At 38.8% G+C, this 72,089-nt stretch overlaps 1 protein-coding gene across 1 annotated transcript; it reads left to right on the top strand.

Annotated features, from left to right (window-relative positions):
* The first annotated feature begins 31,416 nt into the window (after positions 1–31,416).
* LOC127850188 (tigger transposable element-derived protein 4-like) lies at positions 31,417–54,412 on the top strand. Its single transcript, XM_052383057.1, has 7 exons — positions 31,417–31,459; positions 33,299–33,360; positions 38,679–38,948; positions 39,051–39,827; positions 39,859–40,179; positions 42,122–42,181; positions 54,230–54,412. The coding sequence occupies exons 1-7, from the start codon at positions 31,417–31,419 to the stop codon at positions 54,410–54,412; spliced, it is 1,716 nt and encodes a 571-aa protein (XP_052239017.1).
* Positions 54,413–72,089: the final 17,677 nt, after the last annotated feature.

The following is a 72,089-nucleotide window of genomic DNA, read 5'->3' as shown; positions in this document are numbered from 1 at the left end:
GCTTTACACATTCGTTTGCAGATACATGTAGATGTAAGTTGCGTAAGAAAATGGCAAGTATAGTCGCAAATATTTGCATTTTCGCCAGCTTATATGAACTTTTGAGTTATTCTAACGATTGTTATGTTTTGTTCGCTGCTTTTTACATGGACTTTGAAATTCTTGGATATTTCATTCCGACTGCCAAAATTTTCCGTTATGAAAAAAGTAGAATTTGTTTTCGCAATTAGTTCTGCTTGTTAAGTTAGAAATATTTATGTATGCTTTTTTGCACCGTTTTCTTTGTTGCGTTTTTGTGCATGTTCAGTAAAAGATTTGAATCTGTGCATTAGATGTGCATTATTAGTAGTGATAATATAAAGATTATGAGTTTATATGCAGCGTTAAGCGTATTTTATTATAATCTTTAACAACTTGCTTTTAAAATTAACATATGTACATGAAAGTTTGCAACAAATATACATATATTGGTATTGCGTATGTGTAATTATGTCGATGAAATTGCTGTTTCAGGATACAAAGATGACCATTATGTACAAAGTTTCTATCGACCATGGTAGAAATACGATTTTGTGCATGATACACTATATGTTGTTTTATAAATGATGCATGAACGCAAGAAGAATGTTAATATCAGCAACATCATGTCATTTTATGTATGATTGAATTCCATAAACCGTCATGACAATTCACATGAATTTCTAAATAAAAAATAAAAATCTCAAGATTATACATGTACTAGTGTGTTCGTAATTGAAATTGGGTCCATTACAATTGGCGGTTTTATTGTTCATGTACAAACTGTGAAAACAAAGTTCCAAAGTGTAGACATGCATTGTTTACAATAGAATAGATCAAAATACTTCAAAGAGAAGAAATTACCAATGCAATTCATTGAATTTCTTTTTTCCGATTACTCAGTCGTAGACAAGAAATATAAGCTACACAAGAATGTAACACCTTCAACAATTATATTCTCAACACCTTTTACACTAGAATTTGCGAAATGGTGGAAACTTTTTCCCGTTGACCGCTCACTGAACAATCTACTTGGAATGTCACCTGTTGCCTTGCCCTTCATGGCAATACAAACTGGAGCCACTTTAAAACAGTGGTCAATATATCGGTTGCAAAGCTCCACAGTCATTTCATTTCTCCAGAAGTTCTCCAAACTTGCTTGAAGTTCTTCTTTTGGGCGCGGGCCTTTTGCAACGTATCTTTTCATCTGATTCCAGACGAACTCTATAGGATTTAGATCAGGACTTTCTGAAGCAAAAAAACCACAACAAACGTAAGGAAATGCTCCTTTTGGCGGTATGCTTTCACGAAATTGTAAGCAAATATTGAAAATCAAAAGGAAACTACCGTTACAATTCGTAACTATTTTAATAACATTTTTGGTGGAGAAAACTTTATTAGATAAATATACACTTCTTAAATTGTATAAAGTAAAGAGATGAAACAGATAACGTTCTATGCCATTATTTTTCGGAAAACTGCTCAATTATTTCTTCAATCTTTACAGTTTCTTAATATTTGTTATAAATGTAATGATGGTTATGGTAATGTTTTACTTGATTACGAATATGACGTTAGATGTAATCATGAAATGACATCAATAACATTAGAAAAAGTCTGCACAGGTACACGAACGTTCCCACGGAAATGCGTTGCTGAGAATTTTTTTAATAAATAAAATCCCTTGAGTTATCGAGTTTATTGCAGTAATGCGTTTTCGCACCTCGCTGCGATTAAATGACGGTGTTACAAGCGAGAACGAATATTACAAAGTCGCATATTTTCACACATTCATGTCTACTCGCCATTGTCATTCAAATTGGTAGTGACTTAGTTTGGACCCGTGATCATTTGCCGCCACAAAGAACCGGCATAATAGATACTATTTTCGAAACTTTATTAAGAAAAATAAATGTTTATGGAATATGATAGTTATTATTGAGAATTTTTCTATGGAGAACCACACAAGTTACTTCTGTATGAAAATTAAGAGTCAGACACTTTAATATGAATTGGATAGAGAGGAATCGTTCTCCGATTCTTATGATGCCCATCCTGTAGGCAATATATATAGGGATTGGTTTATTTTCTTTATTTAATGCACGTTCATTTTTGATTTTGATGATTGTAATTCTACAGTACTATCGCGTTGAACGGATGCTTGATAGAATTGTAAATTGATTTATTGAAACATCCGTTGTAATGTGCTGAGATCAAAATAAGGACATTTGAAGATAAAAAGGGGCAAAGACAGAGAGTCACTGCGAAAATCCTAGTCTGATAGCGATCAATGTTTATTATACACCGTTGATTTGATTGCGGGAGGTCTTATATCTTACCGATACCACACTGTGACTCTCATAATGCACTTGAGATATATGCGCTGAAAAAATTCAACACCCAAATTACAATGAAATACATGACACCATCTGGAATAATACACAGAGCTGATAACTTGTTTTAATTGAGATTCGCTTGGCTTGATATTTGCGAGAAAAGTTACGAGAAAAAAGACAGCAATCATTCTCCTTGTGACATTACATTTAATCCTTATAATTATCAATACTAAAAAGTACACATAGTGTACCATACATGTGTATCATTCATTAATAAGTAAGTATGATTCATGCACAAAACCATTAACATGGTATATTTTGTTGTGAATATTTAAATATAATATACCAGATGTTAGCAAACAATATTACTTTTAATAATATTACACAACGGCATAACCATAATGCGTTTCGGTGTTAATAAATTTAGATTATTTTCGCGCAGTTCAGAAAATATACAAAATTATGAAATCCGGTGCGTGTAGTTCGAAGTTGTGTCCGGGCGCTTCATGCAACACACTTAAAAATGTCGAATACTGTTTGCCATTCACAAAATGAAACTTAACGAAAAATTAATAAAATAGCACGATATTAAATGAAAAATTTGACGTAAAGCGCGATGTTTTCAAGCTCCAGACAACTAACAAATAGGCAACTAATTGAAACTTTGCATCTGCAACAACGACTTTAAAGCATTAAACTTGTATCAATATAATATATAGGACAAAATTGAATATAGTTTTGCTGAAAACATAACATTATTATAAAACTTAAAACTGAAAGTAAATTGAACTGACTATACTGTTTAAAAAATGGGAAATACTGAAAGATGGATTATAGCATTTGTTAAGTTTGTAGCATTTTGGTATAAAACAATTTGCTTCGCGAAAGCCTAAAATTATTCAATTTAACGTTTCCTTTGCTTGATATAGTGTAATATGTCTACCATCGGTTGTATTAAATGTATTAAACTAGCTGCGCCTCGGAAATTGGGGCTAAATGCATGTGCGTTAAGTGTCGTCCCAGACTAGCCTGTGCAGTCCCCACAGGCTAATCAGGGAGGACACTTTCAACCGAATATAGAATATAGAAAATAGAGTTTTTCTATAGGGGGACATCATTACAATACCAAAAAAAAGCGGAGAGTTTCGTCCATGATTAGTTGGGATGATATTGTACACAAATGCATTAAGCTCCGTTTTCCCAGAGCGACGCTCAAATTATTCTTAAATGTTTTCTTATTGGAACCCGAAAGACAAGATTATATTTTCCAATCAATTTCTGAGGAAAATTCTATGTTGCACAGTTATGCATATCTAAGTTATTTGCACTTTCGAAATGCAGGAATATTCTCCAGTAAAGGGTGCACAATTAATACAGTGAATATACAACTAATTAACAACAACTACAACTTATAACAAAATATTTTCTTACCGGATGGCCATACGTTCCACCGGTTTATTCCATTTTCTTCCATGAATCGTTTTGACAAGTTTGATCGGTGTCCAGTCATTACACCCCCTGGACGTTACACCCCTGGTCATTACACCCACTAAGTCTGGACATTACACCCACCAAGATGTAAACATAATTGATTAGGTTCCTAAGGTGTGATCACACCTACCATGGGGCACATTAATCTCATCAGTGTCATCTTACCTACCATGGGGCACATTAATCTCATCAGTGTCATCTTACATGACAAATCCAATTAGTGGTTCATAAGTTGATTACACCTTTCTAATCAATATCTTGGTGGGCGTAATGTCCAGGCTTAGTGCCGTCGAAAATTGATATAGAGGTGGGGCCTCTCCGGCTTATCCCTGCCCACACATGAACTTTTAACGGGTGTTTTGGTTTGGGTATGGATGTGCGGGCAGATCGCTCAGGTCTATAGCTAGTCGTTCTGTTGTTGTTTAGCTGAACCGAACTCTCATCAGTAAAAATGATATTGTCTAAGCTATTGTTTGAGTCGATCAAAGTCTGACAAAAGTCTATCCTCGGTTGAAGGTTGCACGTATTGACCATCTGCGAATATCGCGGAGTACTGTTTGTAAACCCAGCCGCCTTAATTAATCTCACTCTGAGTAGTTCGAAGACAGAAAGTAGCACCATCTTCCTTTAATTCCCTGTCAATGTCCGTACTGGATTGAAGGCATTTGCGCTGCAGTGAACTTTTCACTATTTCCAAATCTCTGTGTGACACTGACCTAAATGCCTTAGGTTTAGGGATAACCTCATTCGGATTAAATTGTCCGTTAACATATTGCTTTATCCAATATGACACAAGTTGTTGCGATTCTCTGTTTTGTGGGTTATGTATACGCTTTCCAAAAGACAGTTGTTTAATCAACAAATTAAGATCTTGTTTGGAAAGGATTTTCAAGTAAAGTTCTTTTTTCATACATGTTTGCGATTCAATAAAATTGTCAACAATATCGACATAAACTAATAAAAGGAAATAAAGTATTGTAAAACTAATATCTCCTATTATTAACAAGTATTTAAGAACAGTTAGACTAATATTAATCGTAAAAACAAACGCCGATTTCGGAAGAAACTCAAATTAAACGAAGCAATTTCTACGACCCGTGTGCATGTAGTTGCAGATGTACATTTACATCAACATAATTTTTTGTATAATGTTGGCAAATTGAATTTCACTGTATCATCTATAAACGCGATGAATCGCGGCGAATCGCTCTGAAGATTATACAATGTTACATGTACGTAGGAAAATCGTTCTTTGACCGTGAACGCGGTGAATCGCAGTGAATCGCGGCGAATCACCGCAAAGATTCCATTTAAAGCATTCCTGATGATCGTGCTCGACCAAGCGTGATGAAACGCGCCAGATAGCGGTGATTTGTCACCCAAAATAAATAATGACCACCGCGTGTCGGTGATTTAAACAAAAATCACGGGTCGCCTAGTGTAGGGCTTTTTATGTCCCCCACTATAGTAGTGGGGGACATATTGTTTTTGCCCTGTCTGTTGGTTGGTTGGTTGGTTGGTTGGTTGGTCTGTCTGTTTGCGCCAACTTTAACATTTTGCAATAACTTTTGCTATATTGAAGATAGCAACTTCATATCTGGCATGCATGTGTATCTCATGAAGCTGCACATTTTGAGTGGTAAAAGGTCAAGGTCAAGGTCATCCTTCAAGGTCTGAGGTCAAATATAGGTGGCCAAAATCGCGCATTTTATGAATACTTTTGCAATATTGAAGATAGCAACTTGATATTTGGCATGCATGTGTATCTCATGGAGCTGCACATTTTGAGTGGTGAAAGGTCAAGGTCATCCTTCAATGTCAAGTATATGGGTCAAATTTGCGCATGTAATGTCACTTCTGCAATATTGAAGCTAGCAATTTTATATTTGAAATGCGTGTGTATCTCAAGGAGCTGCACATTTTGAGTGGTGAAGGGTCAAGGTCAAGGTCATCCTACAAGGTCAAACATCATATAGGGGGACATTGTGTTTCTCAAACACATTTTGTTGAATTTTATTAATTCCTAATTTTTGGTGATTTTGACTTGGTCCATATAGCACTTTAATCTACAAAAAGAGATGTGTTAATTTGATCTGTGTCATTTTGAGAATTATGGGCGTTAATTGTTCGAGGGTGTTCATTGTAGTGGAAAATAATATAGGTGAGAGTACACTTCCTTGAGGGCAGCTCTTTATAGTATCCACAGTATCCTATTTCGAGCAGCTCTTCACCCTACCTACCCTACCTATCTATCTAACTACCTACCCTACCTACCTACCTTACCCATGATTGCGGGCGATACGTACCTATTACTTACCTATTGGGGCAAGACATTTACTTCCTCAACCAATCTATTTTTTCCCCGTCTTTTCCTTTTCGGACCCCGTAGTTGCAGAGGAGCTCCTCATCTTTGTTTTTTGCGCGGATCTCTTGTAAAAGAATAATGGTAGTGCTGTCTAATTCCACTGCCTTGGCCTTCAAATTGAACCTCTTGGCCGAATGGTTCAGAGCTCGCCCAGGTGTAGCCATGAATTTTTTCCTAGAATGACAATTACATTGTTTAGACACATCGATACATATTTTACCTTCCTTCAAGAAGAACATGTAGTTGGTGTCCCTCGGGTCCTGGCTCTTCATCTGTCTCTCCCTCCTCATTCGACAATTGTTCGCCGTGATAGTCGCACACTATCTGCCCCTTTGTGATAGGCGAGTTGGCGAAGACACCTTGTCCTTTGTCAGCGGTGGGGCCCAGCTCTGTTCTTGGATGGGAGCCCTCAGAAGGTCGTCATCCGGCATAAGGGATGAGCTCTGGTATGTTTCTTTCATACATATCAAAAGGGAGAACAGTATTTTATATTCTGAAAAAAAACAACGCATAAATAAGAACTTATTACCTGATTTCTTAAACACAGATCTTAAGATCGCTGATATACACCTTCAACACACACTTAAAAAAAAAAATCTCATGTAAACATAACAAAAAATCTTCTTAAAGCGCTTCGCATTTTTTCCTCGACAACCGATTGCCCAGCCTCAAACTTGTGGGAGATAACATCTGAAACGAAGTCATGCCAAGTGTATACAAAAATAATTTGTATTTAAATAATAATTTGTATTTTATCAGAAGTTTAGAAAATGTAGGCAGTTGTGGCCAAGTGAATATGTTGTCCTAATAGATGCTGACATGTTTTATAAGTTGTTTCTTTTCAGATCATTCCTAGATACTTAGCAGTTTATATGCAAGATATTGAGCCGTTGAGCCGGAGTATCTTATTTTGCAGTTAGATTTTGTTTAAATAACATGCATAATTGAACTCTTATTATATAACAATTTTAAGATATGTGTTCTTTAAAGCCTATTGCAATTGAAGTTTATAATGATTACCAATAATTGCTTTTCGCTCTGCTTCTGGCAGGCCAACATGAGGATATCCCTTTGTGGTAATGCCACCCTTGAAGGAACATGTTAAAACTTGCTCCTTTGTGAAGACAGCCTTCATTGCTTTAGCGATTGCCCTTGGCATCCTCGTTTCAAACTCAATCACACTTTTGATGATCTCCTAAAGAAATCAACATTGCAGATGTGTTACGACAAAAATGTCATAAATAAGATGAAATGAAGAATAACATTTTTCATGTAAAGCCTTTTTTGACACAATGTAATGCACGCATTTACAATTGGCAAAGCTGCACCCTTCATATTTCCATGATGCCTTTGTATGTTTATATGCAAAAGGTCTTAGCTTCACATACAATTCAATTGTGTAATAAACAAAACTCTTTTAAAGGGATCTTTTCACGTTTTGATAAATTGACAAAATTGAACAAAGTTGTTTCAGATTCGCAAATTTTCGTTTTAGTTATGATATTTGTGAGGAAACGGTAATACTGAACATTTACCATGGTCTGATATAGCCATTATATGCATCTTTTGAAGATTTAAAAACCTGAAAATTATAAAGCGTTGCAACGCAAAACGATTGCATAATTTGTAGAGTTCTGTTGTTGTCGTTAAATTGTTTGAAACTACGAAGATTGCTTATATGAAGTATAAAATATGACGCTTATATATACTTGGCAGGATGGCCTAGCGGTCTAATTGGTTTTTACTCCAGGATTCCGGGGGTCACTGGTTCGAGCCCTGTTGCTGGCTTCTTTTTTTTCCTTTTTTAGCTCATCTATTTTTTGAAAAAAAAAAATGAGCTATTGTCATTACCTTGGCGTCAGTGTTGGCGTCGGCGTCCGGTTAAGTTTTGCGTTTAGGTCCACTTTTCTCAGAAAGTATCAATGCTATTGCATTCAAACTTGGTGCACTTACTTACTATCATGAGGGGACTGGGCAGGCAAAGTTAGATAACTCTGGCGTGCATTTTGACAGAATTATGTGCCCTTTTTATACTTAGAAAATTGAAAATTTTGGTTTAGTTATGTGTTAAGGTCCATTTTATTAGCTCATCTATTTTTTGAAAAAGAATTATGAGCTATTATCACCTTGGCGTCGGCGTCCGGTTAAGTTTTGCGTTTAGGTCCACTTTTCTCAGAAAGTATCAATGCTATTGCATTCAAACTTGGTACACTTACTTACTATCATGAGGGGACTGGGCAGGCAAAGTTATATAACTCTGGTGTGCATTTTGACAGAATTATGTGCCCTTTTTATACTTAGAAAATTGAAAATTTTGGTTAAGTTTTGTGTTTAGGTCCATTTTATTCCTCAAGTATCAAAGCTATTGCTTTCAAACTTGGTACTCATACTTACTATCATGAGGGGACTGAGCAGGCAAAGTTAGATAACTCTGGCATGCATTTTGACAGAATTATGTGCCCTTTTTATACTTAGAAAATTGAAAATTTTGGTTAAGTTTTGTGTTTAGGTCCATTTTATTCCTTTAGTATCAAAGCTATTGCTTTCATACTTGCAACACTTATTAACTATCATAAGGGGACTGTGCAGGCAAAGTTATGTAACTCTGACTGGCATTTGAACGGAATTATGGGCCCTTTCATACTTGAACACTCACAAACTATCATTAGGGTACAGTAAAAAGACAAGTTGCATAACTCTGGTTGTCATTTATTCGGAATTATGGCCCTTTTTTGACTTAGTAACTTTGAATATATGGTTAAATTTTGTGTTTAGGTCCACTTTACTTCTAAAGTATCAAAGCTATTGTTGCTTTTAAACTTTAAATACTTTCATGCTATCATGAGGATACTGTACCTGGCAAGTTGAATTTTACCTTGACCTTTGAATGACCTTGACTCTCAAGGTCAAATTATTAAATTTTGCTAAAATTGCCATAACTTCTTTATTTATGATTAGATTTGATTGATACTTTGACAAAAAAAACTTACCTGACATACAACAATTGACTCTGTCCAAACCATCCCCCCCCGAATCCTCCCCCCCCCCTTGAATCCTTCCGTTATTTTATTTTTAAATTAAAGATCATCTAATAAATGACCACCACACCCTCACACTATACCCCCCCCCACCCCCAAAAAATAATGTTTATGCCCCCGGTAGGGTGGCATATAGCAGTTGAACTGTCCGTCAGTATGTCAGTCAGTCTGTCTGTCCGTCGGAAAAAACTAACATTGGCCATAACTTTTTCACTTTTGAAGATAGTAACTTGATATTTGGCATGCATGTCTATCTCGTGGAGCTGCACATTTTGAATGGTGAAAGGTCAAGGTCATCCTTCAAGGTCAAATGTCAATTTTATGGTGTCTGTCTGTCCGAAAACTTGAACATTGGCCATAACTTATTCAATATTGAAGATAGCAACTTTATATTTGGCATGCATGTGTATCTCTTGGAGCTGAACATTTTGAGTGGTGAAAATTGAAGGTCAATGTCATGCTTCAAGGTCAAATGTCAAATATATGGCGTCTGTCCGTCCGAAAACTTTAACATTGGCCATTACTTTTTTAATATTGAAGAAAGCAACTTGATATTTGGCATGCATGTGTATCTCATGAAGCTGCACATTTTGAGTGGTGGAAGTTCAAGGTCAAGGTCATCCTTCAAGGTAGAATTTTTTTTTTTAATTCAAAGCGGCGTTCTCATGAAGCTGAACATTTTGAGTAGTGGAAGTTCAAGGTCATCCTTCAAGGTCAAAGGTCAAAAAGCAAATAAAAAATTTCAAAGCAGCGTTATGAAGCTGCACATTTTGAGTGTTGGAAGTTCAAGGTCAAGGTCATCCTTCAAGGTGAAGGTCATCCTTCAAGGTCAAATGTCAAAAAAATAAATAAAAAAATTCTAAGTGGTGTTCTCATGAAACTGCACATTTTGAGTGGTGGAAGTTCAAGGTCAAGGTCATTCTTCAAAGTCAAGGTCATCCTTCAAGGTTAAAAAAATAATTTCAAAGCGGCGTTATATAGAAGCTGCACATTTTGAGTGGTGGAAGTTCAAGGTCGAGGTCATCCTTGAAGGTCAAGGTCATTCTTCAAGGTCAAAAAAATATTTCAAAGCGGCCTTCTCATAAAGCTGCACATTTTGGAAGGTCAAGGTCATCCTTCAAGGTCAAAAGGTAAAAATAAATTAATAATTTCAAAGCGGCACAATAGGAGGCATTGTGTTTCTGACAAACATATCTCTTGTTATTTTCAAACATGGTTAAAAAACACAAATATTTATTTTTATGCCCCCCTTTGAAGAAGAGGGGGTATATTGCTTTGCACATGTCGGTTGGTCTGTCTGTCGGTCCGTCCACCAGGTGGTTTCCGGATGATAACTCTAGAACGCTTGGGCCGAGGATCATGAAACTTCATAGGTACATTGATCATGACCCGAGATGACCCCTATTGATTTTGAGGTCACTAGGTCAAAGGTCAATGTCACAGTGACCCGAAATAGTAAAATGGTTTTTGGATGATAACTTAAGAATGCATACGCAGCCAACAGGGCGAACTCTGAACAATATAACTGAAGCAACTGGCCTGTATTCCTAAATCTATAATTATCAGTCCAATGAAACATCAACATTTGAGTTAAAAAAAGTGGATCAGTAGAAATATTACCAGAATATGAGATTTTGTGTATATTTTGTATATTAAATACTGTGTTAATGTTTAATTTTGTTCATTAATAAAAATATAAGCAGGACAGGGGAGGTAATACACAATTATATCTTATATACAGGGGAAACAATTGCAATAAGTTTAAATTTCATGTTTAATAAATAGAAGATATTTGTTTATGTCCGTGTGAGATTATTTGTTATTTTTTATGATCACATTTTATTCGGCATAAGCTGTATTAAGCCAGCTTTTCACCCTGACTTGACCTTTGTAAGTGTCCAATAATATTCAAATAAAATTTCCCGCGGCTAGGTACGAATGAATACACTTCATTTATTCCATTGGCTGATTTGAGTATAACACCAGAACATTGGAAACATATCCGCGTCTTTGTAACACTGTTTTACTGCATGAAACAATTTTATCTCTAATGAAAAGGCTCAATATATAGAACAGTTTTACAATCAATTTTCGACATAAATACAGTTTGTGCGTTCACCTTTTATTTTCAGAGAATTACCAGCGCAAAAGGGTTTATACTGAAGGCTATATTCTCGTATTTAGTACTTACTTGCATTGCATTTCAACCCGCGAGGTTTCGGGTAAGTTCGCGGCCAGTGTGTGAAAGTCAGAGTTTATATACAGTTCATCACCGAAGTTCGCAGAAGGGGTTGCGATCTTTTCATTGAAGGAAAAAATTGGAATCTATGCTATTTTTATGTCTCCCACTATAGTAGTGGGGGACATATTGTTTTTGCCCTGTCTGTTGGTCTGTCTGTTGGTCTGTTGGTCTGTTGGTCTGTCTGTTTGCGCCAACTTTAACATTTTGCAATAACTTTTGCTATATGTAAGATAGCAACTTCATATTTGGCATGCATGTGTATCTTATAAAGCTGCACATTTTGAGTGGTGAAAGGTCAAGGTCAAGGTCATCCTTCAAGGTCAAAGGTCAAATATATATGGTCAAAATCGCTCATTTTATGATTACTTTTGCAATATTGAAGATAGCAACTTGATATTTGGCATGCATGTGTATCTCATGGAGCTGCACATTTTGAGTGGTGAAAGGTGAAGGTGAAGGTCATCCTTCAAGGTCAGAGGTAAAATATATGTGGCCCAAATCGCTTATTTTATGAATACTTTTGCAATATTGAATATAGCAACTTGATATTTGGCATGCATGTGTATCTCATGGAGCTGCACATTTTGAGTGGTGAAAGGTCAAGGTCATCCTTCACAAGTTCAAGGTCATCCTTCAAAGTCAAATGTCATATAGGGGGACATTGTGTTTCACAAACGCATCTTGTTGTCTGATGGAGTAAATAGTTCGTTTAGTCGCTTTGTCGATATATCAATATTTTAGGCACAGCTGTTGCCTTGGTCGTGTACAGTTGGCGTAAACAAGCCGTCTTTTCAGCAGCAGAATTGTTACCTAACTTTAATGCATCGCATTCCAATCCGCAAGGTATCAAGGTGAGTTTGCGGTCAGTTGCAGAAATCTTTATATAAACGCCGTCTCGTAAACTTTGTGCACTTGAAGTCTGTTTTGATCAGAAAGATACTAAATAAAGATATTCGGCGATATTATTGTGGTATGTCAATCATTGATTTTTAATATGTTTTCAACATTTGCATGATAAGGACCAATTTTGATAAAATTAATTAGAAATATTTATCCATTTAGACCAGTTTATTAAGCATGAGCACAATAATTCACTATACTATAATTATGCAATTAAATAAGATTCGAGTATTGCCGGCTGACCTATAAGCACTCGTTTATTTTCATGTTTCTTGTGTTTTTCTATTCTGTAAATATAGATATCTGAGTAATAATATCACTTAAAGCAAAATAAGCCACGAAATCTGGCGCAACAACCCGTAATTGATTTTCTTGTGATGTAGCTAAGAACTGCGCAGAAAAAAGGGATCTGCTACTTTTTATCTCATAGAGATAACTTTTGATCGTTCATAAACATCGACCACAATCAACGCCGTATATCTTTTTTAAAGATATTTCTTGTTATTACTTTGACAAATCAACACTTACCTGAATACCACAATGGATTCCACCAAAACAATACCCCACGCCCCTACCAGAATCCCTTCACCCCCCAACCTCAACCCCCCCCCCCCAATTTTTTTTAAACATCTAATAAATTATCACATCCCACATAATACCCCCCTCTCACCCCCAACCCCATACCCCCCTCCATTTTTTTTAAACATAAATAAATTATCCCAACCCACATTATACCCCCCTCTCATTCCCCCCTAACCCCCCTACCCCCCACGCCCCCCACTCCCCCCCCAAAAAAAAAATAAATTTTAAACTTTAATAAATTACTTCACCCCACATTATACCCCCCTCTCACTGCCCCTACCCCCCCACCCCCCAATTTTTTAAACATCTAATGAATTACCACACCCCACATTATACCCCCCTCTCACTCCCCCCTACCACCCTTACCCTCCCCCACCCCCCCCCAAAAAAAAAATATTAAAAAAAACAACATCTAATAAATTACCACACCCCACATTAAACCCCAATCTCACCCCCACCCCCTACCCCCCACCCCCCTACCCCCCCACCCCCCACCCCCCTAAAAAAAAGGATTTTTTTTAAACATCTTATAAATTACCACACCCCACATTATACCCCCTCTCACTCCCCCCTACCCCCAACCCCCTTACCCCCCCACCCCCCCCCAAAAAAAAATGTTTTTTTTTAACATCTAATAAATTACCCCACCCCACATTATACCCCCTCTCACCACCCACCACCCCCACCCCCCCTACCCCCCCCCCCCCACCCACCCCCGAATTTTTATTTTTATTTTTTTTAAACATCTAATAAATTACCACACCCCCACATCATACCCCCCTCTCACCACCCATACCCCCCCTATACACCCCTACCCCCCCCCCCAATTTTTTTTTAATTTGTTTTCCTTTTTTATTTTTGAAAGATTGCCTAATAAATTATTGAATATGAACAATTTCCCCATGATGGCTTACGTTATACTGTTAAGCACTCAAATAGTCGAGCGCCCTGTCCTCTGACAGCTCTTGTTAGGTCACAAGGTGAAAGGTCAAGGTCACAGTGACTCGAAATAGTAAAATGGTTTCCGGATGATAACTCAAGAATGCTTACGCCTAGGATCATGAAACTTCATAGGTACATTGATCATGACTGGCAGATGACCCCTATTGATTTTCAGGTCAAAGGTCAAGGTCACAGTGACTCGAAATAGTACAATGGTTTCCGGATGATAACTTACATTAGGTCAAAGGTCAAGGTCACAGTGACAAAAAACGTATTCACACAATGGGTGCCACTACAACTGACAGCCCATATGGGGGGCATTCATGTTTTACAAACAGCCCTTGTTATTATTTTATTTTTGAAATACCGTCCAAACATCCCACCCAAGAATCCCCCCCCAAAATGACCACACCGCCACACTATACACCCCTCTGCACTCCACCCCTCCCTCGTTTTTGATTGAAATTGAGATAGGTCCCTACACCTTTAAGAGGAAAAAAAGATGAGCGGTCAGCACCCGCAAGTCGGTGCTCTTGTTTCCCTTATAACCGTTTACGCTAAGTATTTTGAATGGTAGAATGGTAGAAACCCAGCGGCCCAAGTCTTTATCTAAAGTAGGTCACCAGTGTTGATATTTAGACCGCACGGACGTGATAGAGATACCGGCAGGTGCGCGCTTGTATAAGAGCGTATTTTAACTGTATCGTTAGTCAATAGTGTAAAGCAGTGCGAGTAGTTTTGATTTGTTTGTAATCTGGTACGTAATCGAGCAAATGAATGCCTACTGCTAATGGGGTCCTATGTGGGATTGAAGAAGCGATTTAATAATTAGGGACCCTAGTTTGCGAAGGTTGTAGGCTGTTGTTTTTTGCACTACCTATCTACAGAAAGTTAGGATATTCTATCTATAGATAACACTGTTGTTATTTTAAGGGCAAATTGTGTTCTGGGAATACCGGGTGCTGTATGGATTCAAAGCGGCGCAGTAGGGGGCATTGTGTTTCTGACTTACACATCTCTTGTTTTTATTCCCCCAAAGGGTGGCATATAGTTTTTGAATGGTCCATCAGTCCGTCCATCTGTTGTTCTGTCCGTTCGAAAACTTGAACCTTGGTCATAACTTTTGCAATATTGAAGATAGCAACTTGATATTTGGCATGCATGTCTATCTTATGGAGCTGCACATTTTGAATGGTGAAAGGTCAAGGTCATCCTTCAAGGTCAAAAGTCAACAAACTAAGCAATGTTCCAAACACTTTCGAACACCTATTCTTATATGCCCAGAAGATTCGGTTCAGCAACTAGAATAAAGCGCAGGGTTTATAGCAGCATGCAAAAAAATGACTAATTGATCGCGACCTACTGTTCATGCCGCCAAGCAGGAACGGCCCTATATGTCTTCTGACATGGGAAAAGTCTATAAAATAAATACACTAGATACATTGTGTAAATATCCAGACAACTAGACTTCCTCCAATAAACCCTAGGCTGTCATTAATGGGAAAATATTGGTTCCGCTCTTGGTGGCACGAGAGTACAGTGCTGAAGGGACTACTAATGATACATAACAATATACATCGTTAAACTTAGAAGACACAGATAAAATACATTTCTTTGATTTTATTCTTCACTCAAATACAAGTTACAGACATATGCTCTATATCACACTTCCAAGCCCTTAGGCACCATAACCTTGACTAGCTAACGTCTCAAACTTTCATTAAATTCTGCCTTCCCCTCTTCACTCAGATGTACCCCTTCATGGCTCCAATGCCCAATCTCCCGTACATAAACCATGGAAGCCACTGGGAAATGCTTGCAACGTAGTAGGCTATAGAGCTACCCATAGCAGCAAAGCAGCGGGAAGTGAGAGCGGCATCACGGAAGGACCACCACTTACATATGTCAGCCACCACCACGGTGGCAAAGCCCCTGGCCTTGATTAGCCGACACAACTCCACTATGTACCACCTGATCCTACAAGGCTGCTCACTGGTGGATATATCGTTTCCCCCCAAACAGAGGATAACCACATCCGGCCCCAAACGCAGCATTAGCCCTTATAGCTCCTCAATTGGTCCCATAACTCCCATCCCACCTTGACCAAAAAACCAGTAACGACCAGGCACCTAACAAAGAAAACAGTTAAACATAATGATTAGAAAAGGATATATGCGGGTATAAATATGAAGAGGGGGTTTAAACAATAGGAATTAATTATAAAAATTATATAGCCCCTGGCACTGTACTCTCTTTTAACGACAGGCTTCGGAAAACTTCAGGAAAGAATAGATCAAATAACACTCATTACGATATAGAACTAAAATAAACTCCTTAACTTTACATACATCAGTGATCCCTCCCTAGTGGGTCATTCGGACAACATAGCTTTCCCTGTAGAATGCAATTTAAGTTGTTGAGGTAGTCATATCGGATAATACGATAACATGATTCCCGCTCCGTCCTTTTATACCCTGCACAGTGCATATTACGCGACAAACAAAACCAAGCAGATAACATATAAATTCATCAAATTAAAAGATGATTAACTTTAATTACCCACACTTCAGATAACATGTTTAGTAAAGTGTGATAAACCCTCTTAAAGTATTTGGCACATTACCCATTATGAACATTCCACAATAAACGCCTGAGAACCGCCACCCTTAATTGCAAAACCATTACCCTAAATATAATACAGTCAGCTACATCAAACAGCATAAGCAAGAATTCACACTTTTTACCTAACTAATTCAACCGTTGCCCACGAAGAATAGTTACAGACTGCAAACCTGTTCTCGTCCAGATCCTGCAACATGTTTTCCAATTTCTGAGAGACACAATTATGCAATTTGTTTAAAATGATCTTTGCTTACCAAGAATTAATGGTAAGCTTTAAGCCAACCAGTTCATATCTGACCTTAAAATATTCATTGGTAACTGCAACCTTTACCAAATTCCTTGTCAATCATATCTATTTCTTCTTTTTGTGCTATCAGTATCTGAAAAGAATGAGAAACAAATGAGAGTTGAAAAATGTTCATCATTTTATTTAATATTCAGACATGTTAACACAGCTCTTTTCTTAGAGTTGGCATTTTTCTCCTTCAGATTTGCAATATTTAAATGCAGATTTAAAGTATTTTTTAATAAGGTGGCATGCAATTCTCAATAAAAACAGTGAAAAGCATCCCAAACACAACACATAAATATAAAATAATGACCATGCTTGTTTGTCAGAACACAATTTGTGTTACTGCTATGGCGTCATCAAAATCACTTGTAACTTCTGGAATTTACTGGCCAGGTGTTGTAAGCACATTGCTTACCATGACTGAAAACTTGATCAACTGAACACCAGAGGATATTTTATAAAGGCAACAATGAGGGGACAGCCTCCATGAACAATCGGCCAGTAAAACAGGAATATTTGCCACAATACTAGCCCTAATTGCCAGTAAAAAAAGTTTGTGACGTTGGATGTGGTCTGTTACAAACCTTGTTCAACTCTTTCTCTCTTATATTCTCGAATAAATAACATGCTAAAAGAAACAATGAAAGAGATCAACAAAGTGAAAGCACCTGAGGAAGTTCAAGCTTAGCAGTTCATTTGAAACATCCAAATTAAAAGAATAATGGTAAAAAGACAATGTGAATTGAAAGTAGACACCAAAACCAATTGTTGTACACTAATCAGGGGTGACTTAATGGCAAACATCTGTTATCAGTTTGCGATAGGGAACATATCAGAATATGGAATTGTACTGCAATACATGAATATGTTTTACATATAACAATTAGTGGTGTGTTAAAGGCCATATTTAAAATTCTGGTTATTTCTAAAAAAATGTATTTAATGTACCTGGTCCCTGATTGGCATATTAATAATTTTTAAAATTGTTTATGTCATTATAATAGAAAAAGAAATATATGTTATAAATACAAACACGTAAAATATCACTATAAACTAAAAAACCTGTACTGGTTTTGTTTGTAATAGAAGTAAATTAATAAGATCCAAATATGTGGTGTAGGTCTTACAATATGTTGAATACTATTCCACTTAAACTCAGGCAGAGTCTTTGAGTGGGTAGAGAGAAAGGTTATATCTCTGCTGTCATAAGATTTAGTCCTGACAAACAATGTTGGAGTCTAAAGAATGATGTCCTTCATTTCGTGTATAACTATTAGCACATATATCTTGACCTCATAAAAATTGTTTTTTATATGAGTTTTTATTCTGTAAACAACGATTCAATTTTTCGCAACTTGAGTTTAAATATATAGTATGTTTAAAGATAGATATATATTTGTGAATCTTTTCACAGTAAACAAATGATGAGTTATTTAGTACCTTTAATTGTTATGTTGTCTTGTGTTTATGTATGCAAAGTGATTTATGGACATAAGTCAAATGTAACATTACAGATCAAGATATAAGGCTGAACAAATGGTCCAATTTTGTATATTTCCCCTTTCCTTCCTTTTTGTGCAGGTACACTAAACTGGATCTAGTCAATGCATAACATTATGGTAGCTTGTATACAGTACAGCCAAAGCGGAACAAACGTATTTCGCGATCCGCGGCGGCAAGGCGAAACGAGTCGATGCCGCGTCAGTCGTTGAAGCCGCGTCAGTATGCGGCGGCAAGTCGCATTTCGCCGCGAAACCTCGCATCTGTCTGCCGAGGCATGCCGCGATCCGCGACATGATGCCGAGTCGATGCGCATCATGTAATAAAAAAATCTTTTAAAAATTATTTGTTACATGTAGTTAACAAATTTTGAAAGAACAATTATAATAATAATTAAAATCATAATAAATTTATTGTGCGCGGATTGTATTAGCATATACACGTAAGCATAGTTAATGTGTCTGGCCAATTAAGTTTGTTTCGCGCCCGTAGAATAGGTATTTAACACATAAACATGGTCACGTAATGATGTTTTCGCACATACGAGTGGTCAAGGCTCCAGCGTATGGTGTATTTATATATTAATTGCATGTTGATTTTGCTATTATATTTAAGCTGAGAAAATTAGCAGTTTGAAGCCACATCAATAATCAAGACGGTGACGACATATTTGTTGTTTTGTTAATTATCAGCTTATTATAATTATTGTTTGAATATGCGTATATAAACACGTTTTATTTTGTTCATATTATACAGTAAATATCGCTACTAATTACCCGATAATCCCGTATATTCCAGTTTTAAAGCAAATGCTGGTAAAACATTCTCAATATTTCCCAAAGTTTCAAATACATTTTGACATTAGTTACTATTTCTAGATGATGAAATAACATCTAACCGGGGCGTTTTTTTTCCACTGAACACGGGATTTACGCCTGACGTGATGTTCATGTATTTATGCATCACAAAATACACCCAAACTTTCCAAACGATGTTCTACATGTCTGCATAATTTTCGCGCGCTTTTTATGAAACAAAGGATATTTTAGCACTGTTTATTTGACGCTAGAATTTTCTAAAGGTCGCGTTAGCATTAAAATTCGGAAGTGTGTTTTGGATTACAAATTTAATAATGATAATCGAACGAAACGTTAACAGTTGCGCGTAATTAATTCTGTGCTACACATACATGTATGTACATGCAGGTGGATATCTTTTCACTCGATCCGCCGCGTACGTATGCGGCGGATTTAATCCGCGAAAGTACGCGAGGTAAATACAGACTTGGCGTCTTTGCGCGGGTCGATGCCGAGTGCCACGGCGATACGCCGCGTCAACACACGATTCGGCCGCCGCGTACTTATAATCTGGCCGTGGCGTAGCCGCGGATTATGTTTGTGCCGCGTTAGCTGTACTGTAAATAGTTTTCTTTAATGTATATGTTGTATATTTATAAATTATATGATGGTTATAAAAATAAAAAAGTACTTGCAATAATAAAAAATTATGTATTAAAAAAAACAACAAAAAAAACAACAAACTTTTTCTCTTTTCAAAACTGTCCCCCTCCCACTTTACACCGGTGAGCAAATTTAAGGAATCTTAGCCTTCTTGTTTATTTGAAAATATATAAGTGTAAGAATTTAGTAGCATTGATTTGAAATAATAAATTTCCTTGAGATGTCTGATCAGAATTCTAGGAAATTCTCCCACTGATGTGAAATGCTTTCAATGCTTTAAATTTGAAGTTCATCTGAGAAGAAAATGGGTAAATATTACCTAGTCTCTACACTAGCAATTTTTAGCTCGGCGTTTTCAGAGAAAACCCAAGGTATTGTCATAGCCAGCTCGTCGTGTCATCTGACGTCCGTGCTAAAACCTTAACATTGCCTCTAAAATCAAAGTGCTTCCACCTACAACTTTGAAACTTCATATGTAGATGCACCTTGATGGTTCTACACGCCACACCCATTCTGGGGTCACTAGGTCAAAGGTCAAGGTCACTGTGACCTCTTAGAAAAAATTAATTCTGACAAGCTTTTATTTATTTAAAACTGCACCCGTAGCCGAGCATTGCAACCGTTATGCGGTGCTCTTGTTTTACGGTCTCATTGTACCAAGCAATTTCTCTGAACAAAACAAGTATACAAGAGAAGCAAGAAATGTGCACTTAAGATCTATCAGCATGAATTATAAAAAATAGAAATGTTGGTTTTTATTGAAATGTAAATGTTCAAGTCCTAAAACTCAAGGTGTCAACATTCCTATGAAGGTTGCCTCCCCTGAGCTTTAAGAGGCTAGTCACAGTAGGCGGACATTAGTGTAACTTTGAAGGAAGGTCCATTATAATGTCCAGGAACAATGGGGTGTGATTGCAGTTTTCTTAACTGGCCTTGAATTGTTGACGTTATATATAAAGACTCCAGATTTAGGTAGTGTCATTCACTTGCTCATTGTATGGTACATATCAGAGCAGGAGTGTAGTGCAGTGGTTTTAAACATGCATTCTTTTTTTTGAGAATATGCTTTAAGAAACTGATTTTCCGCATCATTATTTTTTTTTAACTTTAACAGAGATTAGTATTGTAATTCTGCACTGAGAAAACCAGTCAGACACTTGTGACTTTTCAGTCTTATTTAAGTGTCTTTTATATCACTGATAACATGGTACATTTTCAAGCAGATTGAAATATGATTTAAAAAATAATACACTTCATTATAAAGCTACACACAACATATGGCTGTCAATGGCTAGCATAACATTATGAATAAGGGCTCATGTTCATGATTTTATGAGATATGTTTTTGTCATTAGAACCAGAAGATCCAGTATTTGTACCCCAAAGATTAAACATTTGCAAGGTTATTAAACTAATTAGATTTGGATGATTGACTTTCATTTTGTCACTGCTTTTCATCACACAAAGATCATAATCATACATCTTGATGCACTTAGTCTGGAGCTTTTGGTAAAAACAGTTGTAGCCTTTGTAAGGCATCATTGCCTCAGAATAGTTTGTTTTTTTCTAGTAATTCATGATTCTCTTTTTACAACAGGGTTCAACCCAATTTTTTCATTCCCGAACTAGGAGAAAAAATCCCCAAAAATATCAAAAGTCACATTATTTCCACTTGGATTGAAGTGCTTAATTCACAAGCAGTAATAAAAGCAATTTCATGACTTTTCTCTGTGGTAGGTGTTCCCATACATGGAACTCACTCATTAGTGTATGGTAGTCCTGTCTCTCCTCAAGAAACTCATTCATTAGCCTGTGGTAGTCCAGTCTCACCTCATGGAACTCACTCATTAGTGTATGGTAGTCCTGTCTCACCTCATGGAACTCACTCATTAGCCTGTGGTAGTCCTCTCTCACCTCATGGAACTCACTCATTATAGCCTGTGGTAGTCCAGTCTCACCTCATGGAACTCACTCATTGGTGTATGGTAGTCCTGTCTCACCTCATGGAACTCCCTCATTATAGCCTGTGGTAGTCCAGCCTCACCTCATGGAACTCACTCATTGGTGTATGGTAGTCCTCTCTCACCTCATGGAACTCCCTCATTATAGCCTGTGGTAGTCCTGTCTCACCTCATGGAACTCACTCATTAGTGTATGGTAGTCCTGTCTCACCTCATGGAACTCACTCATTATAGCCTGTGGTAGTCCAGTGTTTTTTTTTATGGCAATTTCGGGGCCGATATTCGGCCCCATTCCCCTCAAAAAAGAGTATATATTTTTCCCCCATTTTGTAAAAAAAATCCCCTCCAGAATTTTTTTTTTTTTTTTTTTTTTTTTTTTATAGAAAGAACAGTCTCATAATCATGATAAATATATCTCAAATTTATTTCATAATCAACTTACAAAGTATATAACTATAATTTATATTATTTTGAATTATTAGAATTATTATAAAGAGTTATATTAAATAGTTTGTCGCAAATCAGTGGACTTTTCACATTAATTGCATTTTTCTCCCAAAATGGCCAGGAAAAGGCCTTATGTATCTATACTGTGTCAATATTTGTTGATAAAATCATTCCAATTTGGTCCATTTTATTGATAAAAAATGCTCAAATTTGTCATTTTATCGATTTAAAAGATCCCAGTTAGACTCAAAATGGCTAAGAAAACTGAGACTGTGCACGAAGGCTGAACTGTCTGAAACTAATGTTGAAAAAATCATTGATATATATTTTAATTTTAAGAAAAAGGACAAAGACATTCAGCTGTGAATATTATATTCATACAAACATGTGTATTAATATAATAAATATCATTACATAAAAACAAGTGAATTTTTAATTTTCCCCTATTCCAAAAAAACGACGCATTTTTCCCCTTTGGACGGGCCCTGCCACCATTCCCCTATAAGTGAAAAAAAACACTGTAGTCCTCTCTCACCTCATGGAACTCACTCATTAGCCTGTTGTAGTCCAGTCTCACCTCAAGGAACTCACTCATTATAGCCTTTGGTAGTTCTGTCTCACCTCATGGAACTCACTCATTAGCCTGTGGTAGTTCTGTCTCACCTCATGGAACTCACTCATTAGCCTGAGGTAGTCCTGTCTCACCTCATGGAACTCACTCATTAGTGTATGGTAGTCCTCTCTCGCCTCATGGAACTCACTCATTAGGCTGTGGTAGTCCTGTCTCACCTCATGGAAGTCCCTCATTATAGCCTGTGGTAGTCCAGACTCACCTCATGGAACTCACTCATTATAGCCTGTGTTAGTCCTGTCTCACCTCATGGAACTCACTCATTGGTGTATGGTAGTCCTGTCTCACCTCATGGAACTCCCTCATTATATTCTGTGGTAGTCCAGCCTCACCTCATGGAACTCCCTAATTAAAGCCTGTGGTAGTCCAGCCTCACCTCATGGAACTCACTCATTAGCCTGTCAGTGTGGTAGTTCAGTCTCACCTCATGAAACTCACTCATTAGTGTATGGTAGTCCTGTCTCACCTCATGGAACTCACTCATTAGCCTGTGGTAGTCCTCACCTCATGGAACTCACTCATTAGCCTGTGGTAGTCCTGTCTCACCACATGGAACTCCCTCATTATAGCCTGTGGTAGTCCTGTCTCTCCTCATGGAACTCCCTCATTATAGCCTGTGGTAGTCCAGCCTCACCTCATGGAACTCCCTCATTATAGCCTGTGGTAGTCCAGCCTCACCTCATGGAACTCCCTCATTATAGCCTGTGGTAGTCCAGCCTCACCTCATGGAACTCCCTCATTATAGCCTGTGGTAGTCCAGCCTCACCTCATGGAACTCCCTCATTATAGCCTGTGGTAGTCCAGCCTCACCTCATGGAACTCCCTCATTATAGCCTGTGGTAGTCCTCTCTCACCTCATGGAACTCACTCATTAGTCCTCTCTCACCTCATGGAACTCACTCATTAGCCTGTGGTAGTCCTGTCTCACCTCATGGAACTCATTCATTAGCCTGTGGTAGTCCTCTCTCACCTCATGGAACTCACTCATTAGCCTGTGGTAGTCCTGTCTCACCTCATGGAACTCACTCATTAGGCTGTGGTAGTCCTGCCTCACCTCATGGAACTCACTCATTAGTGTATGGTAGTCCTCTCTCACCTCATGGAACTCACTCATTAGCCTGTGGTAGCCCTGTCTCACCTCATGGAACTCACTCACTAGCCTGTGGTAGTCCTGTCTCACCACATGGAACTCACTCATTAGCCTGTGGCAGTCCTGTCTCACCTCATTGAACTCCCTCATTAGCCTGTGGTAGTCCTGTCTCACCTCATAGAACTCCCTCATTATAGCCTGTGGTAGTCCAGTCTCACCTCATGGAACTCACTCATTGGTGTATGGTTGTCCTCTCTCACCTCATGGAACTCACTCATTAGTCCTCTCTCACCTCATGGAAATCACTCATTAGCCTGTGGTAGTCCTGTCTCACCTCATGGAACTCCCTCATTAGCCTGTGGTAGTCCAGTCTCACCACATGGAACTCCCTCATTATAGCCTGTGGTAGTCCTGTCTCACCTAATGGAACTCCCTCATTAGCCTGTGGTAGTCCAGTCTCACCACATGGAACTCCCTCATTATAGCCTGTGGTAGTCCTGTCTCACCTCATGGAACTCCCTCATTATAGCCTGTGGTAGTCCTGTCTCACCTCATGGAACTTCCTCATTATAGCCTGTGGTAGTCCTGTTTCACCTCATGGAACTCACTCATTAGGCTGTGGTAGTCCAGTCTCACCACATGGAACTCACTCATTAGCCTGTGGTAGTCCTGTCTCACCTCATGGAACTCACTCATTAGTGTATGGTAGTCCTCTCTCACCTCATGGAACTCACTCATTAGCCTGTGGTAGTCCTGTCTCACCTCATGGAACTCACTCATTAGCCTGTGGTAGTCCTGTCTCACCACATGGAACTCACTCATTAGCCTGTGGTAGTCCTGTCTCACCTCATTGAACTCCCTCATTAGCCTGTGGTAGTCCTGTCTCACCTCATGGAACTCCCTCATTATAGCCTGTGGTAGTCCTGTCTCACCTCATGGAACTCACTCATTAGCCTGTTGTAGTCCAGTCTCACCTCATGGAACTCACTCATTATAGCCTTTGGTAGTTCTGTCTCACCTCATGGAACTCACTCATTAGCCTGAGGTAGTCCTGTCTCACCTCATGGAACTCACTCATTAGTGTATGGTAGTCCTCTCTCGCCTCATGGAACTCACTCATTAGGCTGTGGTAGTCCTGTCTCACCTCATGGAAGTCCCTCATTATAGCCTGTGGTAGTCCAGACTCACCTCATGGAACTCACTCATTATAGCCTGTGTTAGTCCTGTCTCACCTCATGGAACTCACTCATTGGTGTATGGTAGTCCTGTCTCACCTCATGGAACTCCCTCATTATATTCTGTGGTAGTCCAGCCTCACCTCATGGAACTCCCTAATTAAAGCCTGTGGTAGTCCAGCCTCACCTCATGGAACTCACTCATTAGCCTGTCAGTGTGGTAGTTCAGTCTCACCTCATGAAACTCACTCATTAGTGTATGGTAGTCCTGTCTCACCTCATGGAACTCACTCATTAGCCTGTGGTAGTCCTCTCACCTCATGGAACTCACTCATTAGCCTGTGGTAGTCCTGTCTCACCACATGGAACTCCCTCATTATAGCCTGTGGTAGTCCTGTCTCTCCTCATGGAACTCCCTCATTATAGCCTGTGGTAGTCCAGCCTCACCTCATGGAACTCCCTCATTATAGCCTGTGGTAGTCCAGCCTCACCTCATGGAACTCCCTCATTATAGCCTGTGGTAGTCCAGCCTCACCTCATGGAACTCCCTCATTATAGCCTGTGGTAGTCCAGCCTCACCTCATGGAACTCCCTCATTATAGCCTGTGGTAGTCCAGTCTCACCTCATGGAACTCACTCATTGGTGTATGGTAGTCCTCTCTCACCTCATGGAACTCACTCATTAGTCCTCTCTCACCTCATGGAACTCACTCATTAGCCTGTGGTAGTCCTGTCTCACCTCATGGAACTCATTCATTAGCCTGTGGTAGTCCTCTCTCACCTCATGGAACTCACTCATTAGCCTGTGGTAGTCCTGTCTCACCTCATGGAACTCACTCATTAGGCTGTGGTAGTCCTGCCTCACCTCATGGAACTCACTCATTAGTGTATGGTAGTCCTCTCTCACCTCATGGAACTCACTCATTAGCCTGTGGTAGCCCTGTCTCACCTCATGGAACTCACTCACTAGCCTGTGGTAGTCCTGTCTCACCACATGGAACTCACTCATTAGCCTGTGGCAGTCCTGTCTCACCTCATTGAACTCCCTCATTAGCCTGTGGTAGTCCTGTCTCACCTCATAGAACTCCCTCATTATAGCCTGTGGTAGTCCAGTCTCACCTCATGGAACTCACTCATTGGTGTATGGTTGTCCTCTCTCACCTCATGGAACTCACTCATTAGTCCTCTCTCACCTCATGGAAATCACTCATTAGCCTGTGGTAGTCCTGTCTCACCTCATGGAACTCCCTCATTAGCCTGTGGTAGTCCAGTCTCACCACATGGAACTCCCTCATTATAGCCTGTGGTAGTCCTGTCTCACCTCATGGAACTCCCTCATTAGCCTGTGGTAGTCCAGTCTCACCACATGGAACTCCCTCATTATAGCCTGTGGTAGTCCTGTCTCACCTCATGGAACTCCCTCATTATAGCCTGTGGTAGTCCTGTCTCACCTCATGGAACTTCCTCATTATAGCCTGTGGTAGTCCTGTCTCACCTCATGGAACTCACTCATTAGGCTGTGGTAGTCCAGTCTCACCACATGGAACTCACTCATTAGCCTGTGGTAGTCCTGTCTCACCTCATGGAACTCACTCATTAGTGTATGGTAGTCCTCTCTCACCTCATGGAACTCACTCATTAGCCTGTGGTAGTCCTGTCTCACCTCATGGAACTCACTCATTAGCCTGTGGTAGTCCTGTCTCACCACATGGAACTCACTCATTAGCCTGTGGTAGTCCTGTCTCACCTCATTGAACTCCCTCATTAGCCTGTGGTAGTCCTGTCTCACCTCATGGAACTCCCTCATTATAGCCTGTGGTAGTCCTGTCTCACCTCATGGAACTCTCTCATTAGCCTGTGGTAGTCCTGTCTCACCTCATGGAACTCACTCATTAGCCTGTGGTAATCCTGTCTCACCACATGGAAATCACTCATTAGCCTGTGGTAGTCCTGTCTCACCTCAATGAACTCCCTCATTAGCCTGTGGTAGTCCTGTCTCACCTCATGGAACTCCCTCATTATAGCCTGTGGTAGTCCAGTCTCACCTCATGGAACTCGCTCATTGGTGTATGGTTGTCCTCTCTCACCTCATGGAACTCACTCATTAGTCCTCTCTCACCTCATTGCACTCACTCATTAGCCTGTGGTAGTCATGTCTCACCTCATGGAACTCATTCATTAGCCTGTGGTAGTCCTGTCTCACCTCATGGAACTCCCTCATTATAGCCTGTGGTAGTCCAGCCTCACCTCATGGAACTCCCTCATTATAGCCTGTGGTAGTCCAGTCTCACCTCATGAAACTCACTCATTGGTGTATGGTTGTCCTCTCTCACCTCATGGAACTCACTCATTAGTCCTCTCTCACCTCATGGAACTCACTCATTAGCCTGTGGTAGTCCTGTCTCACCTCATGGAACTCATTCATAAGCCTGTGGTAGTCCTCTCTCACCTCATGGAACTCACTCATTAGCCTGTGGTAGTCCAGTCTCACCACATGGAACTCCCTCATTATAGCCTGTGGTAGTCCTGTCTCACCTCATGGAACTCACTCATTAGTGTATGGTAGTCCTCTCTCACCTCATGGAACTCACTCATTAGCCTGTGGTAGTCCTGTCTCACCTCATGGAAGTCCCTCATTATAGCCTGTGGTAGTCCTCTCTCACCTCATGGAACTCACTCATTAGCCTGTGGTAGTCCTGTCTCACCTCATGGAACTCCCTCATTATAGCCTGTGGTAGTCCAGCCTCACCTCATGGAACTCCCTCATTAGCCTGTGGTAGTCCTGTCTCACCTCATGGAACTCCCTCATTAGCCTGTGGTTGTCCTGTCTCACCTCATGGAAGTCACTCATTAGCCTGTGGAAGTCCTGTCTCACCACATGGAACTCACTCATTAGTGTATGGTAGTCCTGTCTCATCTCATGGAACTCACTCATTAGCCTGTGGTAGTCCTCTCTCACCTCATGGAACTCACTCATTAGTGTATGGTAGTCCTGTCTCACCTCATGGAACTCACTCATTAGCCTGTGGTAGTCCTGTCTCTCCTCATATAACTTAAAGAACTTAAAATACAGAAACAGTGTAAATGCTTCATCATTAAGTTCTTATTCAGAAAAACATATTTGTAACCTATTTACTGCATGTTGTGAACTTAACATGTCATCTTATTGTTATTTATCATATTGTATTGCAAAGTTCATGGGATCAATCACCTCATTTCCAAGTCTAAGCCTTTGATTGCCTTGTTCAGCACATTGTTGGTCTTCACGACAGTAGCAGATATATAGACTTTAGCAGGGTTTTTATGCCCCCGGTAGGGTGGCATATAGCAGTTGAACTGTCTTTTCAGTATGTCAGTCAGTCTGTCCGTCCGTCCGTCGGAAAAAAACTTTAACATTGGCCATAACTTTTTCACTATTGAAGATAGCAACTTGATATTTGGCATGCATGTGTATCTCATAGAGCTGAACATTTTGAGTGGAGAAAGGTGAAGGTCAAGGTCATCCTTCAAGGTCAAATGTCAAATACTGTGAAACCATTTATTTTCGACAGCACAAAATTTCGTTATTTTTATAAAAATGACGATTTCGTCAGCACTTAAATTCGCCGATTTCTGATTTTGAATTTAAAAAAAATGCGTCAGTCAATATCTGATTTGTGTGTAATACATATTCGCGATCAATCGCAGTTGCGAAAAATCGTGGTACGAATGCGGGAACACACTTGAGAATCACTGCAGGAGGTGGGGCCTGTTTGTCACATGCCAATCAACTAGTCTTTTGTTATCAAGGGACAGTAATGGACCCTCTTAATGTATGCCATTCACACGTTCATTGTTATGATTAGCGGACAAGTGGGATCGAATAACCGTTAACGAATGTTTGTAACAACGAAGCCAATTGCCAATTAGTCTTATTCTATTATTATAATTCAGTAATAATATAATAGTTGGTATGATTTTTATTAAAATGCTGTTAATACCGTTTTAAAACTGTTTGTGTTATACGAAAGAGGTTCCATATTGTTAAGTGTTTTTTTTTCCAAATAAAATGCTTTTTTATTCTGATATCAACATTAAAATTATAAACTCTATGTGTGTGTTTGTTCTTAAAAAGTAAACTACTGGTATATAAATCAATAATGTCAATAATTTAAAAATAAATCAAATGATACATATAAAATAGTAATAAGTGTGGTTAAACGCAAACAATCAAACAACATACAGCAATTAAAATATTCTTTATTAATTTGTGATAAATACGCATGTTGATCACACATTGTCATCTTTTCATTTGGTTTATTGTCTTTCATCGGCATTCGCTAATATGCAACACCCCTGAAAAACACAATGCACCTAATGGGTAATAAAGTTATAAACAATTAGCGCTAATTCATTACCATTCTACATAAACGAAGTCAACGCATTCGATACAGCTGTACTGCACACGCGTTTTACAGAAGTGTAACGTGTCAGTTAAGTACCTTGTGTAATCTACATCCCTTTGTGTAAAAACTGGATGAATCTTGATTACGAAACAGCAGTGAATGTGTGCATGGATTATGTTGGAATTTAATGCCTCATGTTTACGGTAAAGTTTTAAAATATTGTTCAACTTGGTGTTTGTTTTTGTTCAAGCATAGAGAATGATTTTTCGTTAGGATCTTAAATTCGCCGGTCGGTCGACTGACGAAATTTATGAAAATTAATGCCTGACAATTAATAATGGTTTCACAGTATATGGTGTCTGTCCGTCCAAAAACTTTAACATTGGCCATAACTTTATCAATATTGAACATAGCAACTTGATATTTGGCATGCATGTGTATCTCGTGAAGCTGCACATTTTGAGTGGTGGAAGTTCAAGGTCAAGGTCATCCTTCAAGGTCAAAGGTAAAAAAAATAAAAATAAATTCAAACGGCATTCTCATGAAGCTGCACATTTTCGAAGTTCAAGGTCAAGGTCATCCTTCAAGGTCAAAGGTCATTTTTTTTTTTTTTTTCAAAGCGGTGTTCTCATGAAGCTCCACATTTTGAGTGGCGGAAGTTCAAGGTCAAGGTCATCTTTCAAGGTCAAAGGTAAAAAAAAAACATTTTTTTTTTCAAAGCGGCGCAATAGGGGGCATTGTGTTTCTGACGAACACATCTCTTGTTTATCTTCTTTTGGGGAAAGTGCCTGGCCTTTTTTAAGGGGAAAAATAATAACGTGAAATGCTGGATTTTGGGGGAAAAATTACACGAAACGCCTGATTTTAGGGAAAATAAGCAAAGTCTTAAATATTCTTGTCATCTGCTGTAATAATAAAACTAAAGGTTTGTTGCTTCTTTAACGAATAAATATATATAAATATTCAAATAAATAATGCAGAATATCATATGTGTCTGAAACAAATTGTACATAAATGGTAATTTTGACAATATATTAGATAAGATATTACTTTTAAGCAAATTCGTCTGCTATTCTTTACATAAAATTAAAACCAATGTTTTTATGTCCCCCACTTTAGTAGTGGGGGACAAATTGTTTTTGCCCTGTCTGTTGGTCTGTTGGTTGGTCTGTTGGTTGGTTGGTTGGTTTGCGCCAACTTTAACATTTTGCAATAACTTTTGCTATATTGAATATAGCAACTTGATATTTGGCATGCATGTGTATCTCATGGAGCTGCACATTTTGAGTGGTGAAAGGTCAAGGTCAAGGTCATCCTTCAAGGTCAGAGGTCAAATATATGTGGCCAAAATCGCTCATTTTATGAATACTTTTGCAATATTGAAGATAGCAACTTGATATTTGGCATGCATGTGTATCTCATGGAGCTGCACATTTTGAGTGGTGAAAGGTCAAGGTCAAGGTCATCCTTCAAGGTCAGAGATACATGATTGCGATATTTACATCTGTTGGGGTTGCACTGAAGGTTTCTCTACTGAGTTACCTGAGTGCGCACTTCATGCGGCTTCTGTCTCTGTACGGAGGTGTCTGCGTGCTTTCCCCAATACACATCGTCGTCGGCTGCTGCGTGCTAGGTGCAGCAGAATAAAATAACGAGGACCAGCACAAGGGGGGAGGGTTTTGCGGAACCCGGATACTGTTAGCCCGATTTTTTGGGTTTTCAAAAAGGGGGATTTAAATTCGTCCATATTGTTACCTTGTGGTTACAGATGATGGTTTTACTTTTTAGAGAAGGCATACCATTCCGTCATTGATTCAGATAGCGTGCCCTTCCAGCATTATATGAAGGATTATGTTGTTGCTGTTTTACTGAGTTCTAGCATGTCCGCCCGTTGCCGTCCGTGGCGTCCCCACCACAGGCCATAGACCAAGGGGTCAGCATGGCGATCGCCGAGGTGCCCAGTCGGCCAATGATGTCCTGTGGTGAGGTAACTATCGGTCGGTTGTTATATCATTGCTATACGGACGGGTAACGTGTGATAATTTTATATGTATGTGGTTGTTAGCTTAGGTACCTGAGTGGATACTTAGCTTGATTGCTTTTTTTTGAGTTTGTTTAAAATGTTGTTGATACTTTTCATTATATTTAGTTCGTGTTTGGTGAACGAGTGGCACAGGCACCCGTTTTATTATCCCAAATGCACTTAACGCGTTTTGTTTGTATACATATTTAGATATTCTGATAGGCTATAAGGGGGTTATTTAGCCGATAAGGACGCGAGGTTTTTTATTATGCGTGTTTTTGATATTCTGATCTATTAGTTTAAAAATATCGGTACATTTCTATTCAGAAAGCGTTAGAAACAAAGTACGCGATAGACTTAATGGACAATGTCTTGCCTATAGCTGTTAGAAAGCGGCATTTTCATTGGTTGACAGTATTTAAAAGCATGGCTCTGATTGGTTATCTCTTTCACGTCCGCGCAAACGCAAGTAGGTCAATCCGTTTTGGGATGAAAAATTCACACAAAGAACGACCTTGACGTGGCGTCTGCTCTTGCATGGACGTGAAAGAGACAACCAATCAAAAATTTTGCGTCTGCTCTTTTGCAGTTTTAAAATGTAAACAAGGCAGAATTTCATAAGGAAATGTATGAAATAAGAAGGAATAATTACATCCATTAATACTTGAATGTGTTTAATTTTATTATGATTGGTATATTTTATTAAACTACTATGAAGATGTTATATTAATATTATTATTATTATTATAGTTCTGATCCCACTTGGCAGCATTAACAGCTATTTTTGGATTTAATTCAACTAAATATTTAGAATAAGTAAAATTCTCTATTGAGATTTTGATCGTTATGAGAATGCGACTTTCTTTATTTATTTTCTATTATAGGGGAGGTAATTAAAAAACGTTAAAGGATCCAAAATTAGTATTTTTTGTAAATAATTTCGTTTATTTTCAAGATATTGTTGGCGTAAAATTATGTTGTTAGTGTATAATCTAACAGATATTGAATCTGGTGTACGAGGGACAATATATTAGGTCAGAGATTTGAGAAGTGTATATTCTTATCTATTATTATCAGCTCCCTCGGTATCTTCTCATTATTGTGAAGTACTATAGTTTCATTTTTTATTTTAACAAGGCTTTCGCTGTGAAAGCTTGTATAGGAATACTTTAATTGCGCGATTCAAACGTGATGTATCTAGTGTAGTTATATTTTATTAAGGTATCCCGTGTCTCGTAAGAATTTGAAAATATGTTGCCTTACAATAGAGTCGATTGCTTTCGGAGGCATAAGCAGTAGACCTTGATCAATTTTTACAGTAATATTTTTGTATGCTGCTAGTACTCCTGCGCTTAATTCTAGTCGCTGTACTGAGTTTTGCTGGAAATATAAAGAATAGATGTTCGCGAGTGTCTGGGATGTTGCATTTTGGGCACAGAACAGTTTTGTAGCAATCACCGTGTAACCTAGTCACCCTAAGACTCATACGCGTATGAGCCCTATCTTCTTGTTTAATGGGGCTATAGATATGGATCTTATGGCTGGGGTTAGTGATTAGTGGTAAATCATGCTCAGCGCAGTATTTTGACCATTGGCTGTCCTGTTCATTGTACGCTTTTTGGTTGATAATGGCAATAAGTTTGCGTGCGCTGGGTTTTAACTCAGATAGAAGGCCTTCTTGGGATCCTATCTTGGCAAGTTTAACGGCGTATTTGTTGTCCTGGATGCCTACATGACTCTGTATCCATATTATTTTAAGAGATATGTTTTTATTAGTCAGTTTTGTGATACCTTTTAGAACTGCGTATATCAAGTCTGGACGCGTTTTCGAGGAACCTGCGTGTAGTGCTTGCAGTCAGAGTCAGTTAAAATCGCGTAGTTTGTTTGTCCATGAGTGTCAAGCGTGTTTAGCCACATTACTGCGTCGTTAATTATTGCTAGTTCGCAGGCAAATATGGAAAGTTCTTTTTTAAGTTTTACTCTGTTGTGGTGGATAATGGCATTTTGAGGGTTGTATACTACGTACGCAGCGCCGGCTAGTTCTAATGCCTTGTTTTTACTACCGTCCGTGAAAATCTGTGTGTACCCGCTGTATTTATTACTTATATAATTTAAGGCTATGGTTGCGCTATTGGAGTCGATTTCGGATTTTTTAATAAGTGTTGAAAGATAAAAGTCTATGTCTGGTTTTAAGATTTCACTTAGTCTGTAAAAGGTAGGTGGCTGAATTTTAATTTTGTTAATTTGATAGTATACAATAAGTGCTTGGACATTTCTTGCGTACGGGATTCCAATATGATTTTTTGGTTCTTCGGTAGGCCGGGTCTACGGTGATCTTTGAGTTGATCGGTAGGGTATTTTCCATAGGATTTGTGCGCGCATAGTACTTCATTTGATTTATTTGCCTTTGTTGGCCTAGACCAAGCATTCCACACTCGAGATGGAGTAGAACGGTGCTTGTGGTTTTACGCGTGCCCGTGATTATTTTGAGTGCCGTATTTTGGAGAACTTGAAGCAGTCTATCGCTGGCTGAGTTATATGCTATGCTTCCGTAATTTATCTTTGCCCCGATAGTGGCTTTGTAAATACGCATAAGTGCTTTTTTGTCTGTGCCCCAGTTATTTTTTTGGATGCATTTGAGAAAATGAAGATCTTTCTGGCAGCGCACTGTTAATTTGAGGATGTGTTCTTCCCATGTTAAGTATTTATCAAATGTCACTCCCAGGAAAGTGTCTAGGTACGGAAGCGGAGTGCCACATAGTGTTAATTGCGGAAGTTCTGCGATTTTTCTAGATGTTGCTTTGGATGCGCGGTTTGAGAAAACAATTGCTTGGGTTTTAGAGGGATTAATTTGAAAGCCGTATGATGCACTCCAAATTTCTATAGCAGTTAGGGCTTTTTGAATTTTATCAATTGCTAGTTTAGGCGATTTTGAGGTGGTCCAGATGGCACTTTCATCTACCAAGAGGGAAAGATTAATTTGATCTGTTTTATTTTGTGCATTATGCTTATGCATTGTGCGTTCTAGCGTATTCATTGTAACGGAAAATAATATGGGTGAGAGGACACTTCCCTGGGGGCAGCCGTTTGTTGTCTCGACCGTTTCGGAAGTCGCGTCATGTAATCTTACTTTTATTTTTCGCGTTGTGAGGAAGGCTGCGAGCCATTTGAGCATGGCGCCCTCTATACCTAGCGTATGCAGCATATGAATCGCATGTTCATTCCATAGTTTATTGAACATGGCAGTGAGATCTAAGAAAACGGCTGCTACCGATTGGCCGAGAGTTTGAGCTCTTCTGATGTCGGCTTTGAGGCGCACTACATGGTCTTCGCACGAGTGGTGAGCTCTACACCCTGATTGATTTTTCGAAATTAGGTTATGTATTTCAAGATAAGCGCATAGTCGAGGTTTAATCATTTTTTGCATTAATTTTGTGAATGCTGATGTTAACGAGATCGGCCAGTAGGAGGCTGGAGATTCTTTAGGTTTATTGGGTTTAAGGATCGGTATAATTGTTGCCTCATGCCATTCATTAGGGCGGGTGCCTTCAGCCCACAATTTATTGTATAAGGCGAGGAGCTCTTGTTTTGCAGAGAGAGGGAGCTGTTTCAGTATTTTGTAATGGATATTATCATCACCTGGCGTGCCATTTTTACAAGTAAGCAAGGCTGCTTCTAGTTCGAATAAGCTAGAAGGAGAATTGTATTTGTGAGTTTTGTTCTGCGTATGAGATTCGAGCCATTCAGGAAATTCAGTCTTAGTTTTAAGTTTTCGCGCAATGAAGGCTTGAGAGTAGCCTTCGTCGCTGCTTACAGTTTGGTAGTGGTGTACTAAGGCCGTAGCTTTATCTGCGTTTGTTATGAGTACTTCATTATTGATACGGAATATTGGAGTTATAGGAGGCTTGCATACGGTGTACTTGAGCCCAAAGTTCTTTGCTAGTGGTTTTATACGAAAGATTGTTACAGAATTCGTTCCAGCTATCTAGTTTTGCTTTTTTAGCTCATCTATTTTTTTAGCTCATCTATTTTTTGAAAAAAAATTATGAGCTATTGTCATCACCTTGGCGTCGGCGTCTGCGTCAGCGTCTGCGTCCGGTTAAGTTTTGCGTTTAGGTCCACTTTTCTCAGAAAGTATCAATGCTATTGCATTCAAACTTGGTACACTTACTTACTATCATGAGGGGACTGGGCAGGCAAAGTTAGATAACTCTGGCGTGCATTTTGACTGAATTATGTGCCCTTTTTATACTTAGAAAATTGAAAATTTTGGTTAAGTTTTGCGTTTAGGTCCACTTTTTTCAGAAAGTATCAATGCTATTGCATTCAAACTTGGTACACTTACTTACTATAATGAGGGGACTGGGCAGGCAAAAATAGATAACTCTGGCGTGCATTTATACAGAATTATGTGCCCTTTTTATACTTAGAAAATTGAAAATTTTTGTTAAGTTTTGTGTTTAGGTCCATTTTATTCCTTAAGTATCAAAGCTATTGCTTTCATACTTGCAACACTTACTAACTATCATAAGGGGACTGTGCAGGCAAAGTAATGTAACTCTAACTGGCATTTTGACAGAATTATGTGCCCTTTCTATACTTAGAAAATTGAAAATTTGGTTAAGTTTTGTGTTTAGGTCCACTTTATTCCTACAGTATCAAAGCTATTGCTTTCATACTTGCAACACTTATTAACTATCATAAGGGGACTGTGCAGGCAAAGTTATGTAACTCTGACTGGCATTTGGACTGAATTATGGGCCCTTTATACTTACAAAATTTGGTTAAGTTTTGTGTTTTGGTCCACTTTACCCCTAAATTATCATAGATTTTGCTTTCATACTTGGAACACTCGCAAACTGTCATAAGGGTACAGTAAAAGGACAAGTTGCATAACTCTGGATGTCATTTTTATGGAATTATGGCCCTTTTTTGACTTAGTAACTTTGAATATATGGTTAAATTTTGTGTTTCGATCCACTTTACTTCTTGAGTATCCAGGCTATTGCTTTCAAACTTCAAATACTTTCATGCTATCATGAGGTTACTGTACCTGGCAAGTTGAATTTTACCTTGACCTTTGAATGACCTTGACTCTCAAGGTCAAATTATTAAATTTTGCTAAAATTGCCATAACTTCTTTATTTTTGATTAGATTTGATTGATACTTTGACAAAACGTAACTCTTACCTGACATACCACAATAGACTCCACCCAAACCATCCCCCGTGCCCCCCCTCCCCCCCTACCTCCCCCCTGAATCCCCCCCCTATTTATTTTTTTTTTTTTTTAGATCATCTCACAAATGACCACCACACCCTCACACTATACCCCCCCCCACCCCCAATTTTTTTTTAAACGGTTAAAAAACACAACTATTTATTTTTATTATTTTATGTTTGAAATACCCTCCAACCATCGCACCCAAGAATCCCCCCCACCCCCCCTCCCCCCACCCGAATCCCCCCCTCCCTAATTTTTTTTATTTTTTTTTAAGATCATTTCACAAATTACCACCACACCCTAACACTATACCCCCCCCCCCACCTCACCCCCCCCCCCAATTTTTTAACCAGGTTTAACGAAGGAAAAAACTGGTTATTAGATTGGCGAATGCGGGCGGGCTGGCTGGCTGGCTGGCTGGCGGGCTGGCTGGCGGGCTGGCGGGCTGGCGGGCTGGCGGAATAAGCTTGTCCGGGCCATAACTATGTCGTTCATTGTCAGATTTTAAAATCATTTGGCACATTTGTTCACCATCATTGGACGGTGTGTCGCGCGAAATAATTACGTCGATATCTCCAAGGTCAAGGTCACACTTTGAGTTCAAAGGTCAAAAATGGCCATAAATGAGCTTGTCCGAGCCATAACTATGTTGTTCATCGTCAGATTTTAAAATCATTTGGCACATTTGTTCACCATCATTGGACGGTGTGTCGCGCGAAATAATTACGTCGATATCTCCAAGGTCAAGGTCACACTTTGAGTTCAAAGGTCAAAAATGGCCATAAATGAGCTTGTCCTGGCCATAACTATGTCATTCATTGTGAGATTTTAAAATCATTTGGCACATTTGTTCACCATCATGGGACGGTGTGTCCCACGAAAGAATCACGTCAATATCTCCAATGTCAAGGTCGCCACGACTAAAAATAGATTTAAAAAAAAAAAAAAAACTTACAAAGGTGGTTAATTTTTTTTGGTCATTTCAAAAGTTCAGTTTGAGTTTTCTCCCTTTATCAGATTTTTTTTTCACAATGAAAACCTGGTTTTGTGACAATTTTGTCCCTTGTTTTTTTTTGAAACTGTTAAAAAACACAATTATTTTTATTTTTTATTTTATGTTTGAATTACTGTCCAACCATTGCACCAAAGAATTCCCCCCCCTCCCCCGGGAATTTTTGAAAATGAGAGTCCCTTCACCTTTAAAAAGAAAATAGATGAGTGGTCTGCACCCGTAAGGCGGTGCTCTTGTTAATTACTTGTTTTACTGTAGCGCGGGCTTCTTTAAGTTTTTCATATTTGGGGCCCGTTCTGATTCCGATGCATTTTTTCCTGCATTTTTCGCGGTACAGTCCACTCTCGTTATGTCGACATCGGATATCTCGATATTCTCGATATGTCGAAGTAAGCTCAATGTCCCAACTTTTTTCCTTCTTTATCTATATAAATAAATATCGGATATCTCGATTTTCGTTATGTCGAATAATTCAATATGTCGATATAAAATTTTGTCCCGAGTCCCGATTTTACATGTATTTACTGTGGTTTATCTCGAAGTGCGAATAACTGTCCCAGTGTCGGCAAAAGGTGAGAAAAATTTTCTTGGATACTTCACCGCCCCGCTTTGCCCGGCTGCTCCCGATACTGTGCGGTAGGAAACTTTAACATCAATTAACTGCAATTAATGCACAGCCTGCCGAAAGGACGAAAGACTAATTGTTTTTACAAACAACATTCCAAAATGCATTGAGTTATATGTGTGCGTATATAAACCGTGGCAAATTTACAGAATGTTGTTCTATCATTGAACTCGAACAGTCATTATTATGGCTAACTTGAAAGAATATTTTGATTTGTAGGTCGAGCAATCCAGAGAAGGACCCAGTATCGAACCTGGGGGGATATCTGGATCGGCCAAGAGGGGGACTTAGCGGAAGCTTGAGAATAAGTCGTTTAAGGCAAAGTACGAGGCCATCATAGAAGTCGAGAAAGGTCTCAAGACCAAGAAGAAGATAGCAGAAGAGTTTGGCATCCCACAAAATACGCTATCAACGTGGATTAAGAATAAGGACAAGATTAAGGCGAAATTCCTGACCGGCAATCTCGAGCTCGCAAGAAAAAAGGTGCGGACAGCAAAATTCCCTGATATAGAAGCGGCCCTACTAGCGTGGTTCAAAAACGCCAGACAGCAGAATACACCTATCGACGGCGAGACCATGAGGGCAAAGGCAAGATTGTATGCTGAGCAACTCGGCGTCTCCAGCACCGAGTTCGACTGTTCCGGCGGCTGGTTAGAGTGATTCAAAAATCGGCTCGGCCTGTGTATGAAGAAAATCAGCGGAGAAGCAAACTCTGTAGACAAGACCGACGCAGCGTACACCATGTGGCAGTCCCGGCTACAGACTATCCTAGAGACTTACGCTGCCGACGACATTTTCAACGCCGACGAGACGGCCATTTTCTACAGGGCACTGCCAAAGAAGACTTTAGAGTTCAAGTCGATAGCGTGTCACGGCGGAAAGGCAAGCAAGGAACGGCTGTCGGTCATGGTCTGCGCCAATATGAGCGGCACAGAAAAGTTGCCTCTGCTGATCATCGGCAAGTCCCTGAAGCCTCGCTGTTTTCGGAGCATCCATCATCTACCGACCACCTACCGGGCAAACAAAAAGGCGTGGATGACGTCACACGTGTTCACCGAATGGCTGAGGACCCTCGACGAGAAGATGTTCCGAAAACGTCGCAAGATCGCCATGATTGTAGACAACTGCCCCGCCCACCCGGACGTCTCAGACCTGAAGGCTATACGTCTCGTCTTCTTGCCACCAAACACCACCAGCATCACGCAGCCGATGGACCAGGGCGTAATCAAGAACCTCAAGATCCACTACAGAAAACGTGTTGTTTCCAAGAAGCTGGTGGCCATTGAGAACAACGACACAGTGGTCATTACCGTCCTGGACGCAATGTTCATGCTCAGAGAAGCCTGGGATAGAGTCACACCAGCGTCTATTGCTAACTGCTACAAACACGCCGGTCTCAGCGCAGACCCGACGGCAATCAACGAGTTGGACTCGGACCAGGAAGACCCCGAGGACGACATCCCACAGGCACAGCTGATCCTTGCCTATGGTTCTTCAGTCAACAAGCGAGTTCGTCGACTTCGACAGGGATGTCACCTCGACAGAATCACTGACGGATTCCGACATCATCAGCGACGTCATCAATTCCAAGACAGCACCAACCGATGAGTCCGACGAAGATGATCAGGATCCTGCACCAGTGCCTGTCACTGCGAGCGAGGCACTGAAGGCATGTGACTTAATCAGGCGCTATCTTCAGCAGCTCTCTTCGCACTCCGACGGCCAGAGGAAGGCCGCCGACGTGGAATTGATTGTTCAGAGACAATTTCTGCAGAGTGTCTGTTCTAAGCAGAAGGGCATAACTGAATTCTTCAAGACTGTATCTAGATCTGGGGATATTGAGTAATAAAGATAATAAAGACAAGTCTTAAAATGGCTATTTATTTATTATTTTATAGCCGATTGAACTTTGCATTTCAAACTACAAAATGTTCAGTATTCTGGAACGTGATTTACGCATGTTCAGATGGAAAACCCTCGTCTTGAATGGACGTCAATTGTATCATAACTATAAATAGCAACATTACCGGATGTTTACTCGACAGTTTAGAAAAATTATAACCGCATGTGTTCATGCAATTATGTAATACTTAAAACGTCATTTTAAGCATTTAAATTTAATTATGCCTCGTAAAACGCATTTACATGTATATCAGGTAGAGAGTATTACGCCACAAGGTGACGGCTTTAGTTAGACCACTTAGCAGGTATATTTATGTTAAAAACAAGGTAAATATTCGTCTTATTTTTTCTTTAAAAACGCCAAATCGGATATCTTGAACTCTCGTTATCTCGATATTTTTTCTTATTCCCGCCGACTTCGACATAACAAGAGTGGACTGTATTTAATTGCGGCTTCACAGTCCTGGTTCCACCAGGGTACTGAGCGTTTATTTTTTTTAGGTTTTTTGTTGGCTATGGGAGTAGAATTGTCTAGCGCTGTCGTGAGTTTATTTAGATAGGAATGGAAGTGAGTGTTGGGTCAGTAGTATCTTCGTTGGGCAGAAATTCGTTATTGCAGGGGTTTTTTTTAGAGAAAGGGGAAGACGCTGGACGCTGGGTGACAGGGGAAAAAAGAGTGCAAAAGAGACATATTAGGGGAAAAAATAAAAACTGTTCATTTCAATGTCTATAACTCGTTAAAAGAGGCTTGTCTCTGTCCTTTTTGTTCTTAAACACATTTAACACGTATTAAAGTCAAAGTTCTTAATAAAGTTGCAGGTGTAGATCTTGATAATGGGAAATGTTTTCAACTATATTTCTGTACTGGGGCCGGGGGACGATGTCAATTTTGTGATTTCAATTTCATGATGAATGGGTTGACGATCTTGATCTGCTACAGTATTGGAAGGGAAAGGAGCGGCAGCTGCCGATTGTCTACTTTCACTTTCACAATGTTCGATGTTGATTACCTCAGAAACCTGCTGGGTTATAACGGTTTTCGATGATTCTTTCTTAGAAAATGCCTCGATGCGTTCAGTATCTTCCGAGTCCGAATGTTTTATTTTGTTTGTGTAAGAACGCCAATTGTGAGACATATTTTTTCTGTTTTCACGTTTATATCTTGGCTTGCACATAGCCCGGATGAAAATTCAACTGGTTTCCGGTAATTAATTGACGAAACACCGTTCTCACGCAAGACCGGTATCCAGTAAAATAGTCACATGATTATTACGATTAGTTGCCCAGTTTATATGACGTAATTTAAGAGCTATATTTAGAATAACTGGGATTCCCAGATTTTTTGTTTTCGTCTGGAGAGAGAGAGAGAGCGAGATCGTTGTACATGGTGCAAATTGGATAATTGTCGAATGCCCAAAGGAAAAATAAACATTTCTTTGAGAGAAAATTTATAATTTGGTGAAAAATGATATTTTTGGTGTGGAAATTGTATTTTGAGGGGAAAAATTCTGGTAGGGGAAGACGCCGAATATTGGCGTCACTTTCTTAGTAAAAAAAACCCCTGTATTGCATTGAGCTTTAAAGTTATTCCATTGATCAGGTGAAGCTTTATGGATTTTCCACTTATGTTGTATTGACGGAAGGGTGTGTTCTATTCTAAGTTTTAGATTCACTACGATAGGGAGATGGTCGCTACCAAACAAATTGTCGCGTACATTGAAGTCGCTTATTGCTTGTAATTTAACTGACGTAAGGGCAAGATCGATCGCGCTGTCAGTATGGTCCGCGCGGTCGGACAGTCTCGTGACCTGTCCGTCGTTTAGGAAATTGAGGCTTGTGTTATTTGATAATTTTAACAGATTTTCCACATGATCGTCACATCGTGGATCGCCCTCGGGGTTCCAGCAAGGGTGCTTAAGGTTAAAATCGCCAACGATAATATTATTTTGTCTATGGTCTAAAGATTGGAAAATTTTTGAATAGTTTTTGAGAGTGTTTTCTGCAGATTGAGCGTATACACATTGGACACGAAAGGACAGGTGTTTAGTGAGGTAGAGTGTGATGGCACACGACTCAATGGGGCAATCTTGATTAATCTTGATTTCGGTAAATGGGATGCCCAATTTTACATATATAGCTACCCCCGTGGCCGTTGCCGTTTTTCCTTCTATTGATCTCACGGGTTCTTGATATCCTTTTAATTGAACTTGTTTATTTTTTGCTTTTAAAGTTGGTTTCTTGGATGCATATACACTGTAACTCCAATATAACGCGCTCCGTTATAACGCTGAATCCAATGTAACGCGGAGGATGCTTGGATCCCATTTTTTCTCCAACCTTCCATTTGATTTCTGATTCAAATCCGTAATATGCAACTTCATGTATTTTCAGACAATTCAAAGATGGGGGCAATCACATGTTGATTGCTTTATTCAACCGTCCGTTGAACCGATTATAATCGCCTCGAGGTTAAACAACACCGACAGCTAATTAGTGTTAATCTGTTGTGTAATGTCAATAAAGGTGTGAACAACTCGCGTGTCGGTGTTTATTACAAGTATTCCTCATCAGAGCGGTTCAGTGCGATAATTTTCATAAGTTAAGTGCAAGCGGGATAGTTATACAATTAAAGTAATTCAAAACGATTGAAACATTCTTACTTTGATATGGTTGCAGTTTGACTATATTAAATGAGCGACTGTGAAATATACTGCCTACTGTATAAAACAACTTTTTCTGTCATTTCATTATCATTCTAGTATTATGTCATTTAATCTTTCAGTCCGTGTATAAAAAATTAAATAAAGGCAGACGATTTATTTACATGCGAACGCAGTGTACCGGTAATTGTTAACAGAGTTTCACTTTCATTTTCGCGCGGTATCAGAAAGTCCCCGGGAAACACGTTTTTTGCATGCGTATGACACAATAAAACATTTTTTTGTACATGAGTCATATTGCATTCAATCTAAATTTAAAGTCGCTCGTCCAATGAAAGCTCTGCCCCATAATGCACTGTACTCTTAACACTTCTGAAAATGGCATATATGCGTACGGTTGTGTTTACGAATTTCTTAAACATATATCGTTCATTAATGTTCAAGATTATTAATTTTTAAGTGATGTTGCAATTTATTGGATTATCAGATAATTGTGCACATAAGAAAAGCGGTATGTATACTGTTATCGATACGATTCGGTTTATATGCATGTATTTGCGTCAACACAGCATGGCAATATACATGACCTATATTATAGGCTATTCTATACCTGTTTTTTTATAGCGCCCTGCAGTAAATGAGCTCAAAACCTATAACGCGGATCCGTTATAACGCTGTTTCGCGGCTTGGACCCCATTGACCGCGCTATATTGGAGTTACAGTGTAACATGTATCTCATTATTGTTTACATAATTTTGAAGCTCATACAATTTGTTATTGGTATCATGGCAGCCTACCTTTCGGTAATTACAATACGGTAAGATTTGAAATATTATTAGTTGCTGTCGTAGCCATTGAGGGGCGTGTAGTGGTGGATTGTACAAGGTTAAGAGGTTGTAATATTAATATAAACCGTACGCGTGACGGAAGTATATTGGGAAAGGCGGCGCTATTTATTCAATAAATATGCAGGAAGTACTATCTCCAGGAAGTGAGATTCTCAAATATGAAACACATAACTTGAAAATTCACATTAAAACACAATATGAAGCAAAAGATGAAACAAAATAATCAAGAAAACTTAGCTGCTTCAAACTTAAATGTAAATACACTCATCGACTTTCTTGGTGAAGAAATCGGTTCCTGTTTAGATCCCATCTCACATGGACCCCTAAAAATGTCAGCCTTCGAACTGTTCCATTAGTGCCGGAACCCGGGATTGAACCGGGGCCTTTAGACGACCGTTGCGTAAACAATTTCAGTCTAACGCTCTTCCAACTGATCTATTCCGTCTGACTACTGTGATGGCGATGGCGCATGATGAGAGGATTCGGGCGGAACCGGTTCATGCTAAGTCTATTCCTGTGTAGGTGTAGAGGCGAGCTCTCATTGTTTTTGATGCCAGTCATTGCGTTGGTGTTGTGTATGTCGTGGTGTTTGTTGTTGTTGTTTGGCAGTTGTCGGGTTGTTTGTGTTATTTGATTGGTTACGGGTTTGTAATTGTTTGGGTTGTTGTGTGGGGTGGAGGTTCATATCCTGTTTGAGTTTTGTGGTTTGCTCGGGCGCTGATGATGGATGCACAGGCGGTGTGGTTTTGACGGTGAGATGCTCAGCCTCTCTTTTGGGGAATTTATTTTTAAGTATTGCCAGTATTTCGGCTTCGGATTTACCTACCAGCTGTTTAGCTATTTGGTCTAAGTTGGCGCTGGTTTGTTGTTTTCATGTTGTTTAGGTAGTTGTTTGTCGGTCACAGGTTTTTGCTATTTATCGAAGTTTGATATTTGAGGTACACAGTGCACCCTTTATACGCCGCGCTGCGGCCCCCACCACAGTTTGCGCCCCTAGATGTACACTCCGCGTGCGAGTAGTTACCCGTATGTGCAATGCATGGCCGAACATCTGGCATTTATAGCACCGGAGGCTAGCGAATAGTGCGGGCTTAACGTTGTGGCCTGGGATATTGTTTTTCTTGCGTTTTCTATTTTGAAGGTAACCGTTATGAAATCATTACGTAAACCACTATGGACAGCTTCGACATTGGGCTTAGATTTGAGGTCATTTTTAAGCTGCTCAACGTTCGCGTTTTTGGGTACATGAATTATACCTTTGCCTAATTTGGGTTGCTCAGTCAGTCTGAAATAGTAACTGCCAAAGGAGAATTGGCGCGCTTTATGGATCGCGTCTTTTCTTATGTTGAATAGCAGTCCGGACTTTAACTCTTTGAGAGGTTTGAATTGTTCAGTGCCGACGAACTTTACAAAGGCTTCACCAATTGCCTTGGCCCTGTTACGTGGAAAAATCGCCGCGACAGTGCCAAGACAAAGGGTGAGCCATATTGCCTGGCCAGGGCCATTGCTAGTAGATAGGGACCTGGGAGTGTCATTTGGTATCGGCAACGTCTTATCAGCGTGGGTTTGATTGTCCCTTGTGGAGGGAGAGAGTGTTGTAGGTGACGCGTCATTTGTGATCAAATTGTCCGTATATTGTGGGGAATTAGGTATTCGGGCTTGGATCCGTGTTATGCGAGACTGGTTTTTCGTGGGGCCAGGGGGTGCTAAGGGGTTAACTTAACGTTTCCAAGTCCATAGATATGTCCCCCATGTGGAAGGTAGATCTTTGTATCTTAGGTGTTACCATCAGCGTAGCGGCTACGTTTGCGAAAGTCTGCATTTGTATAGTTTTTGTTACGCGTTTCATTTTTCTCTTGTGGGTTAGTCTTAGTCTGAATGATTATCAGGCGCGACTAATTTAATCTAGATATTTTCTTTATTTACTTTTTTCCTAGTGACCGTTTAGGTTAGAAATGGGAGAGTGTTAGAGATCCAGCGGTATTTAGTCTATATATCTAAATTGGGTCACCAGAGGTGGTTTTTGAGACCGCGCGGGCGTGAAAGAGATACTTGTAGATGTATTTTGTATATAGCGGATTAGAGTAAATTGATGCGAAGAGTACTGATCCCGATTTGAAGTTTTGCTTAGCTTCCTAGTTGAATAACTCTAAAGTATAGATGTAGATTAATTATTTAAAGTTTTCACTTTATTAGTCAAAATATTAGCTTAGGAGAGGCGTTCGCACGCTACGAGATAGACTAATGGGGTTGTTTACCCTTGGGTCTTCGGTTAATAAACCATTGCCCGAGCACATTGCTTAACATAAATCTCTGGATAAAAAGGTCGAAAACGGCCATAAAATGGACAGCCCGATTTTACTGGGCTTTACCATTGATATAAATAGAAAACTTTGCAGTGTTGGTGCGGTGCCTTAATAAAAAAATCTATTGGTTTAAAAATATCTATACTTGTTCAAGAAGCGTTAAAAACGCAGTACTTAATAAAATTAATAATCAATGTCTAGCCTTAGTAATAAAGCGGTGTTTTTATTGGTTGACTGTATTTAAAAGCATGGCTCTGATTGGTTATCTCTGTTACGTCCCCGCAAAAGCAAGTAGGTCAATCCGTTTTGGGATAAAAATTTCACACAAAGAACGACCTTGAAATGGAGTCTGCTCTTGCACGGACATGACAGAGATAACCAATCATAATTATTGTGTCTGCTCTTTTGCACTTTTGGAATGTAAACAAAGCAAATGAAACAAGAAGGAATATTACTACTTGAATCTGTTTGAATTTAATATAATTGGTATATGTTATTTAAACTATTATGACGAAGTTATATTAACATTATTATTATTATTATTGTTACTATTGTTATTAATATTATTATATGTATGTTGTTTGTATTGAAAAGAGAGAGAAGGAGGAGGATAGCCCAATTTTTATAAGTATTGATGGTAAAAACACATACTATTATATGCGGTATCATCATTACTAGACGCATTGTTCGATATTTACTGCAATGGTTGTTGGAGTCTTTAAACTTTGTGATCTGTGTTTTAAATGTTAAATTCCAAATAGGATTATTTTTAGTATAATGCCTATAGAAAAGTAAAGGAATACACAGATGTGTAATATGTTTGAAAAATAAAAACAAAATAATAATATTTAAGGATTTTCCAGATCACAAAGTGGTTTAACATTGCCACTATATATTTACATACTTAGTAAAGTACCAGAATTAGGTGTATATTTAAGGTTTAAACGAAATGTCATACAACAAGATCTAATCGATGGGAAAATATGCTTATCTACGAACATTAATTATTAGGAATGCTAGAGCTTGATTTAATAGCTTTCAAATGGAGAGTGAATTGGCATGTAGACACGCAATTATATGGAAAAAAAAGAAAAGAGAAAGATAATATATAATAACACATAGGGAGTATAACTCTCAAATCTATATTAATGTTGCAATTGAGTATTGAGTTATTAAAAATTGTAATGTGTATAAATTTATGTATGTGGCTCAATGTTAAACACTTGCAGACAGGGAATATAGCCGTAATGCTCCAACGTAAGACCCTGTCTGTATGGAACTTAAAGAGGATTGGGCTATGGAGAAGAGAAGTCCCCCCAGAGTGGCGTTAAAACAATATTTAAAAGTAAGATTAGTAAAAAACCCTTATATGTTTAGGGTTATGACTTGCGTGTCTCCAAACGGTCACCTTGATAGGGCCACATAAAAATAAAGGGTAAAACAATGTGCTTTACAGTTAAAAATTTGACAAAACAACTAAATGTGTACAACAAGTACATTATTTACAATATGTACAGTACTATATGCGTTTATATATTTAAATTACAAGTTGCCACCCTGGAGGGTTGAAAGAAGAAGAGATTTTGGAAGTGTAGGCCGATGTGAGTGGGGGAAAAAAGCCAGCAGGGGTGATGTCACTCAGTTGAACTAAGGGAGGTAATTGTGGGGATGGAGTCTACAACGGTTGTTTCCCCAGGACCAGAGGGAGTGCACAGTAAATGAAAATAGTTTGTATACAATTGAAGGAAAATTGGAAAAAGGTATGATGTAAAATGGTAAAAAGACCAAATATTACCTAGATGCAGTAAAACAAACCCAAAAAGCTCTAATCCAACCAATATTATTTATATATTGGTGACAGCAATGGAGGAAATAGTACTTAAGTACCTTGTATGGTATGTAAAATGGCAATTAAACAGAAAACCAAGGCAATTTGCTATATAAAATAGCAATTTAACATTAAATTAAGGAAATTTGCTATATAAAATAGCACTTTTAACAAAAATTAGTGTAATACAGAGTATAATGTTTGCTATGGTGTAGAAATAGCAGTATTGAGAAAAAATTAAGGCAATTTGCTATATAAGATAGCAGTTTTACACAAAAATAAGGAAATTTGCTACACAAAATAGCAGTTTTAACAAGATTTAATGTACAATAATGTACAAAATTTGCTATGATCGAAAAATAGCAATATCAACAAAATCGACAATAATACCAAGGAATTTGTATTACCCTGGATAAAGCTAAATAGGGGTTTTTCATGGTATAAGGCCCTGCACCGTGCACTCCAGTCCGACATGGCTCTTTGAGTTTGAAGGGGAAAGGGTGGGGTGTCAAAGGGGAAGAGAGGGGGTGCAATGCAGCCAACAATCCCAGCTTACTGGACAGCCTCGTCCTTTCTTATAATAAGAAATGCCATAAAATATGATTATATTAAGATACTGAAAAATGTAAATGGTGGACTAACATCATACTCTCATAAAAAATGTATTAAAATAAAGAAGACCAGGTCAATACCATTGGCCTGATTTAGAAAGGGCGGGGTAGAACAATAAACCCATTAAAAACTAAAATAAAAGCTGTGTAAAAGAGACACAAATCCAACACAATTACTAGAATGCGTCAGTTTTGTGCAAAGATTACACAGTTTAAAGGAAAACAGTCACAAGACTGGCCTCCCCCAATGACCTAGATTTTGTCAGTTATCTGACAATCCAGAAGGTATTTGGCGAGGGCAGAGAAGACCAGGCCCCTAGCTCCCTTGGGGTCTAGAACGTTGGAAAGGTTTAAAACTAGTCCATGGGAGTGCAATGCAGCTTCGAGGTGGTCCCTCTGCACCTTTTGGTTAGGACAGTGCAGCAGCATGTGGGGCCCAGTGAGGGGTTCCTGGCACTCAGGACATGCAGGGTCTACACCGAGGACATTCTTTCCCGCGCCACCGGGTAATAGGGTGGTTCCCATCTTCAGGCGCGTGATGGCTCTGTCAAGCACAATGCTTGCTGAGTATCTGTCAGGCGGCCTGAGGGTTTTCGCGGTTCTGGTAAAAGTATGTCGACGGGAAGACAAATTGTCGGTCTGGAGATTCCACTCACCCACGACAAATTTCTTTGTCAGGGAGTAGATCTCAGTAACTGCTAGGGGTTCCCCAGCATATACGGGCCCCCTCAAGAGGCCCTCCTTGGCCTCCCTGTCGGCCTGCTCATTCCCACTGATGTTGACATGTGCTGGACACCATACTAATGTAACCTTTAAAGATTTATCTAGGCACTGTTGATGAAGTTCCAAAATGCTAGCTAAAATATCAGGCCTAGATCTGCTATTTATGTTTTTTATATACTCAAGAGATGACATTGAGTCTGATAAAATAGCAGTTTTATTAGGTTTATTGACCAATATCCAGCACAGAGAGTATTTAATTGCCAAAAGTTCTGCTGTAAAAATAGAGAGATTGTTGCTGAGCCTGTGCGTTTTTCTAATATTTTTTGAAGGAATTACAAAAGAGTTGGCTACCAAACCAGAGTTAGGGCATTTGGAGCCGTCAGTGTAGATTTTTAGATGCGCAGCATACATTTTATCTATAAGAGAGAGAGCTGCTGACTTGATGTGTTGTGGCAAGTCAGTTTTCATTATTTTATTAGAGATTGATAGGTCAACATCAATGGGTCCAAGTTCAGGGGGGGGGGGTTTGAGGGCCTCAGGTCTGCTACAGGTACCTTGTCGAGGCCGGCATCTTCAACCAGGGTCCTAATACTCGCACCAAAAGGTAGGGCGACATGCTTACGCTTAAGTATTTTCCCCTTGATGAAGGTGCCAGTCCCGACAAGTGTTAACGGTGTTTGAACCATGCCGAGACTTAGCCCTGGCCCAGAAGTTAAGGGACTGTTGTTTTCTACGCAAGTCAAGAGGCAGCACACCGGCCTCCTCCTCAAGCAGTGCACCCGGTGTACAGTTTAGGGCTCTCAGAGCTATCCTTAGGGCCTTGTGTTGAATGGCATCAACCATTTTTAGGGCGTTTGGCTTTGCACATGCATAGATCTGGGCTCCATAATCTAGCCTTGGACGAATAAGGGACTTGTAGAGTGTTAAGAAGCTATTTTTATCTGATTCGAAACCTGTGCCACTTAACATTCTCATTTATGGTCCCTTTCGCACCTTTCTGCCAAATATTTGAAGTGGTGAGTAAAAGGTAACTGTTTATCTAGGTACATACCTAGGAATTTCACCACTTTTTCAAAGATAATTTTGGTGCCGCCTAAATTTAAGTCCAAAGAGTGCTGAAATTGGTCGCCAAATAGTACTCCTACTGTTTTGGTTGGAGAAATTTTGAATCCCTATTCAATTGCCCATTTCCATATGGAGTCTAAGCCTGCTTGAGCCCTCTTTTGCAGGCGTAACATGTTAGACCCCTTTAACCAAGTGCCTGAGTCATCTGCAAACTGGGAGATAACCATTCCTGAGTCTTTTATGGTATCAGGTAGACCGTTTACGATGAGGGAGAACAGAGTCGGGGATAGTACGGACCCCTGGGGGGTTCCGCGGTCAGTTATGGCTACCTCTGATAACTCCCCATCAACCCTGACCTGGATTTTACGGCCCTCTAGGAAAGCTCTGAGGTAGTGGAAACAGTATCCAGTGATTCCATAGTCAGCTAGCTTTTTTAATATGCCAAAGGTCCATGTTAAATCAAAGGCGGCCTGAAGGTCCAAAAAAATTGCTAATACTGATTGCCCTTGATTTTTTGCAGAAAGAATATCATGTTGTAATCTAGCTAGCTGATCAAGAGTGGATCACCCCTTCCTAAAGCCAGACTGGAAGGGGTTTAGTATGTTATTTGATTCCAATAAGTGTTTTAATCTATTTTTGACCATTATTTCTAATAATTTATCTGCATGTGATAAACTTATTGGACGATATGAGTTTGGATCATTTTTTGTCCTTACCGGGTTTAGGAATTGGAATCACTGTGGCCTGCTTCCACTCGGGTGGTATCCTGCCTGTCCTATACACCTGATTGAATAGGTTAAGCCAAATTTTCAGAGTTATGGCTGGCATATTTTTATGTCCCCCACTATAGTAGTGGGGGACATATTGTTTTTGCCCTGTCTGTTGGTCCGTTGGTCTGTTGGTCTGTTGGTTGGTTGGTTTGCGCCAACTTTAACATTTTGCAATAACTTTTGCAATATTGAAGATACCAACTTGATATTTGGCATGCATGTGTATCTCATGGAGCTGCACATTTTGAGTGGTAGAAGGTCAAGGCCAAGGTCATCCTTCAAGGTCAGAGGTCAAATATATGTGGCCCAAATCGCTTATTTTATCAATACTTTTGCAATATTGAAGATAGCAACTTGATATTTGGCATTCATGTGTATCTCATGGAGCTGCACATTTTGAGTGGTGAAAGGTCAAGGTCAAGGTCATCCTTCAAGGTCAGAGGTCAAATATATGTGGCCCAAATCGCTTATTTTATGAATACTTTTGCAATATTGAAGATAGCAACTTGATATTTGGCATGCATGTGTATCTCATGGAGCTGCACATTTTTAGTGGTGAAAGGTCAAGGTCAAGGTCATCCTTCAAGGTCAAATATATGGGTCAAAATTGCGCATGTAATGTCACTTCTGCAATATTGAAGCTAGCAATTTTATATTTGAAATGCGTGTGTATCTCAAGGAGCTGCACATTTTGAGTGGTGAAGGGTCAAGGTCAAGGTCATCCTACAAGGTCAAGCATCATATAGGGGGACATGGTGTTTCACAAACACATCTTGTTAAACATTAAATATGCTATTTTGTCAGGCCCCGTGGCGGTGTTGCTCCTGCTGTTAATGGCACTTAATAATTCTGTAATAGTAAATGGTAAATTGAAAGGCGTGCTGTTGTCCCCAGGCTCATTTAAAATATTTTGGTGCTCAGTCTCAAACCGCTTTTGATAATTCAAAGTTTCAACGGGAAGGTTTGAGTCACTGGAGACAGATTGGAAGTGTCGTACCAAAAATTGAGCCTTTTCCCTTGGGGTAGTGGCAATTTCGCCTTTGTATTTAAGTAGCGGTACAGGGGTGAATGAATTTCCTTTAATTCTGTGAATTTTTTCACAAAAATCCCTAGTATTTTTCTTATTAATGATAGCTGAATCACAGAAATCTTTCCAATTTTGAGTTTTTGCGTCCAAAATAACCCGCTTTGCCTGATTTTCGATGGACCTATAATTAAGAAGATTATGTTCAGCGGGGTTCTTTTTAACCAGGTTTTCCGAAGGAAAAAACTGGTTATTAGATTGGCAAATGCAGGCGGGCTGGCTGGCGGGCTGGCGGGCGGGGGAACAAGCTTGTCCGGGCCATAACTATGTCGTTCATTGTCAGATTTTAAAATCATTTGGCACATTTGTTTTCCATCATTGGACGGTGTGTCGCGCGAAATAATTACGTCGATATCTCCAAGGTCAAGGTCACACTTTGAGTTCAAAGGTCAAAAATGGCCATAAATGAGCTTGTCCTGGCCATAACTGTCATTCATTGTGAGCTTTTAAAATCATTTGGCACATTTGTTCACAATCATGGGACGGTGTGTCGCACGAAAGAATCACGTCAATATCTCCAATGTCAAGGCCACCATGACTAAAAAGAATTTTACGGGCCTGTACCGCATTGGAGCACGCCTCATGCCACCACGGGACCCTATTTCTGGCTTTAACCTTGCCAGAGGAGACCGGTATGCTAAATTCCGCTATGGACAGTATCTTGCTAGTTAAGTTGTTACAAAACAGATTTGGGTCCTGGGAGTGAACATCTGCAAGGGAGAGATCTGAGCAGAGGTCCCTAAACTGAGCCCAATTAGCTTTTTCCAATAAAAAATTTTGCTCTCCTGAGCATTGAGCCTCAGTTCCCTGTGCAATATAGTTGAGCAGGGTAACCTGTTGTGGGAGGTGATCAGATCCCATGGTATCATTAATGGTTGCCCATGCAGACGCACTTGCTATCCTGGCATTAACAGCAGTAAGGTCAATGTGGGAGTTTAAACCAGTGGGGTTAAGTCTGGTTCGAGAACCGTCATTGAGCAGTATAAGATCTTGCTCGTCCAACCATTCTATTACCGCCTGACCTTCTGCATCTGAATTGATGGAACCCCAAGCAGGGTGATGTGCATTAAAGTCGCCTGTGAATATTACATCAAAGGGTCCTTTAATGGTCCTTAATTCCTTAAAGAGGCCGTTCAGAGTTTCAAGATCACATCCTCTTGAATATTAATTGACCAGGATAATAGGCCGGTTCTTGTCAATAACCAATTTAATTGCTAATGCCTCAATAACAGTGCTACCATCAGATTTAAATTGGTTGTTCACTCCCAGGTATTCCTAATTAATTGTGTTTTTAATATATATGGCAAGGCCACCGGCAATATTATGATTTAAATTAACAAAATTCTTAAATTCACAGTTATACCCAGGTATATGTTTTACAGTACTATTGAAAAATTTGGTTTCCTGTAGGCATAGGATATGGGTACTAGGGTTATATTGTTAATAAAATATTTTAACTCTGTAAATTTGTTGGCGGTAAGACCACCAACATTGAATGAAATGATCTGCAGGTTACTGTCCATAGTGGTGTGAAATTAACTTGCGCTTAAACTGATTTAATTTATGATGAGGAGATTTAACTCCTAGTTTATGGCCTGCACAGGCCCCTTTGAGTTTCGCGGGGGTCCTGGCAAGCTGAACAGGTTTCTTATTAACGGAGAGGGTACCGCTGGCCGGGGGGGGGGCATCCTGGATCTGCTACTATTGGAGGATCCCCAGTTCCAGAATGGATTTTATTAGTTAGGTATTTATCAGGGGGGATGACCTTTGTTAGTGATTCTCTGCAATTTTTGAATTGAGAATCAATTTTGTACGATATAACACGACTCCCAGTGGGCCTTTTCTGGTCCTTTAGTATCTCAGCAACCAGATCCGCAATCTCGCTGAGATATATTTTCCTATATGTGGGACCTGTTGCTGGCGGATCCTTGATTTTGATAAATGAGTCCTTCGCAAACAAGTAAAGTCTGCTGGTGTTGTCGGTAGGGGAGCTCATTGGGGATGTCTGGGAGTCGACCATTCTGGGACGGTTAGGGGGGACACTAACTAGGGGTTCCTCCTCTATTTCACAGACACCAGAGATAGATAGATTCTCCAATATGCTGGAGTGCACCGATACCAGAGAGTCTCTCCCCGTCACATTAAACATGGAGTCATCCGACAGTGTAGGGCCACTACAGGTGGTGTCCCTAGCACCGTCGGTCAACGTGGTGGACGGGGAGGACCCCCTGGTAGCAACAGGAGGGCGTCTCTGAGTGGGTGAATCCCCCTGGATAGGCGATACAGAAGGGGTGGTACGTAAATCAGGTGTGTGTTTGGATACCGGTTCCACAAAAGTAACCTTGGGGGGGGGATTCCCTATTAATAGGTTGAGGGGGGGGTACTCTTACCCACTAACCCCTCAACTAAAGGACATGACCTCTTGGTTTGGGGCATGATACTACCGGTAGAGGCATGTTTGGGTGATGACGTGGAACCGGTTGTGTTGATCGTGTTACGGGCGCCCACACTGTGGCTCGCAGTGTCAGGTGCAAATAGCCTGCTCTCCGCCTCGGACCAGGTGACCCCATAAAAATGAGCAAAGGTGGCTAAAGTGACAGCCTTCTTATAGGAGGGGCACCCCTGGTAGGAAGCAGAGTGCGGGCCGCCACAGTTGGCGCACCAACGTGTTTTGTTCCTGCACCTTCTCTGGCAGGTAGATCCAGCGCAACAGGTAGTAATACTAGAACATTTACCCCTGCTGGCTATGTGGCCGAAACCCTGGCAGTTAAAACACCGGGCAGGTTGGACCCGGCAGGGACGAATGTCAAGGGCAATATTAGTGCCCTTCACAAGAATTTTGTTAGGGACTGGAATAGAGGTAAGGAAAGATATTTTAACCAGTCTCGGAAAGCCAGGGGGCGCCGGGCGATAGAGGTCAACCCTTTCCAAGTTGGTTATAGAAAGTTCGGAAAGGGGAATCACAGGGCTAAATACAAGATTTCTTTGAAGTTCCATTAGTTCCTGACTCCGGGATCCCTGCTATAAAACCTGAAACTGACCTCATGTTTGAGGGAGATAAGGCCCGGACTGCGACGCTGCCAAGGTGGAAAGTCCCCCTAGTGAGAAGGGTAGCAAGCGCCTGAGCGGACTTGAGCTGCAGTAAGATGCAACCAGACGCAAGAGGCACAGTCTGCTCAACGAGTCCAGGAAGTTCCCTAGCCAAACACGAGGCCAGTTGAAAGATAGTAAAGAAAGACATAATTGGGCCTACACTTCCGACTGACTGGAGGAGGCACCTAAAGGGCATGGTGTTGTGGGTAAGGTGATGGGAATCCAACCCTCAAAGCGCCTCCCCTAGTAAAGGGGTCAGGTTCTTGCTCTGCCCCTTGGGTACTTTATTGTGTAAAGACATTTGTAGGAATTGAAGAAAATTGGACTGGGAATAAGGAAAGAATGACTTTTGCAATCGTAATCCTGAGAAAGTCAACCAATGATAAATTATTTCTAGTCACCGTTAATATCAAATAGCCTTACAGTAAAGCATAAATAACATGCACCGCACCAGTAAACAACCCAATAAGTTTATATAAATAAATAATAATGGAAAATTAAGTCATTTGGTAGTTGTTAAATGTTATATTATGAAAACCAAAAATAAATTCCGAATACCAAATGACGTCCGAAATAGTGCTATTAGAGTTAACAAAAAAAGAAAACAAAACAAGTCATGGACGGGTAGGGTATCAGTAGCGGTAGTGCTGTGGTATGTTTCGTCTCTGTTCTTGGTGGTCTCTCTGCTTTTATTTACTTTGCGGTGTGATGACAGAAGCTACAAAAATATCTTTGTTTATAATCTGTTCAATATGGCGACCGAAAACACGATGATGACGCTACGAGATTATTGACACGATCTATGATAAGGAAGAAATCACGGTTTTTCATTTAATTACCTAAAGTGGGTCACCAGTGTTGATTTTTGGGACCGTGCGGACGTGAAAGAGATACCGGCAGGTGCGCGTTTGTATCAGAGCGTATTTTACCCGATTCGTTATTGAAGATCCAATGCGAGTATTATGGATTAGTTTTCAATCTGATATCTCTTTTTGCGCAAATGGATGTCTACTGGTAAAAGCGTCCTATTTTGGCTGAGAATGCGGTTTTTTATACTAATTCTTAGCGCTAATTGGATCTTTGTTGTGAACGGTCTAGTAGTTAGGGACCCTGGTTTTTAGAGGATAATAGACTATGGTTTTACGAGCTTACTCTATAAGGAATGTTGGAGAATACTATCAGATAATTTACACTTTTTGTTAGTTCTGGATCTATGCGCTGTGAGAAGGAGGTAACTTATGAAGTAGCCCAAGTCGATTTTAGGAAATCAGAGCAAAGGTCAATACACAAGTAACACACAACTATCCTATCTATTATGAAGATTAGCTATATAGGTCAGGGATTGGTAAGTATTGTTAGTGCTATCACTTAGCAAGACTTACTTCTTTCCGCGGCCCTTCTTTTTTCCAAGTCCACCCCACTATGACACACTTTCGAGATATTATAATATCAATGATTATTATCCGACTTAGGTTATCTTGTTTAATCACCCTCCACTAAACACTGTAGTTACTTATGATCCACTGATTTTATTTCTAATATTTCTGTAATTTAATTCCTAAGAAAGGCACTGTAAGAGAGTTATGCTAAGATATCCTGCTCGAATACAATTATTTCCTTTTCCTCTTAACTTATCCACTTGATCCACTCCTATTGCTGGCAAAGCACTTTCCCCGAAGTAGGACTTTAGAGATAGACCCTGATTAGACCTTAATTTACGATAGAATTTGCTAAGAAACTTGTCAAAAAACACGATTGAATGGTAAGAGATAAATTAATATAATCCAGTTTTCCGATTACGCGAAAAGCTCGTCCGTACGCCACAAGATTAACGATCCGATTAATCCGACCTGAAGGTCATTCTTCAAGGTCAAAGGTCAAATATATATGGCTTCAAAGGGGCGCAGTAGGGGTCAATTTGTGTTTCTGACAAACACATCTCTTGTTTGGCAATATCTATGCATATTACTTGTCCAAATTCAATAAATTTTCATCAAGCTGGATAAAAACTCATTTTGTTTTCAATCGACAAATCGGCCTTCTTGTATTAACTCTGGTCTGAGAAATTGTTTTTATGCAATCAGTTTGCAATCTGACTTTTTAGGAACATGATCCTCGTTTATCCATTAAGACAATCATGTTTTATAATCACTTTGCTAGGGCTATCCGTAAACATAGGGGGGTTTATAGGAGTGAGCTTGTCTGTCGGTCGGTCTGTCGGTCCGTATTAAGTGTCCACTCTCTAATTCAAGTGGTTTTCATTCGATCTTCACCAAACTTGCTCGGATGTTGTATCTTGATGATGTCTAGGTCAATTTCGAATATGGGTCATGCCGGTTCATAAACTGTGTCACGGAGTCACTAAGTGCGTTTTTAACATTGAGCATGGTGTCCGCTCTCTACTTCAAGTAGTTTTTATCCTAGTTTCACCAAACTTGTTCAGAAGTTGTATCTAGAATATGTCTAGGCCAAGTTCGAACACGGGTCGTGGCAGGTCAAACACTAGGTCACGGGGGGCACTTAGTGCATTTTAAACATTGAGCATGGTGTCTTCTCTCTAATTCAAGTAGTTTTCATCCTATCTTCACCACACTTGGTCAGAAAATGTATCTAGATGAGGGGTAGGTCAAGTTTCAACATGGGACATGCAGGGTCAAAAAACGAGGTCACAGTGTCACTTAGTGCGGTGTCCGCTGTTTTTTGTGAAGACAACATGCACAATATTCTGTGTCAATGCGGCATGTGGGATATTCGTCATGTATGTGACAAAGCTCTAGTACTTCTTTGTTTTGAAATGCGCGTAAGTTGTAATCATGTGAAATTGGCGCTCACGTGACCCAAAGCATGCATACCTCAAAGGTGAATAAAAACATTGGCTCTAAAATCAAAGTACGTAATTCCACCTGCAACTTTGAAACTTCATATGTAGATGCACCTTGATTAGTTCTACACGACACACCCTTTTTGGGTCACTAGGTCAAAGTCACTGTTGCCTCTTATATAAATTTTAACGTAAACCTTAACATTGGCTCTGAAATCAAAGTGCTTCCACCTATAACTTTTAAACGAGCTCAACAAATCTTCCAATGCGATAGAATTATGTAAGTTTTCTTTAAAGTCACCTATATGAAGACTTCAGAGACATATTTGAAGTTAAATATCTGTAGACTTTAAAAAGTATCCAAATTTGTTAAAGGAAAAGATGATCGTGTATATATTATTACAAAAAATTAAGACCACTCAAAGAAATTATATTTTCAAACTTTTACCAATTAATTAAGCTTAATTGTATTATTTTGCAAGCCAGTTCTAAAAATAAGTTACCCAAAAACAGAAAATAACAGCACTATACGGACAGACAGAAAATGTCCATGATGATTCCAATATAAGCATATTAATAAGTAATAAAAAACTGACAGTCACATGTTGCATCTTATACAAAAGTTAATAATCTTAACATTGATACCTTGTTGTCAGGATGACCACGCACAACACGGATTGTCATCCTTCTTTGTACTGCTGAAATATTTTTGTTACAGCTGTTGAGAATCATGCTGTATTATCTTAACAATTGTAGCCTTCTTGCTACCACTGTCACAAATTAAAGCACTAAGACCGTTAAATAGGAAAGGATTGTTTTGTTCAAATTCATGATAAGCCTGATTGAACTAGTTTTCTTCTGATCATATGGTTGGATTCTTTCAATTCAGAACACTCATGTTTATTCCAGTCATCTGTGAAATAGCCAACTGTAGTTCTATAATAATCTTCTGGTTGGCATCATCGACACTTACTGATCTTGAGGATATTACCTTCTCACGCTGACCAGTTTTAACTGTCGTGGAACAATGACACCTTGTGTATAATATACATAATACATGTATATATATATATATATATATATATATATATAACCATGCAGATATTAAAGTCAATTGTGTATGAAGTAGTAATAGGGATAGTTGTAACTGCAGAGGCAGAAGTAGTTGTAGAAATATATTAGTTATAGTCTGACTGACTGACTCACAGGTCTAACTGAAATCAAGCTTTCATTAACCATTACCACAAGGTTCTGTTAAGTTTAAATACAGTATTAATAAGGTTTATATTAATATTAAAACCAACTAAAACTATGCATAACTGGGGTGTATCCAGAAATTTTTCAGAGGGGGGGGGGGGGCTCAACTTGGGAGGGTGCCGGTACGAAAATTGTTTGAAATTGTACCTTCAAATGGTGCAATTTCCTGCTATCTAATCTGCATTTTGCATGATAAAAGTGCATGTAAAACAAACAAGAACTTTGGTTCAGACATCAAGTGTGACATACACACAGTCAGACAGACACACAGGGGTCAATCAAATGTCTCTCAAACCACTTAAGTAGTGGGAGACATAAGCTTAATGACCAGAACTTTTTTAACAGTGTAAGATCACCCTCTATCAATTCACCACAGGATATAGATGACCAGCGAAGCAATAGTAAACATGCAAGAGGTAGTGGCCGTGAAAAGAATAAGTTGTACCATTTTTATCCCGAACATTTTCTAAAAACTGTGTGACAAATTAATAGTGGACATATCAAATTCCTATCGTAAGTAGTTGGAGTTCCTAATTAATACATTCGAGTGTTGAAATAGATCAATCATCAGTAACCTCGTACCGAAAATTAAGTTCATTGGGACATCTTTTTTCCTTTTGTCTGAGAAAAGTATACTAATTTTGCAGAAATTTTCAATGGAGCGCAAATAGAACTATAAAAACTATCGGTTTTTGAATGCTTCAGCCCAAAAATATAGTTACTATGCAAATGTTTGGCTAAAATATAAACTTTGTTGTGTACTGCAAACAGAATGTGATGTGTACGGCATATAGCAAAATAAAATATTAAGTAATCAATTGTCACAGAAGGATAATTTTGAACAATTTTCAATATGAAAATCATCGGGTAACTTTCAACGTATTTGAAGTGTCTATGAGCCTAATGGAGATGCGTCATATGCGCACATACACCAATTTATTCAAAAAGCAGAGTTATCGGTCTGCTATCCCAAGTACAAATCTTAAATATCGTCGGCCTTGATAGAAAAGGACGAACCTCTCTTCTCATACTGCATAGGCGAGGTAAAATGGGTTAAACATTCAAATGAATAAACATTTAAGGGAATGTTTTCACTATACTATTTATTTGATTTTAATCAGTAATCAGACTAGTGTTAAAATTTCAATACGCTGCAACTATTTGCTGCACATGACAAACTATTCACTGTACACGACTTTTGCCATACATTACAGTTATTTTATTATGCCCCCCTTCAAAGAAGAGGGGGTATATTGCTTTGCTCATGTCGGTCTGTCGGTCGGTCTGTCTGTCGGTCCGTCCACAAGGTGGTTGTCAGACGATAACTCAAGAAAGCTTCATAGGTACATTGATCATGACTCGCAGATGACCCCTATTGATTTTGAAGTCACTAGGTCAAAGGTCAAGGTCACAGGTGATGGTCACAGTTACTGGAAATAGGCATTTTAAGGATTTAGCATGGTTCAAACAAGGGCAACAACTACCGTTTATGCATGTTCTTTTTGTTACAGCATTTGCCTCCCTTGTAATATATTAAAATTTTACCAAATGTAAGGCTAACTGCATTTTTGTAATGCATTGTATCAATAACCACTAGCACCACCACCAGCACCACCACCAGCACCACCACCAGCACCACCACCACCACCACCACCACCACCACCACCACCACCACCACCACCAAAACGTATTCACACAATGGCTGCTACTACAACTTATAGCCCATATAGGGGGGCATGCATGTTTTACAAACAGCCCTTGTTTTAATAGATTTCCAAGTACAATAATCAAAACAAGACTATAAATAGCGTTAAGATGGTATATATTGCCTATAAGAATAGGTTATCAACTATAGGAAATAAACTTCATACACGATGACAAACCATGTAATCATAAAAGAAAAGCTGTTTCTTCGAGAAGTACCAATTTCAAATCCGGTACCAAGCAGTCATAAATTGGTGTAAATAAGGCTTCATCAATACAAATTGCAATATAGATACACATTTGTACATATTAATCTTTCTGTAAGATGCCTTTAACACACTGGTTATCCAGGAGCAAGTAATTATTCGATATTTTAGATAAATGCTCACTTTTCTCCACTTGTTAGTTTGTTTACTTTTCGCTTCGCTTGTCATCTATTTCCGGTGGTTATGATAGACAGTGTAGATGGGGGTGGAACTCCTGTTTAACCTTGTTGGATATCCTACTAGTTCACCTTGTTGGATGGATGGATATTTATCAAACTTGGTTGTAATCACATTATGTATACTTTGTTGAATTTTGTGGTTCGAAAACTGTCAAATAAGGCAAAGTCATTAATAAACCTTTTTACAAATTATTAAAACTGTGTAAATGTTTGGGTACAGCTGGAAATCACAATGTTCAACAGAGCCCTGAAGGGTAGTAGGTGTGTTGGTTACACCTTTCCACCTAGCCTGCCATAAGTGCAACTGAGCAGGCAGGAACGGGAGATCATCATTGAACCATTCAAGTTCACTAGCACAGACAGGAGAGGAGCACATTTGTTCAGAGCTGCATCATCCTGCTAAGTTACGGGAGCGTTGTTTTTTCTTACACTTATAAACTGCTCACAACATATCCAAGAATCAATGTGAGCTTGGTACTCAGTACCCCTGTCTTTGGTTTGTTTCTTCACATCCTGCAGAAAATGACTATTGAAGACTTTAATGGCTTTCTTCCAGTTCTAAAAATGTTCACTTGCTAATTTTTAGCTCGGCTGTTTTCGGAGAAAACCCGAGGTATTGTCATAGCCAGCGTATCCGCCGTCCGGCGTCTGCCATCCGCGTAGTGCTAAAATACCTTAACATTAGCTCTACAATCAGAGTGCTTCCACTTACAAGGGTGAATCTTCATATGTAACTGCACCTTGATGGGTTCTACATACCAAATCCAACTTTGGATCACTAGGTTAAAGGTCAAGGTCACTGTGAACTTTAATATAAAACTTTAACATTGGCTCTAAAATCAAAGTGCTTCCACCTTCAACTTTGAAACTTCATATGCAGATGCACCTTGATGAGTTCTACACGCCACACCCATTTTTGGGTCTCTAGGTCAGAGGTCAAGGTAACTGTGACCTCTTATATAAAACTTTACCATAAGCTCTAAAATCAAAGTGCTTCCACCTACAACTTTGAAACTTCGTATGTAGATGCACCTTGATGAGTGCTACACACCACACCCATGTTTAGGTCACTAGGTCAAAGTTGCAGTTATAATGAAATGAAAGCATTCTATATCTACAGATGCAAAGTCTCTCAGATGAGTTCTTCTGGACACTTACCTTTCTTCCTTTTCTTCTGACAAGCTGAGCGTTGGCATCCACTATGCAGTGCTTATGTCCACGTTTCTTGTTCCCTGAAAATGTGGTGACACAATATAAGCAATCTGGGCCATCCTCTTCTACACTATACACAAGTCCTGGATACTTCTGGAGCCAGAATGACTGGAATGTGCAATTTGTTTTGCCAAATTGGGTCTTCACATGTTTTTATGAGGAGAATGTCACGTTCATCGTCAGTAAGTTGACCATGTCGTAAAAAAAAGTGTTTTAATTTTTAGCGAGGCTGTTTTCGGAGAAAACCCGAGCTATTGTCATAGTAAGCTCGTCGTCCGCCGTAGGCGTCGTGCTAAAACCTTAACATAACTTTTTTTATATTAAAGATAGCACCTTGATATTTGGCATGCATGTGTATCTGGTGGAGCTGCACATTTTGAGTGGTAAAATTTCAAGGTGAACATCATTCTTCTAGGTCTATGGTGCAAAAAACAAAGTAAAGGGAAGTAATAAGCTTTAAATGGACATAGTTATCTGACCTGCCCACGTATATATTTTTGTTAAATAAATCTAAGCGGCGCAGTTGGCGGCAATGTGTTTCTGACGAACACATTGTGGTAAAAGGTCAAGGTCATCCTTAACGGTCTACGGTAAAAAAAACAGATTTAAGGGAAGTAATAAGCTTTTAAAAGGGAGAAATTTATTCAATATTGAACATAGCCACTTTATATATTTGGCATGCATGTGAATCTCATGGAGCTGCACATTTTGAGTGGTGAATCTACAGTCACGGTAGTGGCTTTTAATTATTTGCTTCTAAAAATAGAGATTTGTTACAAACAATAATTTTCAAGGGAATTAATTTATATAATTATAAATCTCGTATTATATATTTCCTTACCAAGAATTGAAGTTCTTTTCACAGTTACTGTACAGATTTATTATTTTGATTATTTATAACCCAAATGATTGATTTGTCAAAGTTTTTCTTTAAATTTAAATATATAATATAAAATGATGTTCATTACATACCTGTGGACTTATGTTCATAGATACATGTACATGATCAACTCTGGCTATGACCTCTTTTAAACCACACGCCTTGGTTGTCATTGATGTCTGACATGGTCATAATTGACTGAGATTGGTTGGATTGGACAAAATTCAAGGGAAGTAATGACCTTTAAAGGGAGATGATTTCTATACCTACCAAATGATAAATAGAAATTTTATTTCAATGCGACGCAGTAGAGGGGGGGGGGGCATTGTGTTTCTGACAAACACATCTTTTGTTGGGTCACTAGGTCAAAGGTCACTGTGACCTCTAAAAAAAAAATCTGACAAGCTTTCGCAGCCGAGAGTTGCAACCGTTATGTCGTGCCCTTGTCTTTTGATCATTTACTTCAAGACATCATTTTTCAGAAGGTGGACTAGGAACTTCTAATGGAAAGGAGATAATTAAAGGCAGTTACTCAGACTGCGGACTAACACAGTCAGAAAGATGTGCTGTTTAATGTTAGATGAACATGTACTTGCATTGCAATATCAAATAGAAAATGAAATAATCTTGAAAATTGTTAAATTACTCTGTCAGCAGATATAAAGCATTTATTACTGTACTGTTATATCTTATGAATAGGTTCAGTAGCCTGCTTTAACTTTTTTTAAATTACCATGTTAAAATGATAAAAAAGTAAATAATAAAGTCATTTATTGCATAGAAACATTGTTTTATTTCACATTAAACATTGCAACTGGTAACAGGGTTGTAATTGAACATTCAAACAGGTAAAACTGGTATTAAGAAACATCAATAAATACCAAAGAACTACTTACCTAGAAATAATAATTGCATTTTTGAGCTAGGGAAGTAAAATTCATGTCAGAACAGTCCACTGCAATAATATCACAATCAATAAATACACATGTTAGACAATATAATTTGATGATGATATCGACAGATATAATTTAACAGTGAAATAGATAGTTGATATGTAAATTTGTTATACATTATAAGTATATGCTCAAGCATTGAGATCATTGTTTTAAGTTCTTTCTGCAATGTCCACGCAGAATAATAATAGATCACCTAATAATTTGAAACAATATTACTTTCTCTTTTGCTTTAAACAAGAATTCATTCTTAAATGTTGGTAAGTATAATACATATATACATTTAAGCAGCATTTTATCAGCCTAAGTACATTAAGCAGCATTTTATCAGCCTAAGTAAGGAAGTACTTCACTTCACAAGCTTTGGCTTGTGATATTAGTAAGAGCGCCACAATAAATATAACCAAAATGTCATTGGCGTGTTATACCAGAGTGATTGGTAATGTTTGTTGTACATTCTGAAGTTCTTGATCATTCCTATGGCCCGTTCTACATGTATTCTGGCTCTGGACAGTTGTTGCACAGTTTCAACTCCTTTGTGCGAAAACTGTTTCTTTCCTTATGCAAGGGTGGAATAGCATGTTTGGAACCACAAATCGCCAGCTCTTCTTCTATCAAAAAGCCTCTGTCTGCAAGGACAAGAACACCAGGTTCCAACAGCTCATAGAAACCCTCTTTTCTGTGATTTCCTCGTCCAACACTCTTTCTACCCAATATAGTGACAGAAAACTAATGGCACCATATGGCGTAATGCCAACTAAGAATATCAGAGTATTATGGTGTTTAAACATGTAGTAGGATCATGTCTTTATACATGTAGTAGGATCATGTCTTGGCTCAAGCATTTAGGTTAGAAGGTCTTTGAATGAACACCAGGCTACAGTAAATAATCACAAGACACTAGTTTTACTTTTTTCGAAATGATTTTGGCATGTTCTTCAAAATTTTCTCCTTGGAAGGCTATTTGATCAGGAACCGAACACTTTGTGCTAGAACTGGTATACACAGAGATTTTTTTTTTTGATACCTGTATCAGATAAATGTTAAATCTGTACCCAAGGTCACTGATAAGCATAGACGGTGTTTTATAAATACAAGAAGTAGCTGGTCTCCAGCAGATAACCGTCCAATTGCTTGTAGAATACACTAACCAAGCTCAAAACCCATAGAAACGCACCCATTGATGGCAATCTTGTGTATGCTCTTATCTGACTGCTCTTCAAGTTTGTGTATTTGAACTCGTTGTCCCTTATTTCCTGTTTAAGCCTGGTATTTTCATCTAACAGATGTTGGTACTCCTGGTGTAGTCTGCTGTCATCCTGTTGCAATTCTTCAAAGCTCTGTAGAAGAGGATTTGGCTCTGTGTTCATTCCTGAAAACAACAAATATGGCAAAAATGTATGATTTCAGTTATTGCTTTTAGTTGATACTATAATAATTGAGCACGTATGTTAAAACATGGACATTTATAGGTGAGTATACCAACTACATTAAGTTGTTACACTGCTAACACACTTCAGTTTGTAAAGACTACAAGACTGTTCATTAGACATGCCAAATATTTGTCTGACAATTAAGATATATGCCAAAATTTGTGATAAATGGCAATACATATGGCTTTTAATTACATGATAGTGATAGACTGAAGAGACTTGGATACCTTTTTCGTTGACATTTGGCAAGTCACTGCCCAAGTCAAGTAGAGCATAAGCTGCCTCATCTCTGGCTGTCTCTTGGGTGGATTCATTCACCAACTCCTCAGTAAGTAGGGACCGCCTTGAGCAACATCTCCTCTGCATGTACTCAAATCTTCGTAAGGGTTGTGGTGTTGTCTTTCTTGCGGATGTGAAATAGAACTGCGATGGGACATAATCTGGATGATCAGGTAATGGGGATGGCCTGCCTGAAAACAACAACAGAAAACATTTAAAATATGCATTTTTAGTGATAAAAATACACAAATACTAAATACAAATTCTTAGTTCAAAAGCACATTTATATTGCACTTTGCAGTCTGTTCTGTCCGAGTGTCTACCCTGTCACCACACTGACACAACAGCTAGTGTTATGCTTTAAAAACACATCATACAATATGTTTCTGTATATGATACATAATACTAATTTACAATTAATTACCTCATACAAAGTGCAAACTGCAGATACGATCGTGAACTCCGGGCATCCATAATTTCTTGTTGTCTGTCAGTTGGGTTCGCTTCATCGAAATAAGCCATTGCTGCAGTCTTTTTGGCTCTTTTGCAAACCTAAGAAGGACACATCTGTTCCTTTCTCAAACCTATCTGCACACCCTGGTGCACTACAACTAACCGACATGGCTGTGTTTGTTACTTATGCTAATGTTTAAGCTCTATTTCTTATACACAATGGTGTCTTTTTGTCAACAAGTGGGCGCAGTCTTTAAATAGCATGTGTGTGTGACGTCGCGCGTTATCTCGTCTATTTTTTAACAATATCTTAACAAGAACGAGTTTCTGATGCTGAAATTTGAAAATTCTTTGCTAATGCTTGCAATGATTTTACTGAACAAAACTCGTGTCATGTTTTTTCACAATATAAAGGCTTTATCATAAGATGAAACACGTTTGGCAGCATATATCAGCAAGAAAATAGTCCTGCAGATGGATCGTAATAGTAATCATCTAATAGTGTTTTCGTCATTCCAATTTATAATTTTCTAAGTATATAAAAATGGAATCAATTTAAATTATAACATACATCAAATGTTGTTGACTGGTGTGACGAGCGAACATCTGGAACCTCTGACATCTCTGCGTCGACGTCGCTGTTCAGTACGGAATCCAGATAGTGCCATCTATAATCTTGCCATTCTTTCATCAAGGGCGACACTAGACACACGAAGCGATACAGGCAGTCGCGACGACGCACGATATTTTGCGGGACAGTCGCGGCGACGCACAATATTTTGCGCCTTGTGTAGGTAGCCCAAAAGGCGATATCTGATTCACACTTGCACATTTACATATCGATCATTAAGTAAAAAATGATGTACCATATTGTAGAATTTAAAAACTGGCTTAAAGATGAAATGACGGTGTATTGGCCACCATACAAAACTTCACTACTTATAAACAATCCAGCAAGGAAAATGGAACCACCCTAATTTGAGACCTGGTCGCTCGAAAAAATAACTCAAATGCTGTACAGCAATGTTAAGAAGATTTGATTATATATTATAATCCATACTAATCATTATGGATAAAACTTAAAATCCATCTTGTGTAGTGTTTTTGCAGATATAAATATATATGTATTATTGTTTGTATTCAGACTGAAAATCTTTGAAATAATAAAAAAATTGTAAAAAAATCTACTGTACTAGCTGGTTCACTCTTAAGGCATTATTGTGGTAGTAAGAACTCGAAAAAGTATACTTGTTTCCGGATGATTACTCAAGAATGCTTAGGCCTAGGATCATAAAACTTAATAGGTACATTGATCATGACTGGCAGATGACCCATATTGATATTCAGGTCACTAGGTCAAAGGTCAAGGTCACAGTGACTCAAAATAGTAAGATGGTTTCCGGATGATAACTCAAGAATGCTTACACCTAGGATCATGAAACTTCATAGGTACATTGATCATGACTGGCAGATGACCCCTATGTATTTTCAGGTCACTAGGTCAAAGGTCAAGGTCACAGTGACTCGAAACAGTAAAATGGTTTCCTAATGATAACTCAAGAATAATTAGGCCTAGGATCATGAAACTTCATAGGTACATTGATCATGACTGGCAGATGACCCCTATTAATTTTCAGGTCACTAGTTCAAAGGTCAAGGTCACAGTGACAAAAAACGTATTCACATAAGGGCTGCCACTACAACTGACAGCCCATATGGGGGGCATGCATGTTTTACAAACAGCCCTTGTTGCAATTTGAGTTTAATTAGGATTAGCTCTTGGATATTAAAAATAGATGCATTCATTGCTTGTTAGAATTGGAATTGAAGATAGCTGATAGAATGTGTGTTGTAAAACATTTTAATTTTTATGTTAACTTATTCAAAGAGCATACAAATAATATGTCTGGTTAATGTAAACATTTTAATGTTTATGTTAACTTATTCAAAGGGCATACAAATAATATGTCTGGTCAATTAATCCTTTTAAAACACCAGAACAAATGGAGATTCAACTATATTCTGCTATTAAAAAACCTTCACTGAACTTGAGGGGGCAGGCATTTTTTTACCAGGTTTTCCGAAGGAAAAAACTGGTTATTTGATTGGCGAATGCGGGCAGGCTGGCTGGCGGGCGGGCGGACGGGCTGGCGGGCGGAACAAGCTTGTCCGGGCCATAACTATGTCGTTCATTGTCATATTTTAAAATCATTTGGCACATTTGTTCACCATCATTGGACGGTGTGTCGCGCGAAATAATTACGTCGATATCTCCAAGGTCAAGGTCACACTTTGAGTTCAAAGGTCAAAATTGGCAATAAATGAGCTTGTCTGGGCCATAACTATGTCATTCATTGTGAGATTTTACAATTATTTGGCACATTTGTTCACCATCATGGGACGGTGTGTCGCACGAAAGAATCACATCATTATCTCCAATGTCAAGGTCACCACAACTTAAAATAGATTTATTTTGAAACAAACTTACAAAGGGGGTTAATTTTGTTTGTTCATTTCAAAAGTTCAGTTTGAGTTGTCTCCCTTAATCATATTTTTTTTCACAATGAAAACCTGGTTTTGTGACAATTTTGTCCCTTGTTTAATTATAAAATGTACCTTAGTAGTTTTTCACAGAACAGTGCACTCTATGGTTTCTGCATGCTTCCTCATAAAGTTAGCATATAAAAGTAAAATATTTCCTCAGCTCCACAATTTCCCTCTCATAATCTTATGGAAAATGACAATTACCAGTAGATTAGATTGGATATACAGTCTAACCACCATTATAATGGAATATTAATAATTGATTTCTCTTACTCTGTGAAGTAAACAGGGATAGTGCCTACTAGAGTAAAAAGATGAAATTCATCAAACAAACATTCCCCCTTTAGCGAAAAACAGCGAGGAAAATCCCTCTGTCAAACCTTCTCAATGTTAAATATTATAGTATTTCTTATATTCTAGGGTGTGTACAAAGCAATGGACAAACAAGGACTGACAGGAGAAAGGACGTGGAGACCGAAGTTGCAAAATGGCTAGCTGGGGCAAAAGACCAGGAGGGGGGTAGAAAGAAAAGGAACAAAACACCCCAATCCCAGCCTGAAGCACAAGCAGCAGAAAATGCTCAATCTGATTAGAAGTGATGTGTTCCGACATTATGTATCAGACAAGTCGGTTGCGATGCAAGTGTTGTTTGTGATAATTTTGTGTGCTTTTTCAAATATATTTATAAAACGAGTTGCGTAAAGTTTGGGTAGAAACCAACTAGACTGGATTATGAAAGTTTAATGTGTTTCCATTTTTATGCCCCCGGATCGATAGATCGGGGGTATATTAATTTTGGCCTGTCTTTCTGTCTGTCATTCTGTCCCAAAACTGTATAGTTTTGCATTAACTTTTGAAATATTGAACATAGCAACTTGATATTTGGCATGCATGTGTATGTCATAGAGCTGCACATTTTGAGTGGTGAAAGGTCAAGGTCATCCTTCAAGGTCAAAGGTAAACAAATGTGTCCCAAAACTTAAACCTTACTGTAAAACTTTTCAAATATTGAACATAGCAACTTCATATTTGGCATGCATGTGTATCTCATGGAGCTGCACATTTTGAGTGGTGAAATGTAAAGGTCAAGGCCATCCTTCCGGGTCAAAGGTTAAAAAAAAGCGGCGCATTAGGGGGCATTGTGTTTATAAAGGGAAAGGTCATCCTTCAAGGTCAAAGGTAAAAATATTCTGTCCCAAAACTTTAACCTTACAGTAAAGTTTTGCAATAACTTTTTAAATATTGAACATAGCAACTTCATAATTTGCATGCATGTGTATCTCATGGAGCTGCACATTTTGAGTGGTGAAATGTCAAGGTCAGGGTCATCCTTCAAGGTCAAAGGTAAAAAAAAGCGGCGCATTAGGGGGCATTGTGTTTCTGACAAACACATCTCTTGTTTGGTTAAAAATTATGAAGTGTATCGTTGTTGAGGGCTATTTCTTTTTCAATTTGGAAATTTATTTTTAAATAATTTATAAAACAGTTCAAAGTTGGGTTTTAGATTTTTTGTATTTCATGCTGAATATAAAATGTTTTATTAATATAAAAATTCAGTTCACAGTGTTATTTATTTGTGGTATTTTTAAGGTATTTACACCAAAACTGATATTTAAAAGAGACAGTTTAACTTATAATTTTTGTTTCTCTCGAAATATTGTTAATTGGTTCCATAGAGTTTGAATATTTTTACACTTCCAGAAGAGGTGTTCTATTGTTCGCTGCAATATCGCATACATACTTATTGGATTATAAGGTTGCATTCAAAAAGATATTTATTTGTAGCTATGATTCTATGTACGTGTTCATATTGAAAATTTCTCAGTGTGCTATAAATAATTGCTTTACAGGGCATGATAGATATGTGTTGCCAATTAAATTCTTGTTCTCGAAAAAGGATTTGCCATTTATTTGAGTTTTCGACTTTACTGCAGGGTTTTTAATTTGTAGTTTATAAAAAAAAATTTTTCGTTTTTTTTTGTCTTGCAAGTATGTTTTCTACGAATGTTGTTTGGGAACATGGTGCGTTTTTCTTATTCGTTATAGATTTAATATGCATGGGTATGCTTTTGAGTAATGTGAAGTACATCAGGAAATTACTTGAAGGCATTCCGTATATGTAACATATATTTAATATGAAAATAAAACAAGTCCTTAATTCTTTAGTTGTATAACTGGTCGAAGATATAATGTTATAGAAAAACGTCTTATTATTTGAAGTTATGTCGTTATTGTTCCATAAAATAGTTTTATTGTTGGTTTGGGTTTATGGATTTTGAGTAACATTACTCCATGCAGATAAAACATTAGATAGAAAAATGTTTTCGTTATTTAGTTAGAAACCTAATGTAAAATATTTATATCAAAAAGTAAGGAATCACCATATTATTTTATAATTTTCTGATAGAATAGTTAACCTGGGATCCTCCTGCTATGTATGTATGTATCCATGTATATGTGTGTAATACTATATGTGAATAAAAGTTGAGATTACTTTAATAAATGCTTTAGTCTTTTAACATAAACCTAGTTGTAAAATTCTTGCAGGATAATGCTATTTAGCTCTTAAACCCTATGATATCACTTTGTTCCAGCAAGAAGAAATAGATAAAACATTTGAAAAATGAAAATGTAAGTACATGTACACAAATCTTTTGTCTGATCATATTGAACACAAAGTATTTCATGTTTGCAGCATACATATGATTTCAAACATAACCTGAATTTTCATATATGCATCTAGTTGTGTTGTCCAAAATTTTAAAGGCTCTGTGTACCCATATTGAATACAATGCTTCTCGTTTGTAGTCCATATTTAGTACAATGCTGCCCGTACGTAGCCCATATTGAGTTCAAGG

The sequence above is a fragment of the Dreissena polymorpha genome, chromosome 1 (genome assembly GCF_020536995.1).
Source record: "Dreissena polymorpha isolate Duluth1 chromosome 1, UMN_Dpol_1.0, whole genome shotgun sequence".
NCBI lineage: Eukaryota > Metazoa > Mollusca > Bivalvia > Myida > Dreissenidae > Dreissena > Dreissena polymorpha.
The sequence above is the reverse complement of the archived record's forward strand: the minus strand, read 5'-3'. Positions and strand labels throughout refer to the sequence as shown.

Bases quoted from the DNA above. Each gene is read 5' to 3' on its own strand.
- LOC127850188 (XM_052383057.1), top strand. From the start codon at position 31,417: ATGGCGATCGCCGAGGTGCCCAGTCGGCCAATGATGTCCTGTG. The intron at 33,361-38,678 runs GTCAGTTAAAAT...AAGTCGTTTAAG, and splicing joins GTGTAGTGCTTGCAGTCAGA to GCAAAGTACGAGGCCATCAT. The intron at 42,182-54,229 runs GTTAAAATCGCC...TCTATTTCACAG, and splicing joins TTCCAGCAAGGGTGCTTAAG to ACACCAGAGATAGATAGATT.